This window comes from Lissotriton vulgaris, chromosome 8, assembly GCF_964263255.1.
Source record: "Lissotriton vulgaris chromosome 8, aLisVul1.2, whole genome shotgun sequence".
NCBI lineage: Eukaryota > Metazoa > Chordata > Amphibia > Caudata > Salamandridae > Lissotriton > Lissotriton vulgaris.
The window spans coordinates 804,224,896-804,296,984 of NC_141696.1; positions in this window are offsets into that span (position 1 = coordinate 804,224,896).

A 72,089-nucleotide genomic window follows, 5' to 3' on the forward strand; every position below is an offset into this window, starting at 1 on the left:
GTAAATATGGTGCAACAAGGGTCATTTTTTATGCCGCTGGTGTGTAACAAAAAGTGACGCACCATTAGCTCAAAAGTGACGCAAGGGCTCATAAATAAGCCCCTGTGTCATTTAAGGTCCACCAATCAACCCAGCATGACTCGGAGATGAGCCACATCTTTGAAGCTTTTGCCCTAGACCAGATGGTCTTGTATAGTTATGTGTATTAATGGAACATCGTTAATTGTATGAGCTGCTTTGCTATTCGGTTGTAAAGTAAAAAGTGTGATGTAGAATGGCTGATAGTATCAAAAATATTCCTTCAATTTCAGAACATAGTAAGTACGCTTCCTATTTCAAAGGCAACCTTCAATAAAAGACGAACCGGTTGCATAAAGTGTTTTGTCTTTAAAATGCCTGAGTAGTAATATTTCGAGTTAAAATCCAATACCAACATGTCCCTTCGGAGAAGGGGATAAGGACATGTTATCAAAAGTGCATCAGTGCAGTGGCAACAGGGCCTAGAGGTTCAAGGGTAATGCCATAGCAAGTTATGTAAAAACATGAAAATGTGAGCCATTTAATGTTTCCAATCCATTAGACCCCTTCACCAGACACATGCACCAACTTCCCCCAGCATAATCCAGTCACCCACACCATCGGGCTACCTCATTACCAACCAATACCAACCTCATTACCAACCAGCACTGCTTGCACTAATTAGCTGTGCCTTTGATTTTGAGGTATATATCCATGAAAATTGTAATTTTCCTCTCAACTATGGTGCTGATAATGTAGCATAATTGCCCGCTGCACCATATGGCTCACTCATCACCAACAGTACCTATTGCACCCCACATCTGTGTGTTAGTTCTAGAGCTTTGGAAAATGACATATTTATGTTGACGAAGATGCTGATAATGCTGAATAATTCAATCACCTGCACCATTTGGCTACCTCATCACCAAATAGCACCCTTGTACTGACTACCTGTGAGTGTGAGTCTAAGAAATAGTACCACGTAAGGTCCATAATCTTTTTGAGCAACGCACTGACCATTGATAGGTAGCAGGAAGGAACATGTTATCTGATTGGACATCTGCAAAAAGAAGTAAAACTTGTGTCTATTCCCAATCTGCCAAACTTTAAGAACTTTCAGGTGCAGAAATGATTAGTTATACAGTCGGTGTTCAGCAATAGGCAAATATGGCGCTCTAAGGTCCATCACTAGTACAAATCAGTAAAGGCAGGTAATCTGGCATGGTTCATAAGGTAGGGAAAAACCACCAGATCCCAACATTGGTGGCCAGCAGACCACTTATGCTATATATACAACTCCTCTGCACACATTCAAAAGTAAATACATAAAGTTACAATAAATATCACAATGATGCTTGTCTTTATATTTTCAGATGTCTTTTATGCAAGATTTTTAAGCCTTCTTAGCTGCTAGGGGTTGCGTAACTAGTTAGCATGGAAGAGTCTTGTTCGTTATTGGAATTAACAAGTAATAGCTGCGTCACATAAAGATGTGTGTCACGGGAGCAAAGCAATCTGTGTGCCTGGCTGTCCTCGTTGCTTCCTTTTCCATAGGTTGGGTAGATTCTTATATTTTTTAATCCGCAGTAAGGACATGCAAAATGTAGGGCTGGTGGACCCATTTGTGCTGGTTTTGCATCTGTCTATTATGGATGAAACAAACAGAGTGTGCAGAACGAGTGTTCTGCACCACAAAAATTCTGCATTCAATGAATTGAAAAATGTATATAAGTAGGGATACTTGAGCTGTCCAGCAATGCCATGAGAAAGGCAATTAAATATTTTAATGGCAGTAGCATTTAGATAATTACACTGCCCGCTTCCAGGTAGTTCATGAAAGTAAGTTCTTTAGCAGGAGGCTGGGTATGGTGCCTACCTGCTAGTGCCAAAAACACTCTGCAGCCAGGTGCTTCACACAGGCTTCAGTGCAAGAAAAGTTGTTTTCAAGAGAACTGAGAGGAGTCAGTGCAATGTAATTACCTTACCCTACCTTTGCCCCATTCTTCTTGTCATGAACCTGTACACCCTCCAAAAGCTCTATGGTAGTGATGCAACCATCAGTAATGCTGGTGTCCTGGTAGCAATTGCCTTGCCCTCTGAAGTTGTCCTTGAACCCAACCTCTTCTCACCTGAGCTGGCACTGTGATTGACAATTCAGTTAGAGAATGTAACCATAACCAAATGCGCTCACCTCCACTACCTTGTTGAGGGTAGACCTGACCTGGTGTGGGAACTTAGGGGGTGACTGAAAAGGCAGGATTGCAGGAGGTCAGATAGTCCAGTTGGCTATGCCGGTGGGTAGGCTAGGCATATCAGGGAATAACGAACTGAACATTTTTAAAGAAAGAGTCACAGAATTCTACTCAGAAGGTTTACATAGATAACTCATGAGCTGTCAATCTGATAGAAATTGGTGCAGCCCCAAAATTAAGACCAGGGAAATGAAGCATTTTTCCTCATTTTTGCTGTTTTAATGTGTGCTGCATTGTGCAGCACACATGGACAGAGCAAAACACCACTGATTGTTTATGTGCTGGAAGGTGTCCTTTTCTGCACATAAATAATCATTAAAAAATATGATGAGTTGCACAAAGCAGCTCACATAAAAGTTACAAAAGGGCATTTCATATTGTTCATGTGCAGAAAGGGACACCTTCCTTCACATGCCATCACACCATCCAACCTTTCCTGTTTAAACAAAGACTCCTGCCCAGTCTTGAGTACTACTACTACTGCACTCTTGTTCCACCAACCCTTGTTTTTTAACAGAACAGTAGAATCAGTAACTCTTTCCACCATGAACGGCAAGAAGAATTAAGAAGAACCTTTGCTATGTAAATTAGGTTTGATAACCCACACCCAACACCAACTTCAACCACCTTACGTTTGACTCCATGACAAGCATCATGGTAAGACTTACCAGTGACACAAGACAAACTTAAATTAGTGCTTGCTTTATCAATGCAACAGAGATTCACCTTTCACACCATTTACATAGGCAGGTGTCAACAGTGCCTTACCTTGCCCACCTCTCATGAAAAGGTATGGAGACACACCAGTACTTGCATGTGGAGTAACATGATAGTTCCAAATCTTTAATTTCAAAATTCAAACTCATCCAAATTGCTCTCAAATGTTGATTGAATCCCCTCCTTGATGAACCTATTGTCCCTCTCCACTTGACTATTATCCTTTGGACAATATAAAGGTGCCTTTTCTGAAAAGACTCCACATTTTTTGAGAAAACTTAGCATCTTGGAAGAAACAAATTGGACCCAATCAATCAAATATCCTTTATTCCGTTTACATATTAGAAAACCATAAAAGTATGCAAATCCTCATAAAAAATATACAAAGCACATATATTCCTATCTAAACATACTACACAGATAGCCACATTCATATATTTTTTAAAGAAATATGTTAGGATATGGACACATGATCATCAAGGTTTAAAAAGGATACTACTTAGGCAGATAAAATACAGAAGCCAACTTTTAAGGTTCCAAACTGTTTCTGTACCTTAGAGAACATTTCAGAAAACCAACCACAAATGGGATACATTCTAGCTTTAATATTTGTAAAAAATAGAGGGATGGGCGGACCTGTGTAAAATTTAACTTTTTTTAAAACGATTTTAAAAAGAACCTCCAGGGGGCTTTGTAAAGGCTACAGAAAAACACGAAGTGCAGCAAGTCCTGTGGAGACACTCCGTCGCAGCCACAGGGTGCTAGCACTTGTCCTTTATGGCACCATTTCGAGACAGCAAGTAAAAGATGTAAATAATCCATTCAGAACTTGATCAGTAAAAACAGCTCATGAACCGACAAAGGCCACGAAAGATATGGCTCATGTCTGGGGTAGATTTGAGCATCATATATTTACGTACGCTAGTTTTTGACAATTCCATCCCATCTCTATTTAGTTTTTTTTTGCAAAATAAAAGATTGCTTCACGAAGGCCACATCTGCTCTAGTAATACGATCAGGTCTTAAAAAAGGCCCGGATGCCCCAGCTCTCCAAAACAGCCCTTTAAGTATTTTAACCACGGAATATCAATCATGTGGTCCAGGCTCAAAATTTCTTTCAATAGCTCTTGAGTAAGGCCAAGATCTTCATTCCGCCAGCAATTGAGCCAGAAAAGCAATGGGTGCATAGCCAAAATATCACAAATGAATGTTAACCTAGTCTCTTCATGAACTATTAAGCTCGAAGTTCCTTTAGGTACCCCCAGCAACTGTTTTAAAAAATTATTTTCTGCCACCCGGGATACCCTCCAATGCTGCGTATCCCCACAATTCGCTACCATAGCTGGCAATCGCTACACTCTTTGCCTGATAAATTTTCAGCATAGCCGCTGTTGGGCACTTTCCCATTTTTGCTGCGAAATTAAAAAATGCTGCGTTAGTCCTTGACACCTCCCACCTTCTCCTCCGAACTAGAGGACCCCAATCCAGGTGGTCATCCAATAAAACACACAGATAGGAGAAAGTTGATGTTATAGGCACTTTTTCTGTGTTCACCTTAGAGGTGTACTGCCTCTTGGGATGCAACCAGACTTGCATTGCATAGGATTTTGAATTATTTATGGCCAGGTCTCGTTCAGCCATAAAACTACGGAAGGTGTCGAGCAGGGTCTGCAGACTTCTTGGAGTACATGCTAGGAGAACCGCATTGTCTGCATAAAGCAAGATGGGCAGTCCCACATATGGGAAATCAGCCCCTGTTTCTATCAAGGTCTTATATAAGTCATTGATATAACAATTAAAAAGAAACAGGTCTAGAATGCACCCCTGCCGTACACCCCTTTCATTGCTGAAATCCCTAGAGACCCTCAGATCCTGAGCGAATCTGATGTTGGCCTTGGTATCCCTATGCAAATCCATCAGAAAGTCCACCAGGCTAGCCTCCACCCCCATGGCCCTCCTGGACTGCCACATCTTCCCCCGATTGGCACAGACAAAAGCGGATGAAAGATCCATGAAGGCCAAATTGGACCCTATTGTCAGTGATAAGTACTTTAGGTGCTCCTTCATCTTGGAAAATCTTCTCTAAATAAAAAAAAAACCTCATGACTGTTGGGAAGTTCAACAAAAGTATAATACATCCACTTGAAAAAATGATCAATAGCACCTATCAAAAATCTGCTCTCCCTACCCAAACAATCATAGGGTCCCGAAAAATCAATGGAAATTTTCTCCCAAGGTCCCAGAGGTACTTCTTGAATGCCTAAAGGTTCAGTAGAAAGTTTCCAATGTTTATCAGAACTAACACACACTTTACAATTATCCACACACCGTTAAACCACTGCATCCATTCCAGGTCACCAATAATGTTGTTTAAGCAATTGTTTTGTACCTGAAACACCAGGATGCCCAGAATGAGCTAATTCAACTAGCTTGTTCCTAATACCTGCACATAAACCATGTCTCAACAAAAGTCATTTTTAATGCTGAGCTCGCTAGAGACTTGAGCAAAACTCCGTAGGCAAGGGTCTAAATTCCTGCTCGGTGGCATACCACTCACCACAAACTGTTTGACTTTGGTTAAAACATTATCCTTGTATACTAACTCATTCCACACACTCTCCGAAATGACCAAATTTCAAGAACTCAAAACATCCACCATTGCAACAACACATTCATGCTGATCAATGACCTCCTCCTCTGACACCTCTTCTGGAGAACACCTAGATAAACAATCCACTGCAATGTTTTTTCCTCCAGGAATGTACCTGATTTCAAAATTAAATTCCTGTAACCTTGCAATGAGTCCAACTAACCTAGAAGAATTGCCTGATCTTACACCATTCATACTATACAACAGAGGCGTATGGTCAGTGACCAGAACAAAAGGATGCCCCCACAAAAAGTTCTTAACCTTTTTCACGCCCACATGAACGCCAAGGCGTATATTTCAATGTTACTGTACAGTTTTTCTGCTCCTCTAATACCTCGACGAATGAAGGAAATGACTCTTTCCTTTCCATCCTCAAGATAAGTAAATACCGCCTCAAAACCCATGGCACTGGCATCAACAGTAACAAATGAGTAAATGACTTGCCATTGGGATCAAAGGTATTAAGTTCAGGAACCTGTGCAATTAGTTTTTTAACCTGAACAAAAGCCTCTTCATGTTCCACTAAAAGAAATAAAATGAAATGAGTCAGGAATATAACAGTTGACATTATTATGATACTCGGGGATTCACCCCTGGATGTAACATCACAGTAACAAACTGATCAAAAATACGATCAAATAATCACTGTTAAAATTGTAAACTGACTTGCATATATCAAGAATGGTAGTATGTACACGAAATATGAATACTTATTGTTCTTAATGAATTTTTAACTATGCACTTTAAGCACTTTATTTAAAATTGCCATTACAAGACACTGATAATGAATGTGAAATTGCACACTATAAGATGGCCGCCGTCTTTTTTTATGTATAAACCGTCTTTTATGTCGATGAATTAATTCAGGCTGGGTGGGCTTTAAAATGGCAATAAAGCACTAACACGAATTGACACTGACGAAGCTTCTATAGCGAAACGCGTCTGTCTGGGGTGAGGGGGGTTGCAAATGAAAATACTAAAAATACCGGATTACCTGCGTGCTTGCCGTTTCTTCCGACGACACAAAGTTGGATTTTGTGGTAGTTTACAAGCGTCTCACCAACGCTGGTTTCAGAGCACCCGGGATTTGTGGAGCGACGGCGGTGAAGAACTTTTGCCTAAAAAAAATTATATACATATATATACATATATATATATATATATATATATATATATATATATATATATATATATATATATATATATATATATATTCACAGAAAAAACCATAGGTTATAGTGGATATATAGTTAGGAATTTGCATTTACAAAACCTTGAAAATTCAATGAAAAAACCATTGGTTTTAGGCCATATATAGTTAGGGATTTGCATTTACAAAACCTTATTTTACTCGCATAAAACCATTGAAATTCCATATATAGTTATAAGCGCTAACTATATATCGCGCACCCGCAATCCACTACTGATAATGTCACATATTACATCATTCATGACATGGTTAGTGACATCACTGATGACATCACTGATGACATCTCAAATGACATCACTGATGACATCTCAAATGACATCACTGATGACAACATCCAGTGACTGTATGTTTCTGTAAAGTTAAAATATGTCTTACATATTGAAGAATGAGTGGATGTATAAGTGTCTGGATGAAGGATTTAGTAGGTGCATGACTGACTGTATGAGTGAGTGATTAAATGTGTCTCACTGAGTGCATGGGTTAGTGACTAAACTGTCTTAATTTGTGCATCAGTATGTCTGTTGTTGTGTAAGCTGCTGCATGTGTTGATCAGTAGCTATAAGAGTGGCTATATGGGTTATTGATTGGTTGCCCAAGTATTTGAATGGGAGGCTGAGTGTGTGTGTGGGTGGCTGGGAGGTGTGTGACTCTGTGCATAGATGTGTAAGCAGTTGATTCACTAGGTGTATGAGTTCAAGAGTGCATGTGGAAACAGCTATATGGGCGGTTGACTGTGCATGGGTGTGTTGGTGAGTGAATGGATATCTCAGTGCTACATGTGCAAGTAAGTATGTATGTAAAACACAATACATGTGAGAGTTGACATATATAAATAACTGTGGATAAGAGCCAGTGAATGTGTGAGTGGCTGTATGAATCACTGTGAGCTTGTATCAGGGATTGTATAAGAGAGTAAATATGTGTTACTATATGTTTGAATAAGTAAAGTGTATATAACTATATAGTTGAGGAAATTGAGTTGTGATTGATTCTTTGCATGACTGACTAGGTGTGTGAGTAACTCCATGGATGTGTGACAGTCTGTGAGTGCCTGTTTACACTGAGTGTATCTAAGGTTATATTAGAGTCTGAAGATGTATTATCACATAAATGATATCATCAGTGGTGTAATCAGAAATGTCAAATGAGATGTCAGTGATGTCATCAGTGATGTCATTTGAGATGTCATCAGTGATGTCATCAGTGATGTCACTAACCATGTCATGAATGATGTAATATGTGACATCATCAGCAGTGGATTGCGGGTGCGCGATATATAGTTAGCGCTTATAACTATATATGGAATTTCAATGGTTTTATGCGAGTAAAATAAGGTTTTGTAAATGCAAATCCCTAACTATATATGGCCTAAAACCAATGGTTTTTTCATTGAATTTTCAAGGTTTTGTAAATGCAAATTCCTAACTATATATCCACTATAACCTATGGTTTTTTCTGTGAATTTCATTGGTTTTTTAATAGCAAATATGAAAAGCTTTAAAATGTCAAGTACGTGATAGATAAAAACATTTTCGTATTTATGCACACTGATGTGCTTTGAACGCTGCACCCCCCCCCCCCCTCTTTTGTCTTAGTAGTACTCTCTCTTTGCAGATAGTGAACGGTAGTTAACGCAAGCCTTTGCCCCCGTTGTAATCCGTCGTGCCTGCTTGTCTCTCCATTTGATTGATTGTTGTCCAAGCATTTACTGTTTTAGAATTGGTTCTCTTTGGATCATTCTCTATTTACAAACAAGCACAAAGTCGCAATACTCTGTTTAGTCTTTGCAGATAGTGAAAAATCGTGTAAAAAAATAAAAGTAATCGAGCAAAATCAGTAGGCCGCTAATTGGATCTCTTTTTGACCTCGCTAAAATAGAAATATTAGGAACAACCCTTCATGAGAAATACGAAAATAGTGAGATGAACTGAGCTCCACACCATGAGGGCTGCAAGACAGCTCGGCTCCATCACCCATCCCGCACAAAATAACGACAAACCCTATGCAAATATTAAAAATATAGACAACACACCAGCAAAGAAACAGGGTAAAACATTTTATTAAAAAACTATTTACATAACGTTGGTTTATAAGATGATGTCAGTAGTGGACCGATGTGTGAATAGGTCGAAAGCAGCACAAGGCTCCAAGATCCGGATGGCAAGCTCCTGGATGTTGGGTGCCATAGTTCAGAGTTCTGAGTTTGAGCCTTTTTCAATGCCTGTGCTTTGTTGAATCAAAATGGCGGCTTGACACAAAGCTGACTCAAGCGTTGCTACTGATGCTATGCAGACCAAAACTGGTTTTCAGTTTGTACATTTTTCTAGATTTTTCAATCCAAATTGGTTGACTTTGTAGAACGATGGCTTCAAATTTTCAACATACGGTGTGGTGGCGCTGACTGGGAGGGGGCGCTTCGCTCCTGCCCCCTCCCCAAGTAAGATTTTCATACGTGAAAGTACGTTAATGGTTTTGGTCCCTGAGTTGCTTCGATGTCACTGCCATTCTCAAGTGGCATAAGTTCTGGATGTTGGGTGCCATAGTTAAGAGTTCTGTGCAGTGCTTGTAACACTGTCTGAAGCTTATTTCCACCTACTGCAGCTTCACTATTCTCAAAGTAAGTGAGTGTCGTTTGTGGACCTGACTGCATTAGAAAACAATGTGATATGTTACCTTCCTAAACAGCTTGACGGAGGCCCCTGAGGGGCGGTGTGATGGCCATGGACTCGGAGAAGACGCTTGGCTCCGACACCCTCCCCAAGTCTTATAGCACTGGTGTAGCCTGAGATCGCCCCCGACATAGGCGGCCGGCTCCCGGGGTCCGGCGGAACTTTTTGCCTTTTGATGACTCTTCAATTCCGAACCTTGTCCCACAATCCGTTTGACCTGAAGACACGCTGTAGTGGGGCGCCCCTTTACCGTTTCAGTTGCCATTCCGCCCGCTTTTGCTACACTGTGCCTCTTCCGCCATTCAGCTGTTTACCGCCCGCTCTTGCGACTACAGCGTCTCGCTCATCATGTAGTTGAGTTGCTCCCGCTCTTGCGGTGCAGCGATAGGCGGCTGCCACAGGACTCTCAAAATGGCGGCCGGCTCTTCGGTTTTGGGCCTGGTCCACTAAAATGGCCCTGGGACACCTTTGAACTCGGACGCTTCCCTGATAGGGCTTGGGTCCCATTCTCGAAAAGCGTCCCCTCAGCCGTGAAGATTCTACAAAAGTCTTGGGGGCCTCCGACTCCCGCAGGCTTCTGGTGGGGAGCGGCTGCCATGATTGCTCGTGGAATGGCCACGACGGAGCTACGAGATGGTAGTGGTCTCATGCTGATGCCAGCTTTAGTCTGAAACATCCAGAAACACTGTAGACTACCAATTCGATCAGTTCCGGTAGCGCCCCAACATGACCCGGGAGAGAAGAACTTGCCCTCCCCTCTTTGACTGATGGTTCTTGTTGCCTGTCCCATCTATTGTCATTTAACAGAACTTTTTGGACTGCTGAAAGGGGTTGTGTTCCGAACGCTGGTTGGTGGAGACATTTTGACTATATTCTTGACCTACGTTGTCGCGTAATGCGTTATATGACACGCCGCGTTAGCGCACCCGGAAGTGATCCGAGGCGCGGCGCGCAGCGCGTAACGTAAGCATAACAGGTCATGTGACTTGTTAATAAAACTTTTCATTGGTTCATTTTACTTTTGTTAATTTAATGATGAAAAGCTTGGTCATATGACCTAAAAAATACGCTTTTTATTGTTTTCGAACAATATTTTTTTTTCAAACATATGTTATAATATTCCAGGCTAATGTACTTTCCCGGAAAATTTACAACTGTCTTGCAAGTAAAATATATTCCTTTTTCGAGAAAAAGGGCGTTTCTTCCTTCCATGACGGAGCCGTTGAGTAAAAGAGATTCCGCCTGCTGTCTTAGTCGCCGATACGCCTGATTATCAGATTCTTATTGATCACTTTATGTTGCAGACATGAAAAACACAACTGCCCTTGACCATTTATCTTTACTGCGTTCCTACATATTATACCTTTTATCCGTCATGTAATTGGACTGCTTTATTTCACTTGCCTTTTACTGATTCGAAAACAGTGACTAAAAGTAAAAACTTTACCAATATAAATACTACTACCGTGTTTTGTTTTAAAAACCTTTATTGTGAAAATGTCAGTATACAAATACGGGCCTATAACCACGTGGGCCGGCCACGGAGCAAACTGAAATCGTATATGATGAGGAGACATTTACACTGTAGAAGAACGTAACGAGCGGGCCATTAGGTTGCAAGAACAAAGGTGTCTAACAGTTGCGGAATCGGTGGACGTACATTTTGTAATTAAAATAAGACAGGGCCACTTACAATAACATTTTCTAGATATACATTTGCGGGCAAGGAGTTACGAGTCCCATTTATACCGGCGCCATTTTGGGCGAGGCCGGGCAGGTCCAATATATAGTCAAAATGTCTCCACCAACCATCGGCCAGACCAGAACCCCTTTCGGCCCTTTATGCTACAAGATGGTGTCTTCCATTCAGAAAATATTGTTGGCAGCATTTTGAAAGGAAACAGAAACAGCCGTTCTCCTAGTGAGTTTCACATTGTTACATTTAGGAAGAATGTTGAAGAGTAGTATGTGGAAAATCTGAAGCCATTTTTCTACAAACTCTCAATCAGACTTGGATGGAAAAAAAAAACCTGAAGAATGTACAAACTGAAAACCAATTTTTGTCTGTATAGCATCAACAGTAACGCTTGAGTCAGCTTTGTGTCAAGCCGCCATTTTCATTCAATCAATAGCGTCCCCCTGCACACATTCAGGGACCTGGTTGTGTCTTCAGATGAAACGGATTGTAGGAAAAGAAGCAGAAAGGAAAAGGAAAAAAGTTCCGCCGGACCTCGGGAGCCGACCGCCTATGTCATGTGCGACCTTTGGCCACACCAGGGCAATAGTGAAGCTGCAGCAGGTGCAAATAAGCTTCAGACAGTCTTACAAGCACTGCTCAGAACTCTCAACTGAGGCACTCAACATCCAGGACTTGCCATTCAGATCTTGGCGCCTTGTGCTGGTTCCGACCTATTCACACATCGGTCCACTACTGACATCACCTCATAAGCCAACGGGGCACTCCACGCCGACTTTCGGCGCAGCATTGTAGGATGGCCACACCAGTGCGGCAACTTGCTGGACACAACATCGGGGCCATCCAGATCTCGGCGCGTTCGACTCACTGTACCGCAAGAGTGACCGCAACTCAGCTGGACACGCCGTCTTTCGGCGCAGCATTGTAGGATGGCCACACCAGTGCGGCAATTTGCTGGACACCACCTCGGTGCCATCCGGATCTCGGCGCGTTCGAGTCACTGTACCGCAACAGTGACCGCAACTCAGCTGGACACGCCGTCTTTCGGCGCAGCATTGTACGATGGCCACACCAGTGCGGCAATTTGCTGGACACCACCTCGGTGCCATCCGGATCTCGGCGCGTTGTGCTGCCTTCGGCCTATTCGCACATCGGTCCGCTACTGACGCCGCCTCACGTGCCAACGGATTTTCTACGCTTTTTGTAGCCCTATGCCGCATAACAGGTCATGTGACTTGTTTATAAAACTTTTCATTGGTTCATTTTACTTTTGGTTTCCTAAAGATGGAAGGCTTGGTCATATGACCTAAAAATAACACTTTTCATTGGTTTAGAACATTTTTTTTTCCCAAACGATGAAAGCCCCACCTTGTTTCTGGATCATTCAGACTGAAGCTGGCGTCAGCATGAGAGCACCACCATCTCGTGGCTCCGTCGTGGTCATTCCGCGAGCAATCATGGCAGCCGCTCCCCACCGGAAGCCTGCGGGAGTCGGGGGCCCCCAAGACTTTTGTAGAATCTTCACGGCTGAGGGGACGCTTTTCGAGAATGGAGCCCAAGCCCTAGCAGGCAAGCGTCCGAGTTCCAAGGTGTCCCAGGGCCATTTCAGTGGACCAGGCCCAAAACCGAGGAGCCGTCCGCCATTTTAAGAGTCATGTGGCAGCCGCCTATCGCTGCACTGCAAGAGTGGGAGCAACTCAACAACATGGTGAGCGAGACGCTGTAGCCGCAAGAGCGGGCGCAACTCAGCTGGATGGCCGCCACCTGGGGAGGCCCGTTCACGCCGCCTCCCCCACGCCCCCCCCCCCGGGCCGCCGCACGCCAATTTTCGGAGCAGCATTGTAGGATACCAAAACCAGTGCAGCAGTTTACTGGACATCACCTGGGTGCCTGTCGTACATGTTGTGTCAGCCATGGGACACTGGACACAGTGCCATCAACATCTCAACGCGTTCTGCTGCCTTGGGACTATTCGCACAACAGACCGCTACTGACGAGGCCTCCCCCCGCACCACCCGGGACGCCCCACGCTGTTTTTCTGTGCTGCATTGTAGGATCCCAAAACCAGTGCGGCACCCAGGCGACATCACCTGGGTGCCGTCCAGAACTCTGCACGTTGTGCTGCCTTGAGACTATTCGCACAAAAGACAGCTTCTAACCATTGTTGCTTTTTGGGTTGAAAAATGTTTAAATGTTTTTAGTTTTTGTTCCGTTCATTATAGTTAAAAGTTAATAAAGTTTTATAATCTTACTTTGTTGGAGTGTTATCTATTTTTTTTAAAACGGGTGAATGGGGCCTTGAATCGGGTTATTGTCATGTGTGGGCTTTGGAAGTGTGCTGCTGCAGGATCGGAGATTTCAAACTCAAATGCACGTTCTTTTTCTTACCTTTCCGAAGCATGGAGCGCAATAGCAGGCAGAGAAAGGGTGATGCACGTGTTGAACACTACCTGACCTGGCAAGTTGCTGGCAGTGCCCCCCCGCCCGCTCCTGAAAGAGGGCACACACACACCACCGCCCCGAGTACTTCACAAATCTTTAAAAGACCATGCGCTTGTTCATGAGGCTTAAATGGTTTATCACCTCTTCTAGAACCCCTGCATCGACCCTCTGACGTTTCCTGGAAAAATTACCATGTAACACAATACCAAGCCCTGTCAGCTGAAACCCCCAAGGAATCGTGGGGCATATTATCAAGGGGGTTTATCTCCGCTTTTTTGGCTTTAAAAGCCATGAAAGCGGAGATAAAATTATCTCCCTATTACCAAGCTGTCGCTAACACCAGTTAGTGACAGCTAAAAGGAGAATGCGACCATCTTGGGCCCCGCTTTGCATGTCAGTGATACTTATCACTAATGACATGCAAAGTGGCGTGCCAAGATGTTAGCGACTGGAAACAGTCCCTAACATCGCTATCTCCTATTACCAACTTTTGGAGATATTCGCGCTAAGCGCGAATATCTCCAAAATCTAACACCTGCCCTGAGCAGTTCTTAGCCATGTTATCCAATGGGAGGTGGATAACATGGCTAAGAGCATTTGCTCGATAATACATGAATATCGCTGACTTTTCTGCGATAATAGCAAGGTTTATCTGCGATAAAAATCGCCGATGTGCGGCGATAATTTTTGTCTCTAAACAAGTTAGAGACAAAAATTATCGCTAGTTGTTCGTAATATGCCCCCGGGTTTTTGCTTGCAGAAATCGGGAGGTGGGAGACTAGCACTGAAATCAGTAGTCTCACGCCTGAATCGGGAGGGTTGGCATGTCTGAATTCTCTACAGCTGGGGCCATAAACTACATCCGCAGGGGTAGGTGATAGCCTGGGACCAGCCTGGCATCTAAAATGGCTGCCGTGCACGACAAAATTGTGGCATTGGAAAAAAGGCAAGATGGCGCAGCCGCTGGAAGAGATGTATCAACATATATCAGCCTCCTCAGCCACCCTCAGGAAACATAGGGGATTAGGATACGTCTCCCGCACCCCCTTATACCTAGTAATTTAATTAACGAAGCACAAAATGGCGAATTCCCGTTTCGCTACCAGTTTGCGGCCCAGTTCGCGGCCCGTGAAGCGCTTCTACCGTGAAAAATCATTTTTTTTTTCTTTTCCCCACGGGACCCTTTAATAACCCCAACAACATTCCTAGGGGGTCAAGAAGGGGATACCTTGCCCCCTTTCATTAAATTCCCCCTTCGTTTTTCACCTCTTCTTCTCTCTCGATCCTACCGAGAGACAAGATGGCGGCCGCTCCGGACTGTCACGCAGCAAAAAAAAAAAAAAGCTCACGCACAGCCGCTGGAAGAGATGTATCAACATATATCAGCCTCCTCAGCCACCCTCAGGAAACATAGGGGATTAGGATACGTCTCCCGCACCCCTTTATACCTAGTAATTTAATTAACGAAGCACAAAATGGCGAATTCCCGTTTCGCTACCAGTTTGCGGCCCAGTTCGCGGCCCGTGAAGCGCTTCTACCGTGAAAAATCATTTTTTTTTTCTTTTCCCCACGGGACCCTTTAATAACCCCAACAACATTCCTAGGGGGTCAAGAGGGGGATACCTTGCCCCCTTTCATTAAATTCCCCCTTCGTTTTTCACCTCTTCTTCTCTCTCGATCCTACCGAGAGACAAGATGGCGGCCGCTCCGGACTGTTTAGAATGTTGACAGACACCGGAGAGCCAATCAGCTTTCTGCGCGCAAAGTTCCGAAACGCGAAAAGTAAGCGGACCGGATCGCTGCCCGGAGCGCTGTTACAGATATATATCTTGATTTAAACGTTAATTTCTCAAAATCCACTGAAGCACATATATTGAGACCTAGCAAAGGCACATCGGGCTAACAGTCCCTACAATTTTGCCAAGTTTCGTGCAAATCCATTCAGCCGTTCGAGCTAAAAGTGAGTCCAAAGCCCTATGGAAAACTCAATGTTAAAAACGCGTTTTGGGACCCCCCTTTTTTCTCAGCCCCCCCTTGACGAAACCCCACCAAATTTTCAGGGGCTGCTCCGAAACAAAATGTGCCATTTTCCTGAAAATTTCAGCCGATTCCGTCCACAAACGCCAAAGTTATTAGACATAGAATTTTCAAAAATCCCATAGGGAATTAATCCTAACTATATATACCTACTGGCGATAGCCAGTAGGTAATATATATATATATATATATATATATATATATATATAAAAACAAGGTTGCCCTTCTTGAGAACGCCACTAACGTTGGAGCAGTTCACCTTCTTTATTGCAGGTTGTCAGACAGAGCGTGCTCGCATACTGAGATTTGCCAAACATGTTTCGGGCAGCAAAGCCCTTGCTCACTGGCTAGTCCCAAATGTCCCAGCAGCCACTTGAGGAACCATTAAAATATGATAGGGTCCCGCCCCAACTGGGCGTGTGATAGACGCATTGCCTTGTGGTCCAAGTAGTTCCTTCGTTTCCCCCAATGGTACGCTGAAAGTTGTTTGGTGACTTGGAAATCAGTCCCGAGTGGGTTCACCATAGAAACAAACACCGCTCCACTGGCACATGTGAACCCTGCAACATCGGAGCTCCAGAGCCCTCGCTATGCCTGGGTGACGGCACTGCAGGTCCGCTGATACGCGGCAGGGCATTCTCGGGACGAGGCATCGCCGCAATTAATTACAAAAAACAAGGTTGCCCTTCTTGAGAACGCCACTAACGTTGGAGCAGTTCACCTTCTTTATTGCAGGTTGGCAGACAGAGCGTGCTCGCATACGGCGATTTGCCAAACATGTTTCGGGCAGCAAAGCCCTTGCTCACTGACTAGTCCCAAATGTCCCAGCAGCCACTTGAGGAACCATTAAAATATGATAGGGACCCGCCCCAACTGGGCGTGTGATAGACGCATTGCCTTGTGGTCCAAGTAGTTCCTTTGTTTCCCCCAATGGTACGCTGAAAGTTGTTTGGTGACTTGGAATTCAGTCCCGAGTGGGTTCACCATAGAAACAAACACCGCTCCACTGGCACATGTGAACCCTGCAACATCGGAGCTCCAGAGCCCTCGCTATGCCTGGGTGATGGCACTGCAGGTCCGCTGATACGCGGCAGGGCATTCTCGCGACGAGGCATCGCCGCATTTAATTACAAAAAACAAGGTTGCCCTTCTTGAATACGCCACTAACGTTGGAGCAGTTCACCTTCTTTATTGAAGGTTGTCAGACAGAGCGTGCTCGCATACGGAGATTTGCCAAACATGTTTCGGGCAGCAAAGCCCTTGCTCACTGGCTAGTCCCAAATGTCCCAGCAGCCACTTGAGGAACCATCAAAATATGATAGGGACCCGCCCCAACTGGGCGTGTGATAGACGCATTGCCTTGTGGTCCAAGTAGTTCCTTCGTTTCCCCCAATGGTACGCTGAAAGTTGTTTGGTGACTTGGAAATCAGTCCCGAGTGGGTTCACCATAGAAACAAACACTGCTCCACTGGCACATGTGAACCCTGCAACATCGGAGCTCCAGAGCCCTCGCTATGCCTGGGTGACGGCACTGCAGGTCCGCTGATACGCGGCAGGGCATTCTCGCGACGAGGCATCGCCGCAATTAATACAAAAAACAAGGTTGCCCTTCTTGAGAACGCCACTAACGTTGGAGCAGTTCACCTTCTTTATTGCAGGTTGTCAGACAGAGCGTGCTCGCATACGCAAATTTGATAAACATGTTTCGGGCAGCAAAGCCCTTGCTCACTGGCTAGTCCCAAATGTCCCAGCAGCCACTTGAGGAACCATTAAAATATGATAGAGACCCGCCCCAACTGGGCATGTGATAGACGCAAGGTGAAGGTGACAGGACCACGGAACGCCGGTGTTCTTAACTTATTTCGGTGCCTAGTGGGTGGTATCCGGCGATATTGTGAATTAGAACCACTTCTATACGGCAGCTATTTCCTGTGCCCCGTCCTGCATCTAGGACGTTGTGGGCTGCGTACCGTATGTCCTGGGAGTGTTTTTACACTCAGAGATGTCTACCGTTTATTCGTTCGGTGCATCCGCTGCTGTCTCCAGCATTGTCTAAAGCTTTCTCATCTTACTACTGTAATTCCATCGTCACAAAATATATACAAAGATTGTCGAGTCCGTGAAGTTTTTTAACTCACATGACGAGAAAAGGTGTCTTTCTACGCTGAAAACGCCTATGGAAAGCTGTTGTGGCCTAGAAGTTTTTAAGAAACTATAAGGGGAAGAAACTATGCTTCAACCTGATGAAGGTGGTCTGACCATTTGATCCACCGAAACGCGTCACATGATAAAAGGAGGATTGTATACCATAATGTTTTGAAAATAATTCTGACGCTTTTCTCGCTGAATTTAATTTTGCTTCCATACCTCCTTTTTTACTAATAGGAATCTATGTTTCCTTTTTAATTTGCTCTTCCCCACTGTTTTATTTAATGTTGAATTATTGTATTTTAACTTTGCATTGTATAATAAATTGTACCAGAATTCTTCATAATTTTATCTGTGTTTTGCCTCATGAGTATAGTATTGTGTTTTTTAGTTTATTATTATTCATTATTTGTTGAATGTTGTGTCATTGTTAAAAGGTGTCCCAAAGGGATTTTCTGCCTGACTAAATGGCAAATGAATAAAGTCAGTAGCAGGATTAATCAAAGGAATAGTGTGCTCATCAATGAAATGCACACCCTACTGCCCAAATAAACTCCAACAAATCATGCTCGAATTCGAGGAAAAGAGTGTGCTTCACTGAAACACACATGCGATTGCTGGGAACCTTGTGACAGCTAGCATGAAGATAGATGAAGCTCTGTAAAAAAGAACTCCCAGAATACACCTAAGATGGCCACCACATAACGTCGTTTGTGTCATGCCCTTTACAGGGAGTAGACCGCAGGCATGGCTCCCAGAAAACTAAGCAGATGTCACAAAGGGCCCGTACAGCACACAAAAGCAGCGCACTAGGGATTTCCGTTGAAGGGCACCAGTCATGCATCGCGTTTCAGTGTTTTATCGAGCTGTGTGCCCTATCAAGCTGTGTACCCCCCTCGCTTTGCGCATGCGTTTTAATGGTGTGCATGCGCACAATACGGCCCACCACGCCCACCATCAGTCCATGTACCCCTAATGTTTTTTATTTATTTTGCGAATGCACCCTTCGAACATGACCAATCACTGCTCTCACACCCAGTGACTTCATGCTCAACCAATCATCGCTTTCCAAAGTATTTATTCGTTTCCAACGTTCTCGAACTTTTCCTAGTCTGCAGTCACAGCCCTGCCGATAGTGTTCAATCCAACCCTTGCATCCTGTTGCTGAACTCGTACCTGCCACTTCTTTGTTGGTGAGCACTTTTTCATTTAAATGTTTTTTAATGTTGCGGTAATACTGCTAATGTTGCCGCATTGTATTATTTTATTTGTACGTCAAATGTTGGTTTTTAATGCTAATGGTGCCGCGAGGTAATGATGCTGCCAGGTAATGCTAATGCTACGATTTGCAAGGGGAAAAAAGTGCGGAGAAGGAAAACGGCAAGAGAGACTTAGAGGGGGCAGTCGAGATCGTCTTAGTCTTGGGTATCCCTCCGCCGCGATATCAGGTCTAAAAGTTTTGGGGGGAGTAAGAGCACTTTTTCATTTAAATGTTTTTTAATGTTGCAGTAATAATGCTAATTTTGCTGCGTTGTATTATTTTATTGGTACGTCAAATGTTGGTTTTTAATGCTAATGGTGCCGCGAGGTAATGGTGCTGCCAGGTAATGCTAATGCTACAGTTTGCAAGGGGAAAAAAGTGCGGAGAAGGAAAACGGCGAGAGAGACTTAGAGGGAGCGTTTGCTTTTGTAATTTGTTCACTTGTAATGTTCTCATGTATCGGTTCTGTTCCTATTGTGAAGAGCTCGGACACCTTCGGGTTAAAGTCCACGCTATCTAAAAACGCAGAAATAAAGAGGGAGCGGTCGAGACCGTCTTAGTCTTTGGTATCCCCCCACCGCGATGTCAGGTCGAAAAGACGGCTGTTTTTTTGGGGGGGAGTTCATTTTCTATTCATGTTCGGCGCATTTACTGAGGACAACCTTTGTGTATTGTACTCTTAGAGTGCCCATGGTTTTACTAAAAAGCCTGAAGAAAGTCACATTTTCCCCCTTCCCACTGGTTACCTGGAAGGTTTCAGATACATAGCGCTCTGGTCAACAGCCTCAGGTAATTAATACTCCAAGGCCAGCCCATGGTACCCACTACCGAAAGACCACTCACAGCTGCCAGTAGTGCAAAACATACCAGCAGACTTACTCCTGAAAACCCTATCCATGAGCAGTATTGTAAACCCATCACAGTCAATATTAAAAAATACAGACAAATTTTAATATTAATATTACTCCAGCAGACATTTGGTCTATGAGAGGGGGGTGAGGGTATCACAAATTCACAACACCAGACTGACCCTGTTCAATAGGGGTGCTGTGATGCTGCACTATTCCTGGCTGTGGCAGGTGCAGGGGTGGCTTTGTGGGGTCCAGGCACGTGGCCCTTAACTCTGATGCAGCAGGGCTGTGTATGTTCTCATATCCAACCCACCAGTCTCCCCACCATCCCCCCGGCCCCCACCCCAGTACGAGCACAAACCTCGGACACAGCATTCCTCCACTATCAGCCAGGCGAGAGGGCGTGCTTGCAGCACCTCTCAGAGCAGGGCAGTCTGTGTGAATTCCTGCAGGTAGCCTCCCTCCCTCCCGTCTGCCAATCGCAACGCTGCCATGGCAGAGTTGTGATTGATGAGGCGAATTTGAGGACCATTTTCTCTTTGTTGGCTACCTACATAGAGAAAAAGGGAGAGTAGGCGATACGACTCAAACCTGCCCACCCCACCTTGCAGACATAAGCCCTGCATGCTATGAATTCATAGTCCATCACCACAGACAAAACACCTCTACCATCTGCCCAGGGCCGACCAGTCAGTATGCACAACAGTGGGCAAGCCACCCCCCCCCACACCCTCAAGCAGGACCCCCCAACCCCAACCAGGCCCTTCTGCTTTCTCGCCGTGCGAGAAGGTAGAAACATAAAATGGTAGTTATTACCATTTATGTTTCTGCCTTCTCACGCTTCGAGAAAGCAGTTGGGCAACGCCCCAATGGGGGAGCCCCCACCGCTTGTCATGTGTTAGTTCTGTTCTTATTGACACCTTTTCCTAGTTTCATTTGTATATCCAATATCATTACTACATTTTCTAACTTAATTATGTTGTTTGTTACTATTTTCCTGATTTCCAAACTTTTCACACTGCAGCTCTTTGCCCGGCCTCACCCGGCCCTTTTTTTGGACATTGGACACCCCTATTTTGGGTTCAAGGTACCTTCTCTACCTTGGTGTTCATGGGTGGAGTGAGGGGTCAAGACGAGGGGAATTAATTCTAAGTCAGCATGTAAAATTGGCTAATTACATATGTCATGGTCGTCTCTTCTCTTTTTTTTGACGTTTATTATTTTAAATAGGAATGGATGCCACAAAGTACCAAGAGCTCCTGGATTATGTATGCCGTAATGTGTATCCTGAAGCTTTTAGTAAAGTCCAGAAGCATGGATTGCGTAGAATGTCGAAAAATTACACCATTGACAGTAGTATATATTTCATAGTATTGTTTTTTTAAGTGCAATGTGTTAATGGGTTTTGCGAAACGGCATGCTCTTAGTTAATGTTATGTTTTTTGACCTGCATAGTTAGCGAAACTGTTTTGCTTCGTTTTTTCTCTTTTTTGTTAATAGATGGGTGTTTGTTCTAAACCGGTAAAGATAAGAAGACTAAAGTTGTCATTGGTGCTGAATCTGCACAACATGTTTTTGATGAATTTCATTTGTCTCTTATTGGTGGGCATTCCGGTAACAATAAAATGCAAAACTGCATTGCCTCTCGTTTTTTTGGCCAAATATGACAGTTCAAATTGAACAATGGGTGAGTTACAATTTATCTTGCTCTATAAATAGTTATTAAAATGCTATTCTCAATTGTGATAGTCTTGTAGTAAGTTCTTTTGAACCCATATATTTCTGATTTATTTCTCTCTCAATAAAAATGCCTTTATATTGTTTCTGTTGTTCATCCTATGATCTTTATGTGGGATATTTCTCCTGTTTTCAAAGTCTTGATTTGGAGTGAATATTGAATGTACAGTGTTTCTTTCATGTACTTTATAGGGTATGTTTTTTACATGTAGTCCGTTTGCACTTGAGATACAAAGCTAAAAGGTTTTGAGTTTGTGTAGTTTGAGACATGTTTATAAATTGTCCTTTAGAGATTTGTATTTTTCTATTTGTAGATCAAAGAGTGTGATGTTTGCCAAAAGGCAATAGAATGAATACATGTTATGCGGACCATCAAGATATTGCATGAAAAACACTGGCTTAGTTGTTCGAATGAATTATACTAACAATCATGCACTGTTTGGCACAGAAATATAGCATTTTAAATATATTGTCCATTTTACTTTCAGTGACAAGATGGTAGTGTCCTGAGGAAGCCACTTTTACTGTGTCGAAACGCGTAGACGAAACCATCTCTACATTGTATCACTCGACTATAGAATATACATCAGCATTGTATTAATTAAGGACAACTTTTTATTTCTTTTTTAACCCATATGTCAATGAATTTGTTCATGATATTTTTATACAATGTATTAAATCGAAACCTTTGTGCTAATTTCAGTGTTTCACTACTTATTATTTAATTTTTCGTCTGATACTTTGCCAGTGTATATGTGTTGCCTGGGTGTTTTATTTTCTATAATGCCAAAAGGAACAACCAGCCCTCAGATTTGCCCAGAATTAAAACCAATCAAAGTATGTTGTAAATTTGTTTAGTTTCGTTTTATTAACTTGCAGCTTATTAGCTGACTGTAACCAAATAATGAAAAATGAAAGGAATCATGTGTGACACTTGGATAAAGTGATCGATTGTGATTGCGACATTCAGGTTTGCGAGCTCCTTAGTTTTTTACTTGTCATTGTGTATATTAACAGGTGGGTGAAGTTTGGGAACTTGTAGGAGTGGATTTGATGGGACCTTTACCTACAACTCCTACAGAATACAAATATATTCTGACTGCAACGGATTATTTTTCAAAATGGGTTGAGGCATTCCCTTTAAAATCCAAGACTGCAGCCAAGGTTGAGTCAAGACTGTTGCAAATGTACCTACGCCATGGCAGTCCGAAAAGGGTCCTATCAGATCAAGGCCTGGAGTTTCTGAATGAAGTGAGTGACCCATCTCGCCGTAACATTTTACAATGCAATGATATTTTATATTTTCCTTGCCCTATTTAAATCCATATATAGAGTATTATTTTTAATCATTCACACTTGGAAGGTATATTTCACCCACATTTCATAATATATTGATATTGTTTGTTTTCAGGTTAATTCAGAGTTATCTAAGCTGTTACAAATAGAACATTCTGTAAGTGGAGCCTATCATCCACAGACAAATGGCTCAGATGAGCGTACAAATGCTAGCATTAAAAGGTAATTAGGGATTCCAAAACCAGTTCCCTGGTCGGACCACTTTTTGGTGCCGTTCAGCATAGATGTAACCTCAGAGGAGACACAGAAGGTGTAACAAATTTGTATCCCTGTAGGAAGTGGAACAGCTTCACTCTGGATAATTTAATAAAGAACTGAGTGAAGGGGGCCCCCCTGGAGGGTCTAACAGTGAGAGCGCAATTGAAAATTTTAACAGGCGTTTTCTCAATGCTCTTGATAAAGTGGCACCGCTAAGTATGAATAAATCGGGAATTAGAGCTAGGAAATCAAGGCAAGCTGCAAGCGTTTGGAAAGGTGTTGGAGAAGGGGTTTTGGAGCCGAAGACAGGTTACTTTACAAGGAAGGACAGAGGAAATATCAAGTCTAACTGAGAGGAGCCAAGGCCGCACATTACAAAGTTAGAATTGGAAATGCGGAGAACTCCTCTAAGGAGTTATTTAAAATCTACAAGGAGATCTCCTCTGTGGCCAGTTTAAATGCACCCAGTGATGATTCAGAAGTTGAATCTAATAGGGTGGCGAATTCTTCTCTCAGAAGGTGAGAAACATCTACTCTACTTTTACGGGCAGTCCAGGTAGTGGATTGGATTTTGAGGAACAGGGGGAGACAGTAAGAAGGGGCGGAGTCTGACATGTTTTTCAGTCCCCCCTCCTGAGATTTTAAAAAGCATCTGTCTCAGTGTCAAGTCGGGCTCCCCTAGAGACCCAGCTCCTCATAAGGTGTTAGGGGAGAGTTTGGAGATTCTGGAGCCTTACATCCGGCACGTTCTGGATATCTCCTTTTCATCGCTTACACTGCCAGTGAATTGTAAGAGAGCTGTGGTCCTGCCTATTAGGAAGAAACCTACCATCAGCCATGATATTCTCGAAAACCTGAGACCTATTTCTCTTCTGCCTTATATGGCCAAGGTAGCAGAGAAAGTGGTCAACAAGCAACTGATGGCATATCTGGAGGTGGACAATCTTTTACACACCTCTCAATCAGGTTTTCAGGCGGAATACTCTACGGAAACCACCCTACTAAGGGCCACAGAGACCATTAGGCAGGGGGTGGACGCTGGACACACCATGACACTGATAATGTTAGATCTAAGCGCAGCGTTCGACACTGTGGCGCACTACACCTTGCTGTAGTGTTTGAACAAAGGTGGTGTCTCGGGTCCTGCTCTAGGCTGGCTGAAATCTTTCTTGACAGGGTGCAGTTTCCAGGTCCAAAGAGGAACTTTTCGGTCCAAGGATGTTGCACTGGAACAGGGGGTGCCTCAGGGCTCTGCCCTGAGCCCTACTCTGTTCAACCTGTATATGTCTCCGCTGGCAGAGGTAGTACAGGGTTTTGGGGTGGAGTTAGTCTCCTATGCAGACGACTCCCAGCTGCTGATCTCCTTGTCCCAGGCACCCTCGGTCGAGGCATCCAACTTTAAGGCATGTATGCAGGAGCTTGCCTCCTGGATGAACAAGAACTGCTTAAAGTTGAATGTGACAAGAACGAGGTGCTGGTGGTAGGGGGAGACAGATCCAGCTGAACCTCAGACTGGTGGCCACAGTGTTTGGGCCCTACCCCTACACCCTGTACAGAGGCAAAGAATCTTGGGGTTTGGGTGGACCCCACCCTCTCCTATGATGGTCATATCCGTGGCGTAGTGGGAAAATGCTTTGGTGTTTTGAAAATCTTACGCAAAACTCTAGACCTACTCCCATTGGAAACCAGACAGACAATGACTCATGCCCTCATTACTTCCCGTATTGATTACGGGAATGTATTATATTTGGGAGCATCCGCAAAGAATCTGGGACGACTACAGGTCCTGCAGAATGCAACAGCACGGCTGGTTCTGAGGCTGCCAAGAAGGGCGGCGTTGAAGCCTGCCCTTGATGCTCTTCATTGGCTGCCAATTACAAAAAGGGTGTTGTTTAAATCTCTTCTCATCTGCCACCGTATTCTCTGGCGAAAGGCGCCGGCATATCTGGGGAGTCTGGTCACCAGGTATCTACCAGGAAGGGCTCTGAGATCTTGTGGTACTGGGCAGTTAGCAGTCCCCAAGATAAGGAAAGCGAGAATGGGTGGCCGCTCATTCCGCTTCCTAGCCGCTCAAAACTGGAACAAACAACCGGTCGGCCTCAGGCTGGAGTGGTCGGAAACTAACTTTAGGCGACTATTGAAAACTCATCTGTTTAGTAATTAGTTTCCTGTGTCACTGTAGGGTCTGTGCTCGTCTATGATAGTCCTTTCTCCACAGCGCGGGGACACACCGGGATGGCGTAACCAGGCGCTTTACAAATGCCTTTATTAATATTATATTATTAATGCAAGTTTTTATTATTAATGAGTTTGTAACTACTTGAGAGGTTGATGTCATGGTGGTGTTTTCACATCTGACCGCTTGTCTAATGTGGACTGACGGTCATGTTTTGCTGCAGTGCAATTGTAAGGGCAAAGAAAAGTGTTTAATGAGCTACCAGTATCAGTCATGCCACATGTTAATCTTTTGTAATTTTACAGCACGTCGTCTAAGTACGTGAATGAGCATCAGACTGACTGGGATCTATATTTGAACCATGCATTGTTCGCTTTACGATTGAAACGATACAAAAAGGGATGATGGACAGAGCGTTTGAGCAAATCAAACACTCTCCCCCAGTCAACTGATCTGGGTTTAATCCATCAACATTCTTTAGCTCACTCAGCCACCCCAGTTCAGACATGGCCATATGCAAATCAGTCTGACCCTGTGCCTCATGTGAACAGCCCATCACCAACTGCCAAGCCATGTCTTCCCTGGACCGGACACAAGCATCCTGGGACCGGTTTCGGATTCATAATCCTCATCAGCCAGTCTATCTTGAATCCAGTGGCCAAGTGAGCAAGGGACTCACGTCTGAGCATACCCTGCCAACTGAGGGCGAACAAAGCGATACAAAAGGGGATGATGGAGGGAGCGTTTTAGCAAATCAAACACTCACCCCCAGTCGCTTTACGATCGAAGCCATATACCACCACAAAAGTTTCCCCCTTTCAACTTATGTGCGGCCGAGAAGCAAGATTTCCTAGTGAGGTGGCGGATGATCTGGTATGATATTTAGAGTACTCCAATGTATATTTTAATCTGCAAATGTATGTATTTAGACATTCATGTCCTGGCTGGATATTTGTTAACTTTAGAAACAATGTATGTATTTTGTATCTCATTTATCAAAATTTGATTTCTTGAAAAGTTTTAATTTTAAAGCAGTACAAATCAGTGATTGATTTTTATGTTTCCTTTATTAGCTTGAGTCTGTACTACCAACAGAAACGAATATGCAGGACTTCTTGCAGAAAGGAAAATTAGAGCAGCAGAGATGCAGAAGCAGACAAAGCAGAATATTGAGCTTGCCTAGGAAAAGCAGAAAGAAAAGTTTAAGAAGAGAGTTTGCCAGAAATATAACCACACATGTTCAGAGAAGGAGAGTTAGTGCTTCTGAAAAATAGTAAGCGAGCAACAAGAAAAGGAGGCATTTTGGAGCATAACTTTTCTGGACCATACCGTCTAGCTGAAATTAAGGGAAAGCGTGTAAAGTTACTCAATGCTAGCAACATGGCATTACGTAGAACTTATAATCTGGACATGCTGAGGCCTTATAAGTCGAGCGTGAAGGTAATTTTTTGAAGGGTACCTTTTTTTAAGTAATGGACTAAGATTTTGATGTGTTTTGTAATGATGATCCATCTGACTGTGAAAATGTCTCTTTAATAGGTGAAAAGTTAGTCGTTATCAATATCTACTCTTGTTTCAGTTAGGTTTGCGGTTGGATGTTCGAGTAGTCTGTTTTTTCAAAAAAATGTTTAATGCTGACCACTTTCAAAAATAATTTTGCAGGAAACATGACCAGTGATAAATCTCCAGCATAGCTTCAAACTCCAGCACGGCTTCCATTTCGAGCACAGCTTCCATCTCCAGCACGGCTTCTATCTACAGCACGGCTTCCATTTCAAGCCCCACTTCCATCTCCGGAATGTCCTTCATCTAAATCCATGATACAAGTTTTGGATGTATGGAAGAAACCTGTGATAGGATGCTTGGAAGCGATAGTGTCGAGCTTCAAATTGTACGATTCTTCTTTTGTTTCATTGAAAATGGACCAATGGATAGTTGATGAGGTTGGTTTACATAAAATCTATAGTCAGTACAGTATGGCTAATGGCGTAGGGTGTACTTGGTAGTTCCTCTAGTAAAGCTCATGTGTTTTCATAATTTTTTTAAAGGTAATCGATGCGTACCTTTCCAAACTATGTATGTCAAGACCAAATGTACGTATATTGCCATCAATAACAGACAGACCAACCGAAAATAGTAAATCTGTATCAAATGTTTGTTAATTTCTTAACTTTTACCGAGAGGCATATTTTATCAATTTCTTTTATTTTCACATTAGTGTTTATCGATTTCTGCAACAGTGGCTTCCACTATATTCCTGGGCACTTATCCTTCCTCTTCTTTCCGGGTAAATAGTAAAATGTCTTATGCGCATTTAGCTGGAAGAAGTTGGCGCGTCGGCAGAAGAGGGAGCCCCGGGACGCCGCATATAAGGTAAGTGCTTTTAATTTACTTTAACTGTATTTTAAAATAAATGAGGCATGTAAAGAGGGCGGGAGGGAGGCGGGTGGCGGGCAACCTTTCTCCGTCCACGTAGTGTGCGTAGTGTTGCCTACTATGCCTACTTTGCAAAGTGCGAAGTAGGCAACACTACTTACACTCCGTGGACGGATTGAAGCACTGCACCCAGGGTTAATAAAGACTCACTTTATCATGTTATACCAATAAGGTCCAGCCTACAAGTGCAACCACAATATGAAATTAAACATGAAGCAAAATGCTGTGTTAAAGATATTTTACCACAACTAGAATATCAAGGTGTAATTGAGCCTTGTATCTCACCAAGGATCAATCCACTGTTTCTGGTAGCTAAACCAGAACATTCCAATTGTTTAGTCTTAGACTACAGACATTTAAACAGTCATACATGCACTTTGCAATTCCTAATTCACACAGCCCAGCACTGATGAACAACATAATGTGCAAAGAATCCAAAACCACGGTAAAGATTTCAAATGGCTTTTTCTGCCAGTATATAACACATGAAAGCAGGGACTTTATGGCATTTACCGCTCTAGGGGCCCAGAAAATTTCTGCCTACTTCCTCGGGGCGTAGGAGCAGCCCAGGTTCATTCTCTGCTTGAGTAACTTATATTTTACATGCAATTAACTGAGAAGCATTGTCCTTTTTTCGATGACATGTATCTCACAGATGATGACTTAAACACACACTTAGCCAAAGTAGATGGCATTGTTTTTAGATTTGCATGTCCTATTTTTGGGATACGAGCTGTCCAATGAAGTCAAAAGCCTTGCACTAAATTTCTTGGAGACATGTGCTCTCCTAGAACCATCAAGCACCATTAAAAAGCTACAATCTTGTTTATGTTTTCTCAACTTTGTTAGAACATACATACCAGACTACGCACAATGGTTCAACCATTTTACAAATTAATTCCTCCTGGCTTTTCCAATACTATATATGTTGAATATCTTTATTCTGTAAAAATTGCTCACCATAAAAGAGTACATTATACACAATAAAAGTACATTTCCTCTGCTAGAACAATGATAAAATATAACAATATAATTAATATGGACCTTAGCCAAAACATCCTCAACAGTTCATTGTGTTATAATAGGAGAACCATCAATTACATACAGTCAATCGATTGGTAGCCTAGAGTGCAGCTTCAGTATCCTTGAGCGCGTCAGCCATGCACTGCTCAAATATTTTGCCACCCCGCATATCATGGCAGTGGATGATGAGTCCGTAGAGAGTACACGTAAGGCCAGTCTGTGACACCTCAGCCCCAACTCCCTACATACAGGTTTCAGCCAGATCTTCTGTGCCACTTTGTAAGCGGGGCAAGCAAAACGTAAATGGGCCACAGACTCCTTAGGGGCTGCACAACCAGGGCACGATCGCGAAAGGCCACCAGAGTTAGACCACCTCGCGGTGAATTCATGCACCGGGAGGGTCCTGTACCTTAGTTTTAAATATAACGCTCTATTTAGAGACTTGGTTATAAGATCAAAAAGGGGTTCCAGCTTTCTAGCCCATTTGAACTCTAAGAACCGTTCAGTGAGTGAACCCCCAGCCCCACCGCGTATTGCCTCGCCCTGCACCCAATCCCAGTATAACTTCTTAATCACTAGTTTGGGCGGCGGCATTTGGGTCTCCCACACGTCTCTCAATCCCAATTGGAGAACCAGGTGCCTCACATTGTTCAGCCATCCAATCTTGTTGCCAGTATCAAGCAATATTAGGTCATCCAACCCTTCAGCATATTTGGCAAGATCCTTGGTCCTTCTTAGGCGGACCCAGAAGAGCAATGGTCGCAGCCTCACTAGGTCCTTTAGGGCTCGTCTGCCCAAATCTAGCCGCAAGGGGATCAACGGGGTAGAGGCGGGGAGAGCCACCACCTCCCTCAGAAACTTATTTTCCGCTAGAGATAGTTCCAAAACGTTTTCGAACCCCCAAAGCTCAGAGCCGTATAATGCAGCTGGGAGTATCTGGCCCTCATAAATGGCCATGACCGGTGACACAGGTTTACTTGTTGACTCTCGATACTCCCTCAAGGTCACCCCAGTTACTCTTTTGTGACCAAGTAACATTTTAGCCAAGAGGTCCTTCCAATTCATTCGACTATTTATCCGCACCCCTAAATAGTCGAATGAATCGACCATCTCCAGGGGTGCCCCATTGAGCGAGAAATTGTTTTTAAATCTTTTGGAGGGTGAGAAAGCCATCAGCTTGGTTTTCGAGGTGTTGATGGTTAGGCCTCTATCTATGCAGAAGGAGCTAAATCGATTCAGAAGCTTTTGCAATCCTACTGGGGATTTGGAGATCAGTATAGTGTCATCAGCGAAGAGCAGAGTGGGGATTCTTTCCCCCGCCAGGGATGGAGCATCCGACTCTTCCCCTCTCAGATGATCCACCACTCCATTCACAAACAAGGAGAAAAGAGTCGGAGCCATAACACAGCCCTGGCGTACTCCGCTCCTCACGGGGACCCTGTCAGTCAGCTGTCCCTGGGTACCCCATCTGATCCTCGCGTAGTTCCCCTCGTGGAGCCTTACAATTAAACTCAAGAGTCTACCGGGGAAACCCATCCTTCCTAGAATCTCCCACAATTTAGCCCAAGGGACCAGGTCAAAAGCTGTTTTGAGATCTATGAAGGCCATATAAAGACTGCCCTTTTTGATGGTAACTGTCTTCCAATAGATAACAAAAAAGCGAAAGACCTGGTCCATCGTACCCACCTTCCGGCGGAATCCAGCTTGGAGGTGGGAGAGGATGCTTGCCTCCTCCATCCAATCGCCAACCCTTGAGATAATGACCCTGCCAACCACTTTCTGGATTACATCTATCAAACTGATAGGTCTGTAATTGGCAGGGTCATCTCTTGCCCCCTTCTTATGCACAGTAACCACCTCAGCCCCCTTCCAGGAATCTGGCACAGGATGGCCCCTTACAATCAAATTCATTATAATGGCAAATAAGTTGGCCCAGGCCATAGGTTCCGCAATCAAGAGGTCCCCTGGGATCCCATCCGGACCGGCCGCCTTCTTTGGGGTCAAATGTCTAATAGCCACTGCTACTTCTGAGGCCGTGAATGGATGCTCGTCCTCCCCTGAAGGTTCCCCACCCCCACCGCTGGCTACCACGGGGCTAATTGTATCTTCAATTCCGCTATATAAAGCTGAGAAGTGATTAAACCATTGCTGGCTAGTTATATGAGCTGCTAGTGGTTGCGATCTCCCCTGTCTAGCTTTATTGATTAAGTCCCAAAATAGCTTCGGGTTCCTCATGCTCACAGCATCTGTTAAATCCTGCCAATGCTGTTCCTCCCATTCACGTTTAGCCAGCGCTAATACTTTCAAATAATCCTTCCTAGCCGCTCTAACTAGTAAAGGATCCCTTGTGAGAAGGGCATCTGTCAGGTTTTTCCTTTTACCCTTGCACTGGGCCAAATACCAAGGGTTGCTTGAAATGGGGGGGGGGGGTGTTGTTCATTCTGCAACTTTTCTCTTTAGAGAGAAAATAGTGACTCACTTGCTCTATTGTGGCTTTATAAACTGTATCAAGGGTAATGGGAGGATTCGGGCTACTCCCATTTTCCCGATCCCAAACCTCCTGATCCAAATGCAGGTCCACCACAAGGGATTTGATGGTCCCTAGTTGGTCCTCCTTCAGGTTTGCCTTATCCCATTTCAGTCTACGATTATTGTTATATGGGATAATCTCTTTAGTTAACTTCATGGGGGCACTCACCCCCCTATCTTTAAGGTTACCCCACTTAAACTTGCTGCACAAGGGGTTATGGTCACTATCCTGAGTAGATACCACCTCCATATCAATTAGATCAGTCCACATACTAACGTCCATTAAGATGTAATCGATTCTGGACGGCCCTTAAAGCCTATTAAAGGTCATCGCACCTGCCCGGTCGGACATGGTCCTACCATTAAGTGCTCTTAGTTTGTGATCCCTAATAAGGGCATTAATTTGGATTGCCCTTGCAGACCATTTTCGAATGGGGGGTAATGACAAGAATGGGATGGACCATTTAGAGTCTTCTTCTTCAATACCTAGGGGGTCATCTGGAGAGGTTCAAACATACAATTAAAATCCCCCCCCACAATAATTTTAGCTGCAGGAGGACAGTTGACTAATGCTGAATCTAAACTTAGTATAGTTGCTGAAGTAGTATTCCCCGGGGCCCCTCTGGCATACACATTGAATAGTTCAAGCCTATGCCCCTCAATATGACCCCTAGAGGAGAGATGTAGTATATCACTACACTCAGAGTCATGGAGGACCACATCCCAGTCCAGATCAATTTTTATCCAGACCGTGAGGCCTCCCGCCGGTCCGCCCTTCCCTCTACTTACTGCTGGAGAAAAAAAGGTAGTATAACCCGATTTATTTATTGGTAGCAGACTCCAGGTTTCCTGAAACAGACAAACATCGAACTTCTCGATGAATGTGTGCCATTCCGGTATATCCATCTTCCTTTTTAACCCTGCTACATTCCAAGATAACAGGTTTATTACCCGACGGCCCTTAGGAACTTTGACATGGACCCCCTTGCTCCCCCCATCACCACCCGCCTTAGTCGTACAGCTATCCACCACACGGATAGAAGGTTTGGAGTGTACAGTACAACCAACAGTATTATCCGTACTCAGAGCTTCCAACGAGGCCCCAGTGGTACTGTTGCTAGCCGCATTTTGAACTACAAGGGATCCCTCCTGACTTGTATCTTTACGTCCAGCTAACCGCAGAGCCTCCACACCTAACTGTCCACCTCTCTCCCCCTTAGTCTGTAAACATCAATCGCAGTCTTCCATACCGGAAAGCTGCGAAAACCTATTGCAAGTGTCCAGAGGAGTGAAGGGTCTCAGATGCTCCATCCTAATATCGTGATTCATTTTGTATCTCTGGGGTACTGTAGTCCAGCCAAAGTGATCAGCGGCCTGGGCAGGGTACTGATTTCAACTTTCTTAATGGTCTCATTAATGGGTAGGAGCAGAGATCTCAGTAAGAATTCCAAATTCCCTATTAATGAAGGGGGAGGTGATGTATTTGATACTACAGCCCCCGCATTAATATCAGAACCTACAGCATTTGTGACCATTTTGGGTGATTTGATCTCTGGCGGTGGTGCCTCGGATGATGGGAATTCTGGCACCTCCACTATTGCCCTCTAATAAGTAGTGGGGTTTTTTGACACTTTACCGAAGTCAGAGTGGGGAATTTTAACTTTACCTAGCCCCGCCCTTAGTTTCCTCCTTTTTTTACTAGGTGGTGGGCCATGGATCTGGGCTACAACTAATTGCTTAGATTTCATCTTCCTAGGCTTTGCTGTAACAGTAGTACAACAGGGACTAGGAGTAGGAGAAACAATTACAGTATGGTCTGAGGGCAAGCAGGGGGTGGGGGTACAATCGCGCAGCAAAAAAGGGACACCTTCTTGACTAGCAATTTCCCCACTCATATCAAGTGAACCTCCCTCCCGGGCCGTAGTAAGAGGAGCACTGTCAGTGAGGGATCTATTTTTCAAACTCTTGACTGAACGTCGCCGCTCAGCCCTTCGCTCAGCCAAAGATGATTCCTTATCACCATCACACAAGACCTTAGGGAAATAATTATCCAGAGACCCATTACGTAGTCTTCCTCTTTTCCCAGATGTTCCCTCTTCAGATGGCATAGCCATTACACTTGCCTGTAACAGGGACCGCAGATCTACAGACGTTTGCCCGGGCTTCGCCCCGGCCGCTCCCGCGCGCTCCCGCGCAGCGGGATTCTTAATCTCTTATATGGCAGCCTCTATTTGGGAGAGGGGGCGGGGCGGTGAAGGAGAGCAGCCCAGGTGGAACGGGCACGGGTTATCCGGGGACTCCTGGGAAAGCGAGTCCCAACCCTTCTGCTCGCAGCCCTTCTGCCCCATTTCACACAAACCAGCAGCTCCAGACGTGGGACACACACCCCCTGGTGATGCGGGACCCGGGGAGCGGGTACCGCGAGTCTTGGAGTAAAGAAGCAATCCGTTTGACAGCAGCCAATAGCAACAGGCTTAGCGAGGGTCCCACGAAGCAATAACGTGCAAGGGATTTTAAGTTGTTCCTGGTGGGGGCGGGGCGGTGAGGAAGAGCAGCCCAGGTGGAACGGGCGCGGGTTATCCGGGGACTCCTGGGAAAGCGAGTCCCAACCCTTCTGCTCGCAGCCCTTCTGCCCCGGTCACACAAACCAGCAGTTCCAGACGTGGGACACACACCCACTGGCGATGCGGGGCCCGCGGAGCGGGTATCGCGAGTCTTAGTGTAAAGAAGCAATCCGTTGACAGCAGCCAACAGCAACAGGCTTAGCGAGGGTTCAATACACATTAGTCATCAGAACATACACAGATTCTGAGAACACTGCAAACTGACATGCTGGCACCCAGACACTTACATACTTGTGTCACACAAATAATTTGGTGACCTGCATCATTGAGGGATGCACTGGCTACACAAATGACACTTTTATTGAGAGGCATATTTTATCAATTTCTTATAAATTGCATTCATATTCAAATGCTTAAATATGCTTTGAATCAACAGCAAAAATAATGACTGCAGTTTAGACAGCTGTAATAAAGGAGAAACAGTTGGCTCAAAGGAAACTCATAACTGTGGTTACTGAGACTGTGTTCACACATTGAGGAAAATTACCTCTATAAAACAACTCAACGGTACAATAGACACTAGCGAATAACAACAAATGAGTATTAATCATAAGTTAAAAACAACTGTCGAAAATGTGTGAAATAAAGCAGAAATGTGTTCATAAGTAGGATTTTAAATTATTTTTTGAAAGATGCATTAGAGGAGATTAGTCGGATTTTAGGTGGTAGGAAGATCCAAATTCGTGGGCCAATAACTGAGAAGGCTCTGTTGCAAATTTTCTTTTTATGGAATATCTGTGGTTTTAGCAAAAAGGTGCTGGTGCTTCTCTAGGATCCGCATCCACCATATAATTCTAGTTGTTGTGCCAAGTATCTTGGGGCATCGTAGTGTAAAGCTTTATGTGTCATGCACGCAATTTGTAGTTGCATTTTTGCCTCATATGGGAGCCAGTTTAGGGATCTGAGATGCAGGGCAATATGATAGTTTCTTTTTGTTCCTGGGATGAGTCTGGCAGCAATGTTAAGAGGTACACTTAGTTGCACCAACTTGGATCTAGGAAGGCCACAAAGGGTTATATACTTCCATAGTTGAACCTAGGAATAACTAGGACTTAGAATGCTGATTTCAAGTTGTCATGGGGAAAGAAAGGTTTTAATTTCCACAAAAATTTCATTTAATAATTTGCTCCTGTGATGGCAGTACTGGTGTCCCCCTGCACTTTCAGGTACTTGTCAAGTGTTATTCCCAAAGATTTTGTAGAATCTATAATGTGTGGAGAGCAGTTGAGGGAAGTTTATTGCTTCATTCATCTCAAGCGTATGATTCAGTAGGATGATGAGGAGGAATTCTGTATTGATAGCATTCAGTTTGAGGTGGCTGCCAATGAACCAGATTTGTGTATTTTAAAGAGTTGTGATTAGGGGCCTAATGTCTTACGGGGAAGAGATTTTCAAGTTCATTTAGGGTGTCAGCATGCATGTGATAATGAATGTTGAAGGATTTCAATGTTTCAGCTAGTGGCTCCAATAATGAGTTGTAGAGAAGAGATGGATGAGAGGATCCCTGTGGAATCCCTAAAGTGACCGCTGCGTCATTGGACAGGGACTGGTGAACTTTGATTCTTTGGGTTCTGTTGTGTTGTGTAGAAATGAGGTAAACCAATCTAGGATGCACCTGGAAAACCACATCCTCCGTTCAAGTAAATCTAGTAGACTGCCATGTTTAACCGTATTGAACACAGACAATAAGTCTAAGAGGATTAGAAGGCAAGATTTATTCTGATCTACCAACTTTAGCACATTGTGTACTATGTGCATGAGCATTGATTCAGTGCTGTGGCCTTGACGGAAACTGGACTGGAATTATTCTAGAAGTTGGAATTGTTCTATGTAGTTGTAAAGTTGGAGCTGTACACATTATGTTAAGGTCCAAGCAATCTGCAGTTTCTTTTTTCAAAATAGGGGTTACCTGCCCTACTTTAAGGCAGTTCAGAATAGTGGCGTGACAAAGCGAGGCATTTACTATCTTGGTCCAAACTAGGTGAATAGAAGAGTTGATCTCCCTGAAGATATTCAATGGCAACGGGTCGATCAAGTGGTTTGCAGGTTTTAGCACTGTAAGAATGTTGTAAATGCTGCTTTCATTAAGGTTTGTGAATGTATTCCAAGAAGAATTGTTTTTTGGATGTGTGTCCTGGAAGATTAGAAGGCTCAGCTATCCCTGAAGGAGGACATTTGATATGTGGCATAACCAGAAGGAGCTCTCTTCCTGTCCCCAGATCACTTTCGATTTTTTTTGTCTTGCCAAGAAGAAGGAGGCAAAATCCTTGCAGTTTGGCCACATATTTGACCCTTTGAAAGAAGGATTAGGTTGATTATTTAATTGTAGTTTGACAAGTTCAAAACAAAGAGTTAAACATTCAACCAATAGACATTACTTTGACATACATGAATTTCATGTTTTTACATAATACTTTTTATATCCACAAAAATAAGTGTCCAACGTATATAGTCACATAATAGTGTTTCAGCAAAAAAGAGGGAGGGGTATTTTTGTGAATTTTGAGAGCGTTCAACAAAAAAAGAAAAAAGAAAGGGGTAAATTTTCTTCACTGGGGGTAAAATGTTTTCCTTAAGGTTTGCGATCCTAAAGATACCATGAGGACCTATTTGGTCGGGGCACATTGTTCTGCATATACGGCATACACTGGGGAATAGTTCCATGTACAAAGGAATATATTTAAAAGCCTTGTAATTCTGTTTATTGCTGTAGGGGCCCTTAACCTTACATATACCATGTCTTTATAATCAACCAGTGCTACCCCGTGGAGGTCCTTTTCTGGGGCATACTACAAAAAGGGGTGGAAGGCTCTGTCTGGGGTTCAACCTCTGCTTTGGATGAGAAAATATGCCCCCTTCTTCTGGACATACATAGTTTGGTAAAAACTGTTCAAAGGTTCACAATGTTCTGCAGACAGTATTGAATCAGAAGCCAGGATTGAAAGATGAGGTAAGGAAGGTGTTAGACCTGACATCATTGGCTTGAGTCTCTCCTCCATTTTTTCTGTTTGCCTCTACTGTGTTACGATGTTTTGCTGGTATATGCTTGGGGCGCCGTGTCACTGCTGATCAGTGCCATAGCGCAAGTGCTCCCTCTGTTAAAATGATGTATCTATTGTATCCATGTTTGGCTTATTTGGTTTACTGTCAGTCCCTAGTCTAGTGCACCAGGAGTGCCGGGGCTTGTAAATGCAAATACCGCTCGTGGGCTTGCAGCACGTGTTGTGCCACCCACAGGAGCGGCCTTGTAAAAGAATGTCTACGGGTCGGTCATTGCGAGACCCACGTGCAGTCCTGCACTGTCACGTCGGCTGCGCAGGTATACCTACCTGCCAGCCCCTCCAACCTTCCCTTAGCTTCATGTTAGTCACCCCTATGGTAGGCCCATGGGCAGGGTGCATTGTAAGTGTAAGGTAGGACAAGCCTGACCAAGTTGGCATGTCCTGATAGTGAAGTGCCGCCATCTTAGGGCTTCACTATTGCGAGGTAGCCTGCTCTCCGTTAGATAGAATGGGCCGCCGGGATTATTAACGCTATAATCCTAGCTGGCTCGGGGAGCATGGTGCAATGTCGAGTTTGGTATCCCTGAACTCGGGGTTTAATTACGCATCCATTGGTGTGGATGGTTTTTGGACTCTGGGTTCGAAAATAGCACTTTTAGAAAGTGTCTATTTTCTTGTCTAACCATATCTGGTCTCTGCTGGTCTTGCGTGTGTGTGACAGGAGCTGGGTGGCTCCAAGAGGTCTGGACGAGTCAGTGTGGGATGAGTGGGACATTACGGTGAGAGTAGGGGGAGAGTAGTTGTTGATAGCCTGCCTTGCCTGATACAATGCTGGCTCCACCTCCTGCCGAGCGACGGATGGCTCTGTACCTGCCATGGACGATCCTGGCCCCACCTCCTGCCAGGAGGGCGATAGCTCTGCTCCTGCCAGTGTCAATGCTGGCTCCACCTCCTGCGGGGCGTCTGAGGACCCGGCCCGGCTCAATGAATAGGCCAGGTGCTACTGCCTAGCTCCACCCACCACAGACCCAGGATGTTGGGAAACCCCCGGCATAGACAAAGGGATCAAAGACGAAAAGGGGTATAAGAGAAGGACCCCTGAACTAAGAAATCAGATCACTTCTGACAAGGAACCCTGTAACCAAGGACAAGAAGCCTGCTGATCTAAAGGACTGCCTACCCCTTCTGCCGGTGTGCTGTTGTTGGGGGAATCCTGCGGTGCTTCTTTATTTTTGCCAAGGAACCAGGAGAGAGGAACTGTGTGTGTACTCTCACGCTTGCTAAGAAAATCTCCAAGGACTGGAAGAGTGCCAGTCTCCTGCCGAAGTCTCAGGGCCAAAAGACTTCACCTGCTAAAAAGTGCTATCCGCTGGAAGCTTGAATCCAGCACCTCTGAAAGGAACAGCAATCACGACGACCGGACGCTGGGCCCAACCGACGCCAGCAGCAACGCCAGTGAGTAGGAGTACGGCTCTCACTCCAGAGGACCTCGTGTCTGCCCCGCTGCTGATCGCATCAACCGTGTGCCCTTCGACGCCGTGAGCGCTGCTCACTCTGTGCAACTGCATCATCGACAACGCCTGCTGAGGCCTGATCGACACCGAAGACGCAAAGCCGGATTGCTCGACGCCGCTGATCATCGTGTGCTTCATTTTCCTAAGGTACTGTGTTGTTAGGGGTCCGTGTGACTCCAGGCCCGACGCAGCGCTCCTCGCGGTCGACGCCGAACCTGTGGATTACCTTTGCCCCAGCATTGTGTAACTCCCGTGTGAGTTACCCTGTTGCTAAGAACTTTGTTTCCAAGAAGAAGATTTGCTTGATACTAAAAGACTTTTGTGCTAGAGAAGAAACTACCTGTGAACTATCCTTTTTCCTTCCCGAACGTATTTATTCCGATTGTGTACAGTTTTGCCGTTATTTTGGTCTTGTGCTAAGCCTTATATAAAAATACTTATTTTTATAATACTACGGTGTCGTGTCCATTTGTAGTGTATTCACTGTATTACTGTATGTGGTCATAATTGCTTAACACACAGCCTCTGAGATAAGCCTGTTCTGCTCTGCCAAGCTACCAAGGGGGTGAGCAGGGGTTATCGAAGGGTGTGATCCCCTTGCCCTAACTAGAAAAGGAGTGTCCCTATTTGTCAGAAGTGTATACCTCTGCCAACTAGAGACAGCCGGTTCTAACATTGGATGCAGCGGTGAGGATTTGGACCTTGCATTTATGACCCATGTACAGTGATTAGTGTGCGCTACGTAGTGAAAGCAGACCGTAACGCAGTCACAATCTGATTCGGAAGGATCCTATTTTTGTTCTCCGCTTTCCTGAAACTTGATTTTCTGAACACTGCCAGTTTCATCATGAGTGACAATGGAGTCACTGCCCCTGCTATCGTTGTTGTTGAAGAGTTCGAGAGGAGTAAGCTAAAAAGATACAAGAAAGATGAGCTGAAACACTTTTGCAACCAGTTTGAAGTTCCTACCACCGGCCTCTCGAGAAAAGATGATTTTTATAAAGCATTACAGGCCTGGTGGGAATCCAGAAATCCCTCTGATGTGGTGGTGGTACCCACAGAGGAAGGGGATGAGGAGGTGCCAGTGAATGGACCTGTGCCCTCTCCCGGAAGCAGTGTTTCCTCCAAAGGTCTTTCCCCTGAAGAAAGAGAAGAAAGGGCGAAAGAGCGAGCTTACAACATGGAGATGGCAAGGCTAAAGATAAATGGGCAGTTGGAGTTAGAAAATGCGAGAGGTAGAAGGGAAGCTGATTTAGAGATCAAAAAGTTGGAGTTTGAACGAGAGAAGTTAGCTTTGGAGCGTGAAGCCAGGTTGAGGGAACTGGATATCCAAGCTAAAAAGTTAGAGTTGAATCCCTCTAGTGGCAGCATTCCATCCGAGCCTGCAGAAAGTAAGTTTTACTTCCCGAAAGATGTGATCAAAGATTACAATAAGAATGAAGATATTGGTCAATGGTTTAAAGCATATGAGTTAGCATTGTTGGCCCACCAGGTCCCTGAGAAGAATTGGGGAGCGGGGTTGTGGGGTCGCTTTGTGAGTGAGGGAAGAGATACCCTGTTAGACATGCCTGTTGCAGATAGGATGTCGTATGCTCATATGAAAGAGGCTTTAATGTTGCGATATGGTTTAACCCCCGAGCAGTACAGACAAGCTTTTAGAGAATGTAAGAAATTGCCTGGTACGACGTGGGTTGAATATGTGTCCTATTTTTGCAGAGCCATGGATGGTTGGGTAAAGGGCAGCAAAGTGGAAAGTTATGAAGCTCTCTATGATTTGTTTGCGTGGGAGCACTTGTCTAATAACTGTTTTCCAGAGCTGCGCCAGCACCTGATTGATAGCAAGATATCTAACCCTAGAAAACTTGCTGAGGAGGCGGACCGCTGGGTCAGTACCAGGGTCCACAAGGGTCCAGTGGGAGACTCAGCCAAAGGTGGGCAGGGTCCCCAGCAGAAGAGTGGGGGGGACAAGGGAAAACAGAAGGAGTCTCAGAAAGGGCCCCAAAGTAATCCCCAAGGGAACCAAGGGAAGGGTTCCCAGCCTCCCCCTGAGAAGAAGTCAGGGGCCCCGACGGGTAAACCTGTTCATAGGGGCCCCCTAACCTGCTACGGTTGTGGGCAGGTGGGACACCGGTTTTATGACCCCCAGTGTCCCAAGAAGGATTCGAATGCACCGCCGCTTGCACCCCCTCGTCAGTTGGCCAGTGTAGCCTTGGGAGGGGAGGAGATGGTTGTCCACGGTGGGAGGGGTCCCGCAGAAATGTCCCTGGTCTCGCTAGGAGACATGCAAATGGTCCCTCCACCCCCTCTGCCTAGTAACACTAGTAAATATAGGCAGTGGGTGACCATTAATGGCCATAGAGTGGAAGCCCTCAGAGACACCGGAGCGAGTGTGACAGCTGTCAAGTGTCACTTGGTGTCCAGAGAGCAGGTGGTTCCCCACGCATTCTACCCCGTGATAGCTGCCGATAACTCCCAGAAAGAGTGTGAGGTGGCTCAGGTTTCCTTTGAATGGGGGGAGTTTCAGGTACTCTTCAGGTTGCTGTGAGGCCCGCCATGCCTGTCGACTGTCTCCTGGGCAATGATTTGGAAGACTCCCCTTGGGCTAAGGTGGAGAGAGCGGCGCACTTGAAAATGTTGGGTGTGCCAGAGTGGGTGTGTGCAACCACTCGATCCATGACAGCGAGTAAGGGTGTTGATGGGGTCCCGGAGCCTGAAAGTACGGCCCAGGACCCAGCTGTGAAGAGAAGAGGCAGGAGGCGCGGGAAACCGGCCCCCGTTGTTCCCGTGGTCCAGAAGGAGGTAGACCCTGAGGGGGATGCCCTGGAGCCCACCGGGGAACAAATTGCCGAACTGGGAGATCTGCCCGAGCTGACCCACTGGCAGCAGGATGGTGGTCCCTCCAGGGAGGAATTCTGTGCGGAACAGAAAGAGTGCCCTTCTCTTGTGGGCATGAGGCAGCAGGCCTCAGCCCAATCCTCAGGTGATCAGTCAGGGTCACATTTTGTGTACTGGGAGAACGACCTCCTGTATAGCGAGCCTAAGGCTGATGAGCCTAGGTCAGCCCGTGTGCTGGTGGTACCCCAGCGCTTCAGAGCCTTCCTACTGGGGTTGGCTCATGACGTACCGTTAGCTGGACATCTGGGGCAGGACAAGACCTATGACAGGCTTGTCACCCATTTTTATTGGCCTCAGATGCGTAGGGATGTAGACATCCATTGCAAGACTTGTCGCACTTGCCAGGCAAGTGGGAAAAGCGGAAGGAAGCAGAAGGCTCCCCTCCAACCTTTCCCAGTGGTCAGCACCCCCTTTGACCGGGTGGGTATTGACATTGTTGGGCCCCTGGACCCCAAGACAGCCCTGGGCAACAGGTTCATCCTGGTCTTGGTGGACCATGCCACAAGGTACCCGGAAGCCATCCCTCTCAGGACAGTGACGGCCCCCGTGGTGGGACGGGCACTGATGGGTGTTTTCTCCCGGATGGGGTTCCCCAGAGAGGTGGTGTCCGACCGAGGCACCAACTTCATTTCGAACTATATGAAGTCTCTGTGGAAGGAGTGTGGGGTAACCTACAAGTTCACCACTCCTTACCACCCTCAAGGAAACGGGCTGGTTGAGAGATTCAACCGGACCCTGAAAGGCATGATTATGGGTCTTAAAGAACCAATGAGGCGGAAATGGGACGTCCTCTTGCCATGCCTGTTGTTTGCTTACCGTGAGGTGCCGCAGAAGGCTCTAGGGTTCAGCCCCTTTGAGCTCTTATACGGTCACCCGGTAAGAGGACCTTTGAGTCTGGTCAAGGAAGGCTGGGAGCAATCTCCCAGGAAACCTCCCCAGGATGTATACAGCTACATGCTGGCCTTTCGGAACCAGACTCGGCGCTTCAGAGAACTTGCTCAGGCAAATCTGGAGGCCAGCCAGGAGGAGATGAAGCGATGGTACGACCGGAATGCCACTCTGGTAGAGCTTCAGCCTGGTCAGGAAGTGTGGGTCATGTCCCCTGTGGAACCTTGTGCGCTCAAGGACAGGTGGACTGGACCGTTCAAGGTTGTGGAGAAGAAGAGCGATGTCACCTACCTGGTGGACTTGAAATCTCCCAGGAACCCCTTGCGGGTCCTGCATGTCAACCGTTTGAAGCCCCACTTAGAAAGGTCCGAAGTGGGCATGCTCTTAGCGACAGATGATGGAACGGAGGAGGAGAGTGAGCCTCTTCCTGACCTCCTGTATGCTAAGGAGCAAGACGGGTCAGTGGATGGTGTGGTCCTCTCTGACACACTGACCCTTGAGCAGAAACAGGATTGTCGCCACCTGTTGGGACAATTCCCGGATCTGTTTTCCTTGGTTCCGGGTGTCACGCATTGGTGTGTCCATGACGTTGACACCGGAGACAGCCCTCCTGTGAAGCACAAGGCTTACAGGGTGACTGACAAGGTCCGAGCGTACATTAAGGAGGAGGTCTCCAAAATGTTCGCGTTGGGGGTGATTGAGTCCTCTAGCAGTCCTTGGGCCAGCCCCGTGGTCTTGGTCCCGAAGGCTGCAGCGCCTGGTGCTTCACCAGAACTTCGGTTCTGCGTGGATTACCGAGGACTCAATTCGGTCACGAAGACTGACGCGCACCCCATCCCCAGAGCTGATGAGCTCATCGATCGGTTGGGGGCTGCCCGGTACCTTAGTACGTTCGACTTAACGTCTGGGTACTGGCAGATCGCCTTGACTGATGGGGCAAAAGAGAGGTCGGCATTCGCCACACCAGATGGGCTATACCAGTTCCGGGTGATGCCCTTTGGGATGAAGAATGCCCCCGCCACCTTCCAGAGGTTGGTCAACCAGGTCTTGGCTGGACTGGAGGAATTCAGCGCCGCCTACCTGGACGACATCGCAGTGTTCAGCGCCAGCTGGGAGGAACACGTGCGTCACCTCCAGGAAGTGTTGTTGGCTCTGCGCGGAGCAGGCCTCACAATCAAGGCCAGTAAGTGCCAGATTGGGCAGGGTTCTGTGGTGTACTTGGGGCACCAAGTAGGGAGTGGCAAGGTTGCCCCCCTGCAACCCAAGATTGATACCATCCTGGCTTGGGCACCGCCCAAAACCCAAACACAGGTGAGAGCCTTCTTAGGACTCACGGGTTACTACAGGAGGTTTGTCAAGGATTACGGTAACATTGTGCACCCCTTGACTTCGCTGACTTCCAGGAAGCAGCCACGAAACGTGATCTGGACTGATGCCTGTCAAACGGCCTTTGACACCCTGAAAACTGCAATGTGCACAGCACCTATACTCCAAGCACCCGACTTTTCGAAAGAATTCATTGTTCAGACGGACGCTTCAGAGCATGGCGTGGGGGCTGTTCTAGCTCAGGTGAATGAAGAGGGCCGAGACTTGCCTGTAGCCTTCATCAGTAGGAGGTTACTTCCCAGGGAAACGAGGTGGCGTGCGATAGAAAGAGAAGCATTTGCTGTGGTCTGGGCGCTGAAGAAGTTAAGACCCTACCTGTTTGGGACTCACTTCCGGGTTCAGACAGACCACAGGCCCCTCAGATGGTTAATGCAAATGAGGGGTGAGAACCCAAAACTGTTGAGGTGGTCCATTGCTCTACAGGGGATGGACTTTACGGTGGAACACCGCCCTGGTACAGATCACGCCAATGCTGATGGTCTGTCCAGATTTTTCCGCCTTAGTGATGAGGACTCCCTAGGTTAAGGGTAGTTCTCCCCACATTTCAGCTGGAGGGGACACGTGTTAGACCTGACATCATTGGCTTGAGTCTCTCCTCCATTTTTTCTGTTTGCCTCTACTGTGTTACGATGTTTTGCTGGTATATGCTTTGGGCGCCGTGTCACTGCTGATCAGTGCCATAGCGCAAGTGCTCCCTCTGTTAAAATGATGTATCTATTGTATCCATGTTTGGCTTATTTGGTTTACTGTCAGTCCCTAGTCTAGTGCACCAGGAGTGCCGGGGCTTGTAAATGCAAATACCGCTCGTGGGCTTGCAGCACGTGTTGTGCCACCCACAGGAGCGGCCTTGTAAAAGAATGTCTACGGGTCGGTCATTGCGAGACCCACGTGCAGTCCTGCACTGTCACGTCGGCTGCGCAGGTATACCTACCTGCCAGCCCCTCCAACCTTCCCTTAGCTTCATGTTAGTCACCCCTATGGTAGGCCCATGGGCAGGGTGCATTGTAAGTGTAAGGTAGGACAAGCCTGACCAAGTTGGCATGTCCTGATAGTGAAGTGCCGCCATCTTAGGGCTTCACTATTGCGAGGTAGCCTGCTCTCCGTTAGATAGAATGGGCCGCCGGGATTATTAACGCTATAATCCTAGCTGGCTCGGGGAGCATGGTGCAATGTCGAGTTTGGTATCCCTGAACTCGGGGTTTAATTACGCATCCATTGGTGTGGATGGTTTTTGGACTCTGGGTTCGAAAATAGCACTTTTAGAAAGTGTCTATTTTCTTGTCTAACCATATCTGGTCTCTGCTGGTCTTGCGTGTGTGTGACAGGAGCTGGGTGGCTCCAAGAGGTCTGGACGAGTCAGTGTGGGATGAGTGGGACATTACGGTGAGAGTAGGGGGAGAGTAGTTGTTGATAGCCTGCCTTGCCTGATACAATGCTGGCTCCACCTCCTGCCGAGCGACAGATGGCTCTGTACCTGCCATGGACGATCCTGGCCCCACCTCCTGCCAGGAGGGCGATAGCTCTGCTCCTGCCAGTGTCAATGCTGGCTCCACCTCCTGCGGGGCGTCTGAGGACCCGGCCCGGCTCAATGAATAGGCCAGGTGCTACTGCCTAGCTCCACCCACCACAGATCCAGGATGTTGGGAAACCCCCGGCATAGACAAAGGGATCAAAGACGAAAAGGGGTATAAGAGAAGGACCCCTGAACTAAGAAATCAGATCACTTCTGACAAGGAACCCTGTAACCAAGGACAAGAAGCCTGCTGATCTAAAGGACTGCCTACCCCTTCTGCCGGTGTGCTGTTGTTGGGGGAATCCTGCGGTGCTTCTTTATTTTTGCCAAGGAACCAGGAGAGAGGAACTGTGTGTGTACTCTCACGCTTGCTAAGAAAATCTCCAAGGACTGGAAGAGTGCCAGTCTCCTGCCGAAGTCTCAGGGCCAAAAGACTTCACCTGCTAAAAAGTGCTATCCGCTGGAAGCTTGAATCCAGCACCTCTGAAAGGAACAGCAATCACGACGACCGGACGCTGGGCCCAACCGACGCCAGCAGCAACGCCAGTGAGTAGGAGTACGGCTCTCACTCCAGAGGACCTCGTGTCTGCCCCGCTGCTGATCGCATCAACCGTGTGCCCTTCGACGCCGTGAGCGCTGCTCACTCTGTGCAACTGCATCATCGACAACGCCTGCTGAGGCCTGATCGACACCGAAGACGCGACGCCGGATTGCTCGACGCCGCTGATCATCGTGTGCTTCATTTTCCTAAGGTACTGTGTTGTTAGGGGTCCGTGTGACTCCAGGCCCGACGCAGCGCTCCTCGCGGTCGACGCCGAACCTGTGGATTACCTTTGCCCCAGCATTGTGTAACTCCCGTGTGAGTTACCCTGTTGCTAAGAACTTTGTTTCCAAGAAGAAGATTTGCTTGATACTAAAAGACTTTTGTGCTAGAGAAGAAACTACCTGTGAACTATCCTTTTTCCTTCCTGAACGTATTTATTCCGATTGTGTACAGTTTTGCCGTTATTTTGGTCTTGTGCTAAGCCTTATATAAAAATACTTATTTTTATAATACTACGGTGTCGTGTCCATTTGTAGTGTATTCACTGTATTACTGTATGTGGTCATAATTGCTTAACACACAGCCTCTGAGATAAGCCTGTTCTGCTCTGCCAAGCTACCAAGGGGGTGAGCAGGGGTTATCGAAGGGTGTGATCCCCTTGCCCTAACTAGAAAAGGAGTGTCCCTATTTGTCAGAAGTGTATACCTCTGCCAACTAGAGACAGCCGGTTCTAACAGAAGGCTAGGGCCCTGTATAATGCTTCTTATAAGGAGTGGAAAAACACTCTCATTAGGGAGGCCTGGGAACGTTAACTGGCTGCTTGGTCACTGTCAGGGGCTAGTGGTGTACAGAGTATGAGACCAGAGTAATGTTAGTCTACTGTTCACTTTTATTAAGGCTTCACACTACAATTAATGATGATTCCGGAAGTTCCTTCCTTCTCTGGGGTATTCTTAGTTCAGGGATCCTCAGGGGCTAGTCCGATGTCCCGGGTCTTGTGGCCTCAGGGAAAAGAAAAAACAATCGGGGATTACTGTTTCGCTCACAGCTATAACTGTTGTGCTACCGTCACCAAAAGAAAGGGGGTGTCTTGGTGCAATGGTCACCGCAGGGCCTCCGGCCTCCCTAAATGTGCTACCTCCCTCCTCCCCACACACCCCACCAGAATGCCCCTTTTAGCAACACTTGCCTTGGGCTGTGGCCCGCCTCTCGGACCACATCAGCAGGACCCGTGGCTTCTTCTCCCTTCAGCACACCGGGTATGGAAGCAGTGTCTGGATCGTCAGTCTCTGTTACTCTCAGCACGCTCTCCGCTCTTCGGTTCACCTCCGCTCTCCCGCTCTCCTCTCTGTGGTTCTCCTCCGCTGCCAGGTGCTCCGCAGCCGCCTCCGTTCTCACGCTCTCCTCTCTTCGGTTCTCCTCCGCTGCCAGGTGCTCTGCAGCCGCCTCCGCTCTCACGCTCTCCTCTCTTCGGTTCACCGCCGCTCTCCCGCTCTCCTCTCTGTGTTTCTCCTCCGCTGCCAGGTGCTCCGCTACCTCCTCTCCGTCCTTGCACACTGTCCGTTCAAAACCTCTGCCTCTTATCCTTCCTGCTTCCGCTGGCTAACGGGACTCCTCCACCTTCCGCTGCTCAACCGCTAGACCGCGGCTGTAGTCTTCCTGGTTATGGCTTCTTGGCAACCAGGAAGTGGGGTATAGTCCTTCCTCCTCGTCAGCGACGGTGTGCTCCAGTCGCTCCTCCTCCCCGCACATCCTCCCCCTCAAGAACGGACGTGGTGGACACTTAGGGTAAGGATGTCGAGATAGGTAGTCTGCGCAGACCTGCTTGGAACCAGGAACATGCAGGGTCTGAAACGAAAAAGGTTGCAATGACAGGAACCACCGAAGTATACGTTGGTTGGTGTCTTTGTTCCGAGCCAGCCAAGTGAGGGGTGCATGATCAGTTAGTAAAGTGAATGAACGACCCAAAAGATAATACTGCAGGGCCTCCACTGCCCATTTTATAGCCAGACACTCTTTTTCAACAGTGGAGTAATGTACTTCTCTAGGAAACAGCTTCCTGCTAATGAATAACACAGGTACCAGTTCACCATTCTGATCAGGTTGTTGAAGAACCGCCCCTAGGCCGACTCCTGAGGCATCTGTCTGTAACACAAAATGTTTCTGGAAGTTTGGACACTGTAGGACTGGCGTGGAGCATATTGCAGACTTAAGATTTTGGAAGCTGGTTTCGTGTCTGGGTTCCCATGCCCTGATATGGGTAGGCTGGTTGTTTGCTAACAGGTCAGTAAGAGGTTCTGCGAGAGTGGAAAAGTGTGGAATGAATCGTCTGTAATAGCCGATAAATCCTAGGAATGATCTAACATCCTTTTTCGTCTTGGGGCTAGGTATCGCTTTTATGGCTTCTACTTTGCTCATCTGTGGTTTTAGATGGCCACCCTGAATGGTATACCCCAAGTAATGAATGGAATCGGTGGCCAACAAGGATTTTTTTGGATTAATTTTCAGGCCGGCGTCCTGGATTGCTGAGAATACCTCAAAGAGATGTCGTAAGTGTCCTTCCCAGGATGTACTAAATATGACGATGTCATCGAGATATGCGGCCGCATAATCTCGGTGGGGTTGAAGGAGGCGATCCATAAGCCTTTGAAATGTAGCGGGGGCCCCATGGAGGCCGAAGGGCAATACACGGAAATGGTAGAGACCTGAGAGGGTTGAAAAGGCAGTTTTTTCTTTGGCTAGTGGGGATAAGGGTATCTGCCAATAGCCCTTTGTTAAATCAAGTGTAGTCATGTAAGTAGCAGCTTCTAACTTTTCTAGCAACTCATCGACCCTTGGCATTGGGTATGTATCGAACTTGGTGACATTATTAACCTGCCTAAAGTCAATACAAAAACGCAGACTTCCATCGGGCTTTGGTACTATCACGATGGGAGAGCACCAGTTGCTAGTGGAGGGTTCTATAATATTGGCCTCTAGCATGGCAGAGACCTCCTTTTCTACTGCCTCCCTCCTAGCCTCGGGTATTCTATAGGGCTTCTGTTTGACAATGGTGTCGTTTAAGATGACGATATCATGTTGTACCATCGAAGTTAATCCGGGTTTGGAGGAAAAGAGACCAGGAAACTGTGTGAGAGTGGCCTCGAGTTGGGTTCTTTGGGTTGAGCTTATCACCTCTCCTATGGGGATTTTCTATGGGGAGGAGATGGCAGTGGGGATTACAGGAATGCCCAGGGGTGTCTGTGTGGTTACCAGCAAAGAAGACTGACCCTTTCCTATCTCTTCAGGGGGTTCTACCCATCTTTTTAGCAAATTCACATGGTATATTTGTTTTCCCCTTGGATGTAAGGGTTGAAGTACGCTATACGTGACAGGGGTTATCCGTTTCTCTATAGTGTATGGTCCTTGCCATTTGGACAGCAGTTTATTGTCGGACGAGGGAAGGAGTAGTAACACCTTGTCCCCAGGTTGGAAGGACCTTAACTGGCTATTGCGGTCATATAGGTGTTTCTGAGACAATTGGGCGTCCTCCAAATGGTCATGGACCATACCCCATATATGAGTAATGGAATTTCTCAAATCGGCTGCAAATTGGGGTAGAGGTTTGCCCTCCTCTTCTTCCTCCTCCCACTGTTCTGCGGCTATATCAAGCAAGGTTCGGGGTCTTCGGCCGAACAAAATCTCAAAGGGGAAAAACCCTGTAGACTTTTGTTCGTGAGTCCTTATGGCAAACAGTATAAGGGGTAATTAATGGTCCCAGTTCCTTCCTGTGTCTGAGATGACCTTGCGGAGCATGTTCTTTATGGTCTTGTTGTATCGCTCCACAAGGCCATCTGTCTGAGGATGATAGGCTGAAGTCCGTATCTGCCTAATACCTAGGATCTCACATATGTGTGCCATTAAGCGGGACATAAAGGGGGTCCCTTGATCCGTGAGGATTTCCTCAGGGAAACCCACTCGGGAGAAGAGAGTAATCATAGCTCTGGCTATTACGGGAGTAGACACGGAAGACAAAGGAAATGCTTCAGGATATCTACTGGCGTAATCAACAATCACCAGCAGATACTTATGGCCTCTTTCTGAGGGAGTTAGGGGCCCAACAATATCCATACCCACCCGTTTGAATGGCACGTCTATAATGGGGAGAGGATACAAGGGAGCCTCTTTGATAGCAGCGGGATTGGAGTACTGGCACCGAGGGCATGCAGCACAATGCTTAGCCACATCTCTATATACACCGGGCCAATAGAATTTGGTTAGAAGATACGAGAGAGTCTATTCTTTGCCGTAATGTCCTCCCCCAGTATAATTATGGGCGAGCTCCGAACACATGTCTACGGAAGGACAGCGGCACAAGGAGCTTGGTTGTTACCGTGTCACCCTTTTTGTGGCCCTATACAACAAACCCCATTGTACATAAAAATATGGTCCTACCTTGTTGTTGTCCTGTTCTTGTACTTGTTCCCAGGCATGCAATAAGGTATTGTCATCCATCTGGGCTGACCGGAAACTACGAGCAGGTCCAACCGTATCTGCAGGGGTCACAGAAAAAACAGGTGACCGTCCTTTCATCTGGGAAAACTCGATTTTATCCTTTCTCTTTTCCTTTCGACTTTTACGGTCCCTCCCTGCTATCCCTTCTACATCGCTGTTTCTGAAAGGGGCCTCCCTCCACCAGTTTGTAAGATCTCTCTTGGCTTCGTCAATGTAGTGATCGAACCTGGGGTGATCCGTTCCTATAATGACGGCCTCTGGCAGAGAGGGTATAACGCCCACTCGGCGCAACTGGGGGTCATTGGATACCTCAAGCAAGACCTCCGCTACTGGGTATCCTTTGGTGTTTCCATGAACACAAGTCACATATACAGTCTCGTCTTTTTGTAACTGCTGGGGATGAACCAGAGAGGTGTCAACCACAGATACACGACAACCGGTATCCAGTAGGGCTTGTTGTTTTTTTCCGTTGAGGAGCACTTCTCTTTTATACTGACAAGGTCCCTTGCCTATGACGTACACACGTCCTTTGGAATACACTATCTCCATGGGTTCTGCTGGTTGGGCTCTATGGGGGCAATGTCGGGCTATATGTCCCCACTCGGAACAATGATAACACTGGGGTCCTTGTGGACTGGGACCAGGTCCGGGGTTGGCCGGCCTGAATGGAACGCGGGGAAGGAGGGGAACTCTGGGTTCGGGTCTGCTTTGGGGTCTGGTGATTAGGGGTCGAGGGTTGGGGACGGGAACTTTACTAGGGCTTGTGCGGAATTCCTGTGATCTGTGATAAGCACAGGCTAAGTCCACCGCTACAGTGGGGTTAAGATTGGGATGTTGCCTAATCCAGGAGCGAGTGGAAGGGGGTAAGGCATCCAGGAATTGTTCTAATAAGATCTTTGCCATCAGATCTTCTACGGTTGTGTTAAGGGGAGTCAGCCACCGTATGCCTAAATCTTGAATCCGATAGTACAGGGCCCGGGGATTATCTCCTGGGTTCCACCTTTCCTTCCTGAATTTGGCCCTGTAGTACTCTTGGTCGCACCCAAGTCTCATCGAGGATAGCTTTTTTCACGTCCTCGTATGACGTCCTGCCTGCTGGATTCGCAGCTTGGTACGCCGCCTGTAACTCGCCTGCAAGAAGGGGGGCTACATACTGGCTCCATCTTTCCTTGGGCCAGGACGCAGTTGTCGCTACTCGTTCAAAGTTTGTAAAAAATTAGTCCGGATCCTCACCATCCTGGAATTTTTCTAATACAGAACTGGGCACATTGGGATGGATGCGAGCAGTGGCTATAGCATCCGTAAGGCGCAGGATAGCCGTATCCTGTACCTGTTGGTTGGTAGTAAGAAGGGTGGCCTGTTCTTTTAACGCTTCTTGAAGGGTATCCCTTTCTGTTTTGGCTGTTTGAAGCTGCAGTTCAAACACCAGCTGAAGGTGTCTCTGTCCCTCTGCTAACTGAGTGATAATGTTTTCCACCGGGATAGGCACGGGCTGTGTCATGGCGTCACCTGTACTATCCCACTTCTGACACCAATTTGTCAGGGGCTAGTGGTGTACAGAGTATGAGACCAGAGTAATGTTAGTCTACTGTTCACTTTTATTAAGGGTTCACACTACAATTAAGGATGATTCCGGAAGTTCCTTCCTTCTCTGGGGTATTCTTAGTTCAGGGATCCTCAGGGGCTAGTCCGATGTCCCGGGTCTTGTGGCCTCAGGGAAAAGAAAAAACAATCGGGGATTACTGTTTCGCTCACAGCTATAACAGTTGTGCTACCGTCACCAAAAGAAAGGGGGTGTCTTGGTGCAAGGGTCACCGCAGGGCCTCCCGCCTCCCTAAACGTGCTACCTCCCTCCTCCCCATACACCCCACCAGAATGCCCCTTTTAGCAACACTTGCCTTGGGCTGTGGCCCGCCTCTCGGACCACAGCAGCAGGACCCGTGGCTTCTTCTCCCTTCAGCACACCGGGTATGGAAGCAGTGTCTGGAACGTTGGTCTCTGTTACTCTCAGCACGCTCTCCGCTCTTCGGTTCACCTCCGCTCTCCCGCTCTCCTCTCTGTGGTTCTCCTCCGCTGCCAGGTGCTCCGCAGCCGCCTCCGTTCTCACGCTCTCCTCTCTTTGGTTCTCCTCCGCTGCCAGGTGCTCCGCAGCCGCCTCCGCTCTCACGCTCTCCTCTCTTCGGTTCACCGCCGCTCTTCCGCTCTCCTCTCTGTGTTTCTCCTCCGCTGCCAGGTGCTCCGCTACCTCCTCTCCGTCCTTGCACACCGTCCGTTCAAAACCTCCACCTCTTATCCTTCCTGCTTCCGCTGGCTGACGAGACTCCTCCCCCTTCCGCTGCTCAACTGCTAGACCGCGGCTGTAGTCTTCCTGGTTCTGGCTTCTTGGCAACCAGGAAGTGGGGTATAGTCCTTCCTCCTCGTCAGCGACGGTGTGCTCCAGATGCTCCTCCTCCCCACAGTCACTTAAGGACAATACCATGTTTTGGAAGGTGATAAAGCAGCCCATTTTTAATCAGAATAGCTTGCACAATTTATCCAAATTTTCCCGGGTCATACCTGGGTTACTCACTTTCAGTCTATCTCTAATCTGGAAGGTCCAAATCCTCCTCATATAAGCCCTCGGGAGAGGGGTGAGCCTCACTTTAGCTGGGAGGAGGTGAAAGAAGCGATCCTGGCTCTCCCCTCTGGGAAAGTCCTGGGCCCGGATGGAGTTCCAAGGGAACTATACAAATCTTGTGTTGACCTTTGGGCCCCCATAATTACCTTGCACCTAAATGCTGCAGTCCGAGGACACATCCATTTACATCGCAAAAATCTGTGATTATCCTGGTTATGATAAAAATTAATAGAGCTGACCAGGCCTGTTACAGAACTATGTACTTAATGGACTCAGAAATAAACATTTTTAGCTGAGTCCTATTGAATTGGCTGACAGCCTATATGGTTTTAGGCCTGGGTGAGGGACAATAGAGCAGAATCTGAACTTATATTTGTTGATCAACATTTGGCCTTCATGGACTTCAGCACGGCCTTTGACACTGTTAGCAGAGCTAAATTCTGGCCCTTGCTGGAGTCCATGGGAGTAGAGAATGCACTTTTCACTTTTATATGTAGCTTGCACGAGGAGTTTGTGGTTTTTGTAGTATACGGCTCTGACTGGGTGTGCATGTTGCACTTTATGCTGAGGAGGGGAGCCCAACAGGTCTGCATACTAGCGCCTTTGCTTTGTATTTTTCATATTTATCAGCTAGAATCTTTTTTAATGGAGCAGTGCCAGGATGTCCCAAAGGTTGGAGGAAGACTAGTGTCAGCTCTGCTATCAGCAGACAACACAATACTGAGTGTGTGTTCCACAATGGCCTACAGTATTTATTGGATTGTTTTATCAATTTTATGGAGAACATTGATTTGAAAACTAACTTTTCTAAATCACATACATGGTTTTCTGTCCTAAGAGAGTTAAAACTAAACAACATATGATAAACAACCAATATATTAGCAGAGTTGATACATTTTGATATCTGCACATTTTTTTTGGACTGTAGGCTGAACTGTCACCCTTTGGTTAATATTAATGTACAGTCTTTCAATAGAGTTGCTCACAGTCTAGGTGATTTCTCCAGATGCCTGGGAAAAAACCATATCAAGACGACCATTGAAAATCACTAAGCAAAATGTATCTCAACAGTCAGTTTTGGATGTGAGATCTGAATTCTGAGTACACAAGTCACTCAAGTCACTCAACTCTATTCAGATAGCAGAAAATATATTTCTTTGAAGAGTTGTAATGATTCCCTAAAGCATTCCCCCCAAGATTGCCCATGAGGAACTGGGTGTGAGATACATTACAGATTATATTTAAATTCACTCATTGTTACTGTTGCTCTCAATATTGGTAAAGGACAAACTTATTTTAACAGAAGTATTTTAAGGGATTGTATGGGTCTGAATGGTGGCACGGTATACCTTGACTGCATTACATTAGGCACACCATGAGTGATCTTGGCCATTCTGATCTTTTCTCCCACCCAAATTGTAATAAATCTGTATTCAATCTGTTGAATGACTTACAGTCAGTATTCAGACCAAACCACAGTACTGAAACACCAATTGGATGACTCTCTACTTCCCCTCGATGGCAACAAAACCTGTCTCCTAATCCTGCCCTCCCTTTTCTCGGCATTCAACACGGTAAACCATGCTAGAATACTAGATTGCTTGGAAAATAGGATGGTGTTTGAGGGCATAGTCCTAAAGTGGTTTAGCTCATTCTTAAAGAACAGATTATAAAAATGCATAGCCAACCAAACATTATCAGCTCCATCCAGAAATGATATTGGCGTTCCTCAGGGCTCAACACTACCCCCTGCTCTGTTCAATCTGTATGCAGAGCCACTCACAGAACCCCTACAACAAGCAAACATCTCCTTTCACATGTACTCAGATGACACACAGCTCTACATCAACATCTCATTAATAGAAGAGATAGGTATCATGAACCAGGCATTAATTGGCTAACCAACAATCACCTCATGCTCAACCCCCATAAAACTAAATTCCTGCTGATTTCGCCCCAGAAAAATGCTACGATCATCCCAGAGTGGACCAATCTGATCATGACATCAAACTGTATTCCGAGGATTGTGGATTCTTCCAAATCCCTGGGTATTATACTAGATAAAAACCTGAACATGATATCACATATTATTACAATAGCAAAAAACGCTAGCGACCTCAGAAAGCTGACACCTTTTATTAACAACTCAGACCTTAAAACAGCAGTCCAGGCTTTAGTCACTTCAAGGATTGAGTATAGTTGCACAACTCTAGCTGGTCTTCCCAAGACTTCAAAATAACTTGAAAATTGTTATCCTTGTGCACTCGACTTACTTTGGTGTTTTAAACAAAGTATACTTAAGTTAACTGTTGGCGCGACTCATGTCACAAGGCGTCCTGCCCTTGTCTTGCAAAACACAGTCTATGGCGTGGAAGGAGACTCCCTCCTACAGATGAGTGCGCACTCATCTGTGGGAGGGAGTCTCCTTCCACGCCATAGACTGTGTCTTCCCAAGACTTCAACAGCACCTCTGAAAGCCTGCCTTAATGCGACCACAAAACTTATAAGTGGCTCCAGAAAATTAGACCATATCACCCCTCATCTGAAAGCGCTTAATTGGTTACCGTACGAAGCAAGAATACAACTAAATATGGCATGTATCACTCACAAAGCGATACACTACAAAATACCAGTGTATCTGGCCAAGAGAATCATTCTATCAGGAGGAAGCCATGTTACCCGAAATCACAGAGATCTATTACTGAAACCGGCCCGTTTCCGTGAGAAAAGAACTTACGAACGAGCTTTCTCTGGTGTAGCGCCCAGAAACTGGAACGCTCTGCCCCCGAAGATTAGAAGAATTTTGTCCATTGCCGTGTTAAAAAATGAAGTCAATTCTTTTTATATGAGCACATTTCTTCCATAATCTCAGCATTATAGACATTATCATAGATCCTTCTTGATCATACATATGCTACCTCTCAATGAACATTAACATTATTTTTGTCTTGTATATATGATTGTTAAAACTCTAATGTTTCTCTCACATAACAATGTACATTTACTTATGACTTGGTTGCATACCTATCTCTTTACATTTGCTCTACTTTGTGTTTAGTTATGAAACTTACATGACATGCGTGTTTGTTATAAGTTAAAGATATGTAATGTAAAGCGCTATGATACCCTACTCAGGGTCATGCTCGCGCTATTAAAAACACCATATAGACAAATAAATATTATCAAAGCACACATCTTGTAGAACAAATGAGCATTTTTTGATAAGGAGTGCGAAAAAAGGGAAGTTCTTGGGCTTATCAAACATTTGTTGACCAACTACTCTATGACTGAACCAATGAACCTTACTGAACTGTATTTTACGCTAGACATGCCCCCCATGATGGAAGACTTCTCACTGATTTTCGACTGAATTTGGCCCCCCAGCTTATGTTAGAATGGCATTAGTGTTCCGACCTCCCTATATTTACATGTGATCTGGCTGCTATTTATTGTATTTTGCACATTCTTCTAATGTGTCTCAAATATAATGTTACAGTACTATATTAGTCGCCCGTTTTTATTGCAAATTAATTTTAGACAAGTGAATCCAGATTTACTGTATTTGCAATTTTTATCCACACCAAATGTATGTTTTTATTTATCATGATTCTTAGCAGGTGTCTTAAATGTATGTTCTTGAGTTGTATTGACTTTGATACTGCAGTTTTTCTATCCTTTTTCCTAAGTTTTATTAAATTGTTTGTTTTTATGTACTTTTATGATTTGCATTGATGAAATCTAACAAAGTATTTCTTGACTTGACAGGGCTAATTTGGAAAAAGCTTTGGCTGTTGTAGATAGTGGCATGACTACACTGTCAACTCACATTTAGTCTTTGAATAATATTGCATTATCTGTATTCAAATAGAAACAGCGATGCTCTCGCACACAATAAACAAGGTATTACACTGGTAGTCATGTAACAGTAAATGCAATAAACATGTAGCCAATAAGTTGACAGATGCAGTTTCTTGAGTATATTCCTAAAGGCGGGTAGTTTAATGAGTCCACAACCAGCCGACACGTGTTTCGTCGTGTGGGAATGATTCACAACGACTCTTCAGGGCTTGTGGTACGACCTACACGCATGTAGGTCCGGATGAAAAGATTCACAATAAATCAGAATCCTCAATTTTAATGATACCGATTCAGTTATTTGTCTTTTAGGTCAAGGATTCGAGAAAAAATATATATATCTGTCTGACATTCACGAGCACACAGGGTCAGCGGGTGCTGTGTTGATTCACGCTTAATACGTGTACATATTAAGATTCTGCGTGTATGGCTCGAATCTTGGCATTTTCAGCTCTGTGGCATCCCTCCTCCTATGTTTCCCGGTCGCCGTTTTCCAAACAACGTACAATATAGTACAGAACTACATGTCTCTCATCCAGCATGGGCACGGTCTGCTGTGATTAATTATGTAATTGAGTTGGACATTGCAGGTTTTGAAATCAAACTGCCTGCCATAGAAATATCGGAATATGACTTATTGCCTTATATTTTAAAATGCACACAAAGACTGCTTACAAAAAAGGATGCAACTTATACAATGTTATAAATAGAGAACTTTGAAAAATTGCCCTTTGCAGTAGCCGAGACACCATCAGATGTAAAGCTATAGGGGAGAGTTTTTGACATAAAACATGTTTTTTGCCTTTTGATTACAGGTGTCTAAGTGCTGAAACCGAAGCTTTTCAAAGTGGAAATGAATGTGAATCTTCGTTTGTCCTTTTCATTAGTCTGTAAAGAGCTGACACTTCTTGGGGCTTGCAATGCATTCATGGTCAATTTGGCATGTTATCTGAAGGGCCTTACAGCTGTCTTAATTTGGTCATTGTTCCAATTACTTATAAATAGAAGATATTTGATCCTGAACGACTAAGGTTGTTGTGGGACATCTTCCTACACTAAAGCAATCCTGATAGGTGTTTTCCTCTTTCTGTGTGTGCTGCATAATTCATCACACATAGAAAGAGGAAATGATTTGAAGAAATAAACGCATTTCTCCTTGTTGCACCTCAACTCAGGAGGTGTACGGATTTGGCACTTTCCCAGATTTACTTGAAAACTGCTGCAACTCGAGGGGGGGGGGGGCTCCTAAGTGCAGAGCAAGTTGATGCAGCAATTTGCGCTGCATTTCTTTACTCAAAATTTATGAGGCCACTCTACCCACGAAGGTGGCTTTTCATGGCTTCATAAATCAGATTATTAACCATGCGTCACGCATGTACCACTTTACATGGTGCAAAAGTGGTGCAGTGCTCTCATGAATAAGACCCCATATTTCTTACCCTCCTCCTTCTTTCTATTCCTAGCAGAATTTTACTTGTTGTTTCCACAGCACTATCCCTTTCTGCACACGTTTTTAGAAAACATGTCACTTCTTGGTAACTATTGGGAAATAACAGTCATCCTTTTATGGGACACTGGGACCATGAAGTGGGTTATGCTCCAAAAGTAAGATCAATGCATGTCCTTAGTTAGAGCAAATGGTGGGATTTCAGGAGGCATAACATTTGTTGATTTTTGTTGAACTCCAGTCAGTTGTGTGGACAGTAATGAAACCACTGCAAGGATCAGAACAATCGCCTCCGTGGTCCTTCCCTGTGCCTAATACATTCTGGATCAAGCATGGAATCACCCTGGAGCACAGGCAAAACACGCTGAGCTTGATCGCTTTGAATCCCAGGATAAGCAGTGTAAAACTGGTCATTGGTTCAGTGTCATTTAAAGCTTTGCTTTCTAATTGTATTTACTTCAAGATTCACTATAATGAAGATGTACAAATGACAGTTGTATTTTGCCAATAAGATGCATCGTTGATTCCATTCTTTACAGTTCTTTTAAAGCTCTTAAATACAGAGAAGCGTAAATAAGCATCATCTACTCCTGATTTTCTGCTGCAATGGATGACGTACTTTTAGTGGAGACAGAAGAACAAGATGCAGTAAAAACATGCTGTACAACATTTTTGATGGACTGTGTTGCCAAAATGTACATTGATTTGGAACTTTGCACATGTAGCCAGTAATTTGAACGCTGGTGTAATTTGGTGTTGGTTGAATATGCAATGTTATCTTTCATTTTTTTAAATTAAGGAAATATTGGTGACATTAACAACCTGTGAGAGTGATTCTATGAGTTTTTCTTTCAGGGCATCGATACCAGTAAAGTAAATGGTGCTTCACTTGTAAGTGTCTATGAAAACCCATAGGCGTATAGCTCACTTACAACCCTCCATTATTTCTTGTAAATCAGCAACACAATCCCACATTTCTTCATCTCTTATCAGGCTGGGGCAAATTGTACGCATGGAACCTTTCAGATAATCACCAATTTAAAAAAACGATATGGTACCACAGAGATCTGTGCTTGTTCTTCTGATATTTAGACGGCAGATCGGGGCACTGGCCATACTACACAGCCACCAAGACATTGCTAGTCGTTGATGACATCCAATTATTCCTTAAAGTGATGTTGATTAATTATACCTGTTAGTTTAGATCCTTCCTAAATGTAATTCACACCTTGATTACTGCAGTACATCTCACTTATAACCAAGTAAATAACCCTATGAAATTAGAATGCTTCTCCTGCTGTCTGTCATTCTCACTAAGCCTTAATGCATTCTCATTGACCCCTCTCTATCCTTCAAGAGCCACGTCAGACAAAAGCACATAGAGCATGGTTCCAACTTACATTCCAGCTCAAAGGTGAGTACTATCTCTCTCCAATTGGTTGTTGGTAAACAATCTGGCTTGTGCATTATCTCACACCAGTGGAGGCAATGCACAACTTATTAGACGCTCTTAGTCCTCATTGACACAAATGAAGCTGTTCTTCAGTCAATGACTTAACATATCACCAATCAACATAATGAACATAACACCTCTACCTTGAAAAAACTGCATATTTATGTCGTCCTCCCAGAATGCTTTATGACTAAGAGACTCCTCTTGAGTAAACCTAAATACCTTGCTTACAACCCAGTCAGTCAATCAGTCAATCCACTTTTATTCGATTAATTAAAACCATAAAAGTACAAAAACAAAACACAAACATAAGCAATATTACAGATCATTAAACATAACAATTAAAATAAATAGACAATATTTCAATTAATTTAGATAAAAGCATTATCACCTAGTCAGACCCCTTGTCCTAATAAAAATGACAGTAGACCTTAAACAATTACTTAAGATAAAATCATCATCACATTTCTCTTATTCTTAATCCTCACTGCCGCTACCAGAAAAGGATGCAATGTTAAAGATATGTTGCAAATACAAATAAAACTGTGTGGATCTAGAAAGAATTCCACCTCTAAGTCTACTTAAATTTAAGGCTTTATGGTACGTCATTCTATAACCATACTATTTTCCGTCAATGTGCTTCAAAAAGCTGCAAATTGAAAATAAGTACAACCTAAAAAAGCAAGAAATAGCCATGGAGAAGTGAACAGGTCACATCATTATCCTTCAAAGCATCATACACACCTACATTAGCACATCATAGGGATGCTGATTATATTCATTGGTACTAGAGCAATAAGACTCATTTCCCTTTCCTTGCAATCCCAAAGGTAATTGGCCGTCTGTTAAATAGCAAAAGTGTGTTATTGTGGTATTTACTGAGTGTGCAGTTATCACACCTTTCCGAGTTTCTGACCTCTTACGGGGACATATTGTGGTAATGCTCTGTGTTTTTTCTATGACATGTATTGTTTACAGTGCTTTATTGTAGTAACTTGTCATCTCTACTTCCAGAATTGCTTGAAAGTAGAAGTTGCATTACATAGCTGGAAGATATCCTCACAGAAAAAACAATAGAAATAAAGCTGCAGTTGCGCTATACTTCTAATCGATCTCCTCACAGAAAATGGAGGACTGCGCTTGTACTACATGGAAGACAGGTATGTTCCCTATCTAGCAGCCATCTTTAATGCAATCCTGGGAGGTATGGAGGTACCAAGTACTTGGTTGGGGGCAGAGATTGTTCCTATCTTTAAGAGGGGTTCACCTCTGCTCCCAGCCAACTACAGGCCAATCAGTCTCATAGATGTGCCCCAAAAACTCTTTTCTAGGCTGATTCTAAATAGGCTCCTCAACTGGATTGAGGAGCACTCTATCCTAAGTCCCTACCAAGCAGGTTTTAGGAAGAATATCTCCACTACAGACCAGATTTTCCGCTTGCACATGCTTTTTTGGAAAGCGGTCAAGGTTGGGGGCGGGTCCCTCTATACAGTTTTTGTAGACTTACGTGCAGCTTTAGACTTGGTCCCACGTCAGAAGCTGTGGTCTGTATTAGGGGAATTAGGTATTCCACCCCCACTCTTGAATATCCTAATCCGTCTTCATGCCGAGAACTACGCACAGGTTATGTGTGGCAGTAATGGGGCGCTGTCAGCTCGATTCCCCGTTGCCAGGGGTGTAAGGCAGGGGTGCATTTTGGCGCCTACCCTGTTTTGCCTCTATGTCATTGGGGGTAATCTCACACCTGGAGGCGGTAGTGGATAGTGATGCCCCTAAGCTTGCAGGGGCCAGGATCCCAGCGGTTATGTTCGTGGACGATACCTTATTACTTTTTAAGACACCTATGGGTATCCAGCGGGTCCTGGATGGGTTTGTCTCCTTCTGCCGGGGGGGGCGGGGCTTGGAAATTCACACCTTAAAAACCAAATTTATGATTTTTAATCCCCCCGTAAAACTCGCCCAAATCCTGTTATAGAGGGTGTCCGGCTAGAAAGGGTACACACCTTTGATTATTTGGGGCTTACCCTAAATGAATCGTTTACCTGGGTCCAGCATCAGATGAAGTCACAACTTAAGCTGACACAGATAGCTGGGAGCATCTTGAAGTTATTGAGCAAATCACAAGTCAAGCCAATCGGCCCGCCAATAGAAATGTATAAACTGCGGGCACGTGGAGCAGTGACCTATGGGGCCGAGTTGTGGGGCTTTAAGAGCGGCCCAGCGATTGCTGTTGCAGAGAATAGATTTTTAAGATGGCTGGTAGCCTTGCCCTCGAGTTCCCCATTGGTGCCACTGAGACTCGATCTTCTTGGCCTGAGGCCAATTGAAGAAGAACTGGCCCTTAGACCATCAACCTTCTGGAGGTGACTATGGGTTTGCCCGGAGTTGAGCACTTACAGGCAAGAGCTAATTGAAGTCTTGGGTCTTATTAACGTTGGTAAACTCCCCTGGTTTAAGCATGTCAGAGAAGAACTTGAGAAACTCGGCCTTACCGCAATGTGGACTGATCTGGAGCATTCTTGCGCTGGAATCTCTCGGAAACAGCTGGTTCAGTTGTTCTGGGATAACAAAAGGACTCTCCTCGTGTCGAGCGCCCAATCTGGAACCCTTACAGCCACGTTTTTACAGACTAAAGACCCCTATCATTTCGATCAGGTCTTGGATGATGTTAGCCCAATGGCTTTGAGGAAGCTCTTTTTACAATGGCGGCACGGCTCCCTTTCCATTAGATAATTTACGACTAATTGGAGCCCAGCATCTCTCAAGAACTGTCCTGGGTGCACCGCAGACCTTGAAAGTGAGATGCACGTTGTTTTCTTTGGCCCTGCCTATTCGAATCCGAGACGGAGGTGGATAATTCCGTTATGCAAAAATTTGGTGATAATCCACTGTTCGCATGCCTACAGAATCTTGAAGTCGGATCCTTCACCTGTTGTGTTCTTCGCCGTTTCCAAGTTCCTGGCAGCAATGTGGAACATTAGAAGGCCGCTAAGCGGCTATTTTATAAGTTGGGACTAAGGGGGCACACCTACCTAACAAACCCGGGGCTGGCCCTTAATTACACCTTGGGTTGTGGGACCAATTGCTGTGTCGAAATCTTGATAGTGTTAAGGATTTGTTTTATCTATTTTTATTCTTTTAATTGTTTTACTGTATTGTATTGTGATACTGTTGATCTTTTATGACAAACGTATGTCGAAATAAAGAAATCAAGCTTGAAAGTTTAAGTTGCATTACATAGCTGGAAGATATCCTCACAGAAAAAAACAATAGAAATAAAGCTGCAGTTGCGCTATACTGCTAATCGATGGCCTCACAGAAAATGGAGGACTGCGCTTGTACTGCATGGAAACCATTAGGAAAAATGGGGTAACCCACAAGGCATGGGCCTGGGTATATATTGATGGCGGCGTCCTTGTACACACTGAGGCTTGGCTGTTTACACAGGCAGAACTATTGGCAATAAGCCATTCGAATTCACGAGTAGGAGCCCATATTAAATCAAGGCCTGTTTTTCGGGCAGGATATTGGAAATAAACTACCCGATTTTACGAGTAGGAGCCCATATAAATTCAAGGCCTGTCTACATATGTGCATCGTAATCACCTCAAGAAGCTACCTGACATTATCAACAGGAGCACTTCATACCAGAAATTGATAAAAAGACAATTAGACCAAGGTATTAATTCGCCATGATGCATATATGAAGTATTGCAGTCCCAACATGAGTGAGGAGAGAATCTTACATTGAGGATACTTGATGGGAAGTTGTAACTTTGGACCACCTCCTATTGCTCTCTCATTTTTTGAGGGGTTAATATTATCCCTTGGTTGCCCCCATCTGTTTTTCCAGTCCTGATGAAGACTCGCCATCCCTAGGTTCAAATCACCGTTTGGGCATAAGACGAGTCGAAACGTCGATGCTATTCTCATATAACCTTGGACCAATTATTAAAAAACCCGTGTATATAGTGCAAAAAATCTTAAGACATATATGCCTGTATATAATAACGTTTTGATTGTAATAAAAAAGGTTTGGCCAGGTACTCAATACGGAAAATCATATGTCCGATATTGCTTGTCAAATAATGTGAATAATCTCTGTCCACTACTGTGAATTTTTCCCCTCTGTTCACTTGTTTCACACTTCTAATCACCCTTTTCCTTTGCACGCTCTTTTTTGGGTAACCATCCTGTTTTTATCTATTTTGAAATGATATATTGTGTATAAAATGAACTATTAACAAAAAGAAAAAGAAGCAAAAAAAAAAAAAGTACTTTTCTTTAACCGTGGTGTAGGTTTATCTCATGGTACTAAGCAACTTGAGTACTATAGAGCAGACTGGGTGGGGTTTCTCTACATGAAAGAATGTACTACATGGAAGACAGGTATGTTCACATAAAATGATAATACATGGTAGAGAGGAACTGGAGCTCTTATAAAAGAGGAGGGCAGGATGCAGCATTCAAGCCAGAGAATGGCAGCACTTTCTGAGTGTTAGAGCACTTCCTGGTTCAATGTTTTCCATGTATTGTGATATTTGCAGTATTTTATTATTGACACTAATCAGGATATTAGCACTCAACCAAAAAGAAAATAAATCAGGACTTCTTGCACTATTAATACATAGGTTTTGGAATAGTAGGGTTATGTAACTTCATGTATTCTGTGTAAATGTGAGGCTGCACCGGCACCATATAACACAAAGGCATAGGTGTGCACTGACAAAGTTAACCTCTTGAGAAAATGCATACAAGACAGCCCTGAATCTACGTGCAGCTTTCCTGCAACCTTGAGGAAGTGTTGAAAAACCTGATGTGTCACTATGTAGCCCGTGGATGTCCTCACAGCAGAATACAAAGGAGATGGAAGCCTGTTGCACTGTGCTTCAAAGAGTTGACCTCAGTGAAGGCAACTGAAAGCTGTCAAAAGAAGTCCTCACAGATAAGTTCAATACATTTGGAAAGCTATAGTTGCACTATACTATCCACAGAAAAAATATAATGCAGATGGACAACTTGTTGCACTCTTCTACCAAAAGGTCCTCACAGAAGAGTACACTGGTGGCATAGCTCTTCCTGGGTGTATGCTTATACTTTAGTAGAGTTGAGTTATCCAAAAGACATACAATTTTGATAGTGTGAGATATTACATACAGAACTGCTTTGCACCTCAAACAAGTGCAATAAACAAAAATATTAACTTCTGCAAGATCAGATTTGTTATTGCCAGACTTGACCAATACATTTTTCATTGCTTTTTGGGAATTAGGATGTGCATCCCAAGGAAGAATGGCAACTGCACAACTATTCAGAGGTGACTTTAATATGCTGGATTTTTTGCACACAATGAATACTTATAACTGCAACACAAGTGTATCGGAAAGAAGCGCAAAGGCTACAATGCTGTTGCAATTGCTCAAACCATTACTAGAGGTCCCTCTACAGTCAGGTACAATTGCTTGAAATGTTAGTCACAAAGCTGAGGGACTGTGGTTTCAACCTATAAATTTACATATACACTCTTTCTACTCTAATGCATTGAGCTTGTTTTTCTACAGAATAAATGCATGTGCCTAAGCTGGTTTGATAGTGTTGAGACAAAATTGCAACTTACAATAAATGTTTTGAGTGTAATAAAAATAGTTTATGACACCCTACTATGCATAGGGTCTAGTGGTCCATGGAAAGTGCAAGTGTCTAAAAAGTTATTTTCTTGAGAACTATTTCTTAGGTAAACGTATAAATGTGCAAGGGCAAAATGCAGGCACTCAAAGTGAAGAACTCCTATGGCTGAAATGGACTGGTCCATTGATATATTTTTTTTGGTGGTGGGAGGGAGCATTATTTGTGTTACATTTGATCAGACCAATGGTGGAAGAGTATTTATGTATAATATTTTTGGGAGAACCTGAGGCTAACAAGTTAGCTCCATCTGGCTTTAGGGCAGACCTACAGGTGCCTATTTGGTTTGTACCCTAGCTCTTGGTCTTGCAAACATGACCTCTTTCTCTCCTTAATCCTGTATTATTTAGCAAGCAGTAAATCAAGGGAAGGGCAAGACTTTACTAATGTAAGAAGAAAAAGGTTTAAGAACAGAGGTGTGATAGCAGATGGCTAGGTGTAAGAAAGGTTTCAGGAAAATAAGGCAATGACCACACTATCCCTTTTCCTCATAATTGAGTAAGTAGCAAACAGTATTTGAAACCTTTTGACCCACTACAACCCATAACAGAGAACAAGGGCAACACCTGATAATGCAAAATATAAGTTAAAATAAACAGACAATTAAATATAGAAATAAAACTGACAAGGATGTGGAAGGGATTGAATGGCGAAGCCATATAGCTCCCTGGGAAATCTCCAAAACACAAACTATTTGAACTTTACCCATGAGAAAAAGATACACCTCATAAAGAATGCATTTCAAAATCTATTTGTGAATATATGTGAATCATATGTCCTTAAATAAAGCTATTTGTGATTGTAAACCCGATTTCTGAGCCGTAGAACAGGAAATGGTGGTATTTGCTGATGCAGACATAGCAGAACTGTCTATTTTGGGTGGGCAGCGAGTGTTTCGGTGGGATCTCCTCTTGAATTTGGTTTACACCCACAAACCTGCACCTTTGTGGTTATTCACCAGATCTTTTGTTTTTTTTATTTTTCATGGTATAATGCTTGTAGATTTATTTCTGTCACAAGCAGGAGTAACTAAATGTTTGGGTATACATGATATACTGAAGTTGTTGCTTTACGGTGCTAAATGCACCATTCTTTACTCACCTGTAAAAGATGCAGTTAGACTGCCTTGTCGGATGAGACACAGAAAATGAAGATAGGTAAGAATATTTTCTAACCAGTATGGAAATTAAAATACAAATATGGGACTAGGGGTGGTGTCCAACGCAAGATAAAGGCTCCTTTTGAGGAAAATCGAATAAAATGCTAAAACATAGCAATGCACCTAGGTCTACAAATGTAGAGGCTGCAGTGCACAGCACAAATAACACAGACCCTCATGGCCAACATCGTGCAAGACACCTGTGTATTTTGTAAGTTCATAGAAAAACAAAAGACTAGAAACCAATTTCTGAGAAACCAGATAATGGAAAGATTATTTGTCAGAAAACCAATCACTAGGACTACAGGGCTGACTGTATAGAGCCATTTTGCTATCATAAATCCAGTAACTCACAAAATCACTGAATATAGATCACAAAATCACTTTTTTGTATGCTTTAATCTCATTTTGAAATCAGAAAAGCATTTCCTATTCGCAAAATGGACTAAAAATATAAATTGTAAATAGGAAGAGGCATGAAAAAGCTCCTAATTACCATTTTGAACAGTATGGATCAATGATTTGCAACTTCAATTCTGATCACAAAACGTTGATTCGGTACCAACATCTTTAGGATGTGATCACTGTTCAGTAAAGGTGAAGCTATACCCGTGGAGACCCTTCCTCTTTGTGTATGGTGTCAGCAGTTTTTGGAAATGTTCCAAAGGAACAATGTCAGCTGCAACTTATGATTTCCCAAATGAGGAGCAGTTCTTTGTTTAAAGCTGCACCAGTTCCTTTTAGGAACAATGGCTGCTTAAAAAAAATCTATTTGGGAATGCAAATGCTCAGATTGTCGTCTGCTGTTACTTGCAAATTGTGAACTTCTGAATTAATATTCATTTTGCGACTCTCTGCAAATGGAAATTTTGTGATACCACCTACAATTACATAGGTGGCATTGGAAAATTGAAAATAAAAGAATGTGTGTTAGAAATGGGTATCTCTAGTTGGCAATGGCTTGCACCTTTGTCCAAATAGTGACCCTTGCTTTTAGTCAGGGAAAGAGGGGGTACACTCCTAAAATAACCCCTGCTTACCACCTTGGTAGCTTGGCACAAGCAGACCGACTTATTTCAGAGGTGGTGTGTAAAGCATTTGTGAACACATACAGTAACACAGTGAAAACACCACAAATGGACACCACACCAGTTTTGAAAAATAATTATTCTTTATCTAAACAAGACCAAATGGCAAAAATCTACAATACAGTAAAAAAAAAAATAGGCTCTTCAATGGTAGAAATAGTTCAGTTCAATGCAAGTTGTAAATGCAACACTTTTCCAACAAAGTACCTTAGACACATCACACAATATAAACAAAAGGGTCGCAGGGAAGGCGATGCGTCAGTTCCTTGCTTCGGGGGAGGCGGCGCACCTGTTTCTTACTGCAGTGCAGGCAAAGTGATCCGTCTGTTCCTTCCAGGAGAGGAGGGGATATGTTTCCTATTGTGTTCCAATTACGATGCAAAAAGATGGTGCCTCGATGCATGGCGACGATCCGGTGCGATGCGACAAAATGGCAGCTTGACGCGATGCGACGATCCAGACGATGTGTGAACTATTGCACCGCACGGCAGGAGCTGTGACGATCTTCTTGCTGATGCGTCGGGACTCGGTATGGATGCGGCACGCTTCTTCTCCGGAGCTCGGCAAAGCATCGGGACCAAGTGCGGATGCGGCACGCGTCTTCTCCGTGACTCGGCGATGCATCCCAAATCGGTGCGGATGTGACACGCTTCTTCCTCGTTGCATTGATCTTACAGCTCCCAGCAACAAACAGTCTCTAGAGGTCCTAAACAGCAACAGGCACCTCTTTGCTGGTTGGAATTCCCAGCAAGGGTATTCAGGGAAGCTGGGGTGAAGTCTTTGTGTCCCTGAAACTTCAGACAGGAGGCAAGTTCCATTTCAAGCCCTTGGAGATCTTCCTCAAGTTCACAAAGCAAACAGCAAAATCCTTTTCTCCTTTCCTCTGCAACAAGTAACCACTGCAGGGCAACTCCAAACAGCAAACAGCACAGGGGCAGTAATCTTCCTTCAGCTTCTCTGATTCTTCTCCTTGGCAAAGGTTCCTCTTGATTTCCCAGAAGTGATCTGAAGTTCTGGGGTCCGGTCATCCTTTTTATACACACAAATCCTTTGTCTCTGAGGGCAGAGAGAGTCTGTACCTAGCCCAAACTAGTTCTGTCCTCATTGGTGCAGCTTCCTTTCAGAAGGTGGAGAAAGAGTTGTTGAAAGCAGACCTGGCCCAGACAGGTGAAAGGAAACCTCCTCTCACTACTCTAAATTCAAACCAGGTCCCATTCAGCCCAGCCCTGGCTCATCAGACTACTGGAGCCACAGACCTCTCCCAGCTCCTGTCATTCACAAGCCAGACATGCAATACACAAACCTGGCAGAGGTATACTGGATAGTTAGGCAAGAAAATACCTACTTTCTAAAAGAGGTATTTTCAAACACAGAATGTTAAAATCACCCACACTAAAAGATGCACATTAATATTCTGAGTTCAGGCATCCTAAACTGTATTTTCCTATCTTGTTCCCTTGTTCAGTTATGCTTATAAGATATTATAAGAAAACTGCCCATTCTGGCCTATGGGAACAGATAGCCTTGCAATAGTGTGGTGCTGGGCCTCAGCAAGGCCTACCAGTGCTAGGGGTTTGCCCTTCTCTGCACAAGTCCTCAGATCAATAGGATAGAAGTTGGCACAGAAACTGGAATAGAAAATACAAGGTTTATTAACCTCATGAGGTGGAACTAAATTCACACAACAACCTTCGGCAATGTATGAAGTAGCACACTGAATGGAAGGAGCCCCTGTGTGGATACCCACACAGGGGCTCAAAAGAAGGTGGTACAAGTACAAGACGTAGGTTTTAGGCACATTTAAGGTCATACAGAAAATGCACAGTGAACAAGTGGGAGGAGCTAACAGTTGCTATTTCTGGGGAACACATCCTGATATTTGCAGACTAACAGCAGCTGCATGGACAGCTGCAAGCTCAACTTAGCATGTGCAAAGTGGAAGAGGCTAAATATAACCTGTCTCTAGGCAGATTTCAAGAGCAGACAACAGCAAGGTGGTAGCACATGGCAAACAAATGGCTGCCGGAAATACAAAATGGATTCCACAAAACTGACAAGATAGCCTCTAAATAATGGATGGCTTCTGCTAATGCTAACCCAATCACTGCCAAATTACAACAGACGACCCTTTAAGCATTAGCTGAAGACATTCGTTCATCAGGGGTAATCTAGATATGCATCCTGTACATCAATGCTCATCAGTTCAGTGACCTCATGATTGTGCATTTGTTGTGCTTTCATTTCTGCAACATTTATTTTAGCAGGTGTGCAAGCAGTGACGGAAATAGAGCAAAGCATGGGACCACATTCTACACATATACAGCATGTAAATAGTATCACCAATAGTATACATAACATTGTCAGTAGGTTCCAGCCCCAAGTAATAAAGAGTGTCCACAACCAGTTCGAAAGAGTTCATGTACCAGTCTCTGGGTGAATCTCCACAGCAATCTTATGTAGTTTAGAGATTGCATCATATACTGAAGGCAAGTGATCCGGAATGAAAACACAGCAGCTGCTGCCGATGATATGACATGCACCACCTCGATCAGTCAAAATCACATCAAGTACCATACGATTCTGGAGTGCTACAATCTTCGAAACTGTAGCTCTTCTGTAATGTTCCCAAGTGCCATTGCTGTCTGATTGGTAACAGCTTCCACAACACAAGTCAATCGCTTTATCTTTCTGCTGTTCAATGCAGCACCAACAAAAAAGAATAAACCCAGGTTAAAGTCGACATATTTTTGCAAAGCAGTGTCAGTTTGGTCAACTTCATCCATACTTATTGTCCTGTTATTTCTGTTCTTGGAAATGTCATTGTATAACTTGACGTTGAGATGATACGATGCAGGTGCCAGAAACACAGGGGGCAACAGAAAGGACACGTAACAAGGACTTATCTCCCTCATGGATGCCAGTTTTTAAATCAGAAGCTTGTCGATTATGTGGATTCAAAAAAGAAACCCTGATCCATTTGTTATGTGCTTGTCCAGCCATGCTAAGCCAAAGGAGAAAGTACCTAAAGGCGATTTTCATCAAATTGAACATTCGACATAGTAGACAAGCAGTGATAAGCTGGCTGGAGGGTTCATCATGCATCCTGGCTTGTAGAGGAGTCAAATATATGAATCTTGTCAATAGTTACCTATTGCAAGCACTCACGGACTAAATATAATCTCGTGAAATTCTCCTCACACCCTTAATTGGGGGTACATACTCGTTATTTCTCTTATGTAACTGGATTTTAATACTGTATGGTATAATTTCTTTTTTTCGCTCACACAATAACAAATTTAGCTGTGTGTATTTTATTTATATTTTTGCTATGGGGGGTTTTGTAACGATTTTAAATAATCATGCATTAAACTTAAACTGAAACCGACACGTAACAGACCCCAGACCACCCCACAGGTAGTTGGTAGTATCCCTTATTACCACAAATGAAGTATGTATTATGCGAAGATATAAAACTGCTGTTATTGGTACCTTCAATTGTCAGAATTACACTACATTCACTTCTCCCCACTGGAATTCTCCCAACACTACTAATACATAAGTCTGCTTTAAAAGGTCCATTGTTCTTCAAAGTCCTTGTATTTGTGAAGACATGTGGCATAAAAATATTGTCAGGTTGGAACTCCTCCCATTCCCATTTTGTTCCTCTAGCTTGAGGGTAACCATTCTCATCAGGATAACATTCTTTATTAAGGTGATATTTGATCTGTCCTACTGTCATCTCTGTAATGTTGGCCCTATCAGAGGCAAACAAAAGCGCAAACCAGGCTTGACAAGAACCATTATGAGAGAACGGAAGAGGAATAAAAGGTGTTCCTCCTTTCTTTTGGTGCACAGGTATCATCCCACACACCCAACAGTCGATAGTATTCGTGGCATTATGTGCATGATGCAACATCTGGATAAATGTATCTTTTAGGTAGGATTGTCGATGCTTCTGCTCATGATAGGGAAGCGTGAAATAGTGATGCTCAACTGGTGCAGAAGTAGTGGTAATCAGCAATTGTTCTCAACAAACCAAGTTATTGCTGCCATAGCCGCCATAGCAGCAACAAACCCTATAGCACAAATGATTTTCTTATTGCAGATCTTAGCAACTTTTGATCTTTCAGAAGACATGATTATTTTGTCGTAAAAAAACCAAAAAAACATTAGTTGGAGCTCTTATCCCTGGGCAGCAGTTGATTTCTTCACAGAGGGTCAAGACGGGTGTCACTTCACAAGACTGATCCCCCCCTTGCCACATAGGCACTCCGTTTCACCAACCTAGGGCGGTAGCTCAACCAGTCCTTTTCAACAATGCAGGTTCTTTCCTTGGTCTCAGTTGGTATCGCGATACTCCAGAAATCGTGTGGTCCAGGAAGACTCCCTCAGATTTATTAGGTGAGATAGCGTGGCCCTTCTCCGTTTCCAAGATCTCTCGATGACCAGTCAGCACAGCAGGTTCCACCAAGGCAGGCGAAGGTCGCTTACAGTGAGTGCTATGGACCCAGTTCTTCCT